This window comes from Camelus dromedarius, chromosome 4 (genome assembly GCF_036321535.1).
Source record: "Camelus dromedarius isolate mCamDro1 chromosome 4, mCamDro1.pat, whole genome shotgun sequence".
Classification (NCBI taxonomy): domain Eukaryota; kingdom Metazoa; phylum Chordata; class Mammalia; order Artiodactyla; family Camelidae; genus Camelus; species Camelus dromedarius.
This window is the reverse complement of record NC_087439.1, coordinates 54,913,787-54,985,875: the sequence shown is the minus strand read 5'-3', so window position 1 is coordinate 54,985,875 and position 72,089 is coordinate 54,913,787. Positions and strand designations below refer to the sequence as shown.

The 72,089-nt window shown below is 34.9% G+C and overlaps 1 protein-coding gene across 1 annotated transcript; it reads right to left on the bottom strand.

The window, feature by feature from the left end:
- Positions 1-22,121: 22,121 nt before the first annotated feature.
- Positions 22,122-67,737, bottom strand: DNAJC10 (DnaJ heat shock protein family (Hsp40) member C10). The gene is made up of 23 exons (XM_010991648.3): positions 67,366-67,737; positions 65,449-65,798; positions 63,894-64,059; positions 62,310-62,360; positions 56,770-56,852; positions 56,390-56,521; positions 55,732-55,825; positions 54,556-54,633; positions 48,253-48,296; positions 47,465-47,602; positions 42,023-42,112; positions 41,174-41,287; positions 39,541-39,655; positions 35,131-35,258; positions 34,711-34,827; positions 32,456-32,557; positions 31,086-31,241; positions 29,870-30,003; positions 28,843-28,896; positions 28,425-28,572; positions 25,289-25,408; positions 23,362-23,466; positions 22,122-22,247 (listed from the first exon to the last, which is right to left on the bottom strand). The coding sequence occupies exons 2-23, from the start codon at positions 65,650-65,652 to the stop codon at positions 22,236-22,238; spliced, it is 2,385 nt and encodes a 794-aa protein (XP_010989950.1). The 5' UTR covers positions 65,653-65,798; positions 67,366-67,737; the 3' UTR covers positions 22,122-22,235.
- Between the last annotated feature and the right edge of the window lie 4,352 nt (positions 67,738-72,089).

The following is a 72,089-nucleotide window of genomic DNA, read 5'->3' as shown; positions in this document are numbered from 1 at the left end:
CCTACATATGAGCAATTAGGTTGTTTATGGTATTTTGCAATTATACAGTGCTGCAGTGACAAACTTTGTGCATACGTGTTTCTATAATGTTAGGATGTGTCTTCAATGTAGATTTCCTAGAAGTAGGGTTGCTGGGCAAAAGGTAAATGCAGAAGCAGTTTTGTTATGTGTTGTGACAACCATTTTTAAGTTAACTTATCTTTTTTAGTTCTTCCTCAAATATTTAAGTAACGTGTTTTAGTGCTTTTAAAAATAAAAATATATTAATTTAGACATTGGCATTTAATTTCTTATGGTGATACATGAGGATTTGCACACTTAAACCTTCTCTCTTCCTCCTTCTTAACAATAATTTCATCGCTATTGTCCAGCGTTGGCACTCAGAAGTGGGAAAGTGGGGGAGAGGAACTCTAGCTCCTATAACTTCTGCTAGCCCCTCCTGACATAAATGCAGATCGAATGCTTGTAATGACAATGCAGCTTTAAGGTAAGTTCCCTAGCCTGACTTCAAAATATGGCCCTTCTGTGTGTGTGTGTGTGTGTGTGTGTATGTGTGTGTGTGTGTGTGTGTGTCTGTGTATGTATGTTGCTTTTTTATTGAAACACAGCTGAATTACAATATTATATTTAGTTTCAGGTATATAAAATAATAATTCAATATTTTTATAGATTATACTCCATTTAAAGTTATAACATAATGGCTGTTTCCCTGTGATGCATAATAAGTCCTTGTAGCGCGTTTACTTTATACATTTTAGTTTGTACTCCTTAATTACCCTACTGCTATTTTGCCCCTCCCCTTCCCTCTCCCCACTTGTCACCACTACTTTGTTCTCTGTATCTGTGAGTCTGTTTCTGTTGTTATACTCATTTACTTATTTTTTAGATTCCACATATAATACCATACAGTATTTGTCTTTGTCAGACTTATTTCGTTAAGTATAATACCCTCTAAATCCACCATGTTGTAGCAATTGGCAGAATTTCATTCTTTTTTTACGGCTGAGAAATATTCCATTGTATATGTGTATTATATATTCTTTATTCATTCTTCTGTTGATGGATACTTTTGTTGTTTCTATATCTTGGCTATTGTAACAAACTATAGAAATGATCTCTGAAATTATAGTCTTTTGGCTATTGTAAGTAACACTGCTATGAACATAGGTGAATATATATCTTGTAGAATTGGAGTTTTCATCTTCTTTGGATATATGCCCAGGTGTGGAATTGCTGGGTCACAAGATAGTGCTATTTTTGTTTTCTCTGAGTAACTTCCATACTTTTTTCCATAGTGTGCTACACCAATTTACATTTCCACCAACAGTGTACTATGGTTCCCTTTTCTCCACATCCTTGCCAACGTTTGTTATTTGTGGTCTTTTTGATGATAGCTATTCAGATAGGTGTGAGGTGATAATGTGTTTTTTTTCCTTTGATTTTTTTAGTTCTTTTTTTGGGGAGGAGGTAATTAGGTTTATTTCTTTCTTTTTAATGGAGGATCTGGGGATTGAACCCAAGACCTTGTACATGCTAAGCAGGTACTCTACCACTGAACTATACCCTCCCCCATCACTGTGGTTTTGATTTGCATATATCTGATGATTAGTTATGTTGAGCATCTTCTCATGAGCCTGATAGCCACCTGTATGTCTTCTTTGGAAAACTGTCTATTTAGGTCTTCTGCCCATTTTTAAATTGGGTTGCTTGTGTTTTTGATATTGAGTTGTATGAGCTGCTTATATATTTTGAATACTAACCTTTTACCAGTCATATCATTTCCAAATATTTTCTCCCATTCAGTAGGTTGTCTTTTTGTTTTGTTCATGATTTCCTTTGCTGTGCAAAACCTTTTAAGTTTGATTAGGTCCCATGTGTTTAGTTTTGCTTTTGTTTCCTTTGCCTTTGAAGACAGATTTTTTTAAAATGTTGCTACAATTTATATCAAAGAGTGTTCTGCCTGTGTTTTCTTCTAGGAGTTTTATGGCTTTCAGTCTTACATTTAGGTCTTTAATCCATTTTGAGTTTATTTTTGTATATGGTATGAGGAAATACTCTAATTTTATTTTTACTCAAAGCTGTCGAGTTTCCCCAGCACCACTTATTGAAAAGTCTGCTTTTCTTCATTGTATATTCTTGCCTCTGTTGTCATAGATTAATCGACCATAGATGTGTGTGTTTATTTCTGGGCTTGCTATTTTGTTGCATTGATCTATGTGTCTGGTTTTGTACCAGAACCGTACTATTTTGATGACTCTAGCTTTGTAGCATAGTCTGAAGTCAGGAAGCGTGATACTTCCATGCTCTTTTTCTCAAGACTGCTTTGTCTACTCGGGTTCTTTTGTGGTTCCATATAAATTTTAGGATTATTTGTTCTAGTTAGTGAAAAATGCCCTGCATATTTTGATAGGGATTGCATTAAATCTGTAGATTGCTTTCAGTAGTATCGCCATTTTAACAATATTAATTCTTGCAATCCAAGAGCATGGGTTATCTTTCCATTTCTTTGAATTCTCATCAATGTTCTTTATCAATGTTTTATAGTTTTCAGCATATATGTCTTTCACCTCCTGGGTAAATTTCATTCCTAGGTATTTTATTCTTTTTGATATAATTGTAAATGGATGATTTTCTTGAATTCTATTCCTAATAGTTTATTATTAGTGTATAGAAAAGCAACAGATTTCTGTGTGTTAATCTTGTATCCTGCAGCTTTACTGAATTCATTTATTAGGTCTAATAGTTTTTTGGTGGAGACTAGGATTTTCTATGTCGTATTTAATCATCTGCAAATAGTGACAGTTTTACGTCTTCCCTTCCAATGTGGATGCTTTTTTTTTTTTTTTTTTTTTTGTCTGATTACTGTGGCTAAGACTTCCAATACATGTTAAATAGAAATGGCAAGAGTGCCCTCCCATGTTTTACAGCTGCTGCTACCAGCTCAGCTTTTCCACTGGTCAACTCTACCTTCAAACACCTTACTTAATTTTCTTATCCATCTGCTATAGCAATGTCACAAACTGGAGACTTCAGGCTGGATCTGGCATTGTTTGGCCCTAATAATACTTCAAAATGTTTTAAAGTAGTTGTCACCATTTAAAGATTTTCCATAGAAACCCAGATTATGGCTTTTCTGGATAAACTGGAATCTCTAGGTCTCTGTTTCTTCATGTCAACAATCCTTTGGAGCTGAGGCACTGCTCTCCCATTTAGATAGGACATGTGCTAACTGCCCTCATTTACTTTGCCTGCTGGGCTATATGAGTTTGCAACCCCTGAACTAGAGTCTTTCCTCTCTGGAAGATAAGGACATTACTGCTCCTACCCTTCCCTTTATCTGGGTCAGTGTATATTTATTTTGTGTTGTTAAGCTGAAAATCAATGAAATATTTGCATTTTCATGACTAATTTATTTTTGTGTTTTATAAAAAACGTAGCTCACTGAGAAGCCAAGTGGTAGGCTAGAACTGTATTTCTTACTCTAGGTTTAATGCTACGATCACTCAAAGGAGTCTGAATGCATTCTTCATTTCTGTATCTTACCAATTGCCTCCTATATACTCAAGCTTTCCCTAAGCCCACAGACATGAATGTGCCCTAATACTTCCCCCTTCCTCATCAGAGACTTCTTTCCCAGGGCCTTTCTTTTTGGCTCCAGTCTGACCTGGATCATCTTTAGTCTTCTTGCTCAGCTGTTGTCCAGTGATTTTGCTTCACTGCTTTCTTGGGTTGGAGCCAGTTTCTTGGATCGCATGTATTTTTTTTTAATGCCTTCATTTAGTGGAGGCATACCATCAACTAACTGCCAAAGAGAAAATATCTTTATTATCTGCCTGCTATTTGTGTCTGGATAGATATGCATAGAAGCCTAGGTTAAAAATATTTCCCCCTTAGAACTTGAAACGCTTTCCTTCAGTTTTCTAACATATCCAGAGTTCCAATTACAATCTGACTCCTGTTTTTCTGTAGGTAACTTATGGGGTATGTGTGTGTGTGTTTATTGTCTGGAAGCTTTTAGGATCTTCTGTTTAGTTTTGGAATTTGAAAGCTTCACACTGAGTAAAAGTTAAAGTCCTTATAAGGACCTGAAAGGCCCTCTATGGTCTGGCTTCCAATTTTCAGTTTCTCCTTAGACCCTACTACTGTCTGCTGGCTCACTCTGCTCCAGCCACAGTAGCCTTCCTACTGTTTCTTGCTCCCTACTGATACGCTCTATCCATGGATAACCTTGCGGCTGTTTTTCACCTCCTTCAACGACATCTCCTCCAGGAGACATACCCTACCTACCCCATTTAATACTGCAAACTTCCTGTTGCTGTCTCTGATATATATATATACACACACACACACATACACCGCAACTTCTTTTTCCAGTCATCTGTTAATGGACATTTAGGTTGCGTCCATATCTTGCCTATTGTAAATAGTGCTGATGTGAACATTGGGGTGCATGTGTCTTTTTGAATTGGAGTTTTCTCTGGATGTATGCCCAGGACTGGGATTGCTGGATTATATGGCAAGTCTTTTAGTTTTTTAAGGACTCTCCATATTGTTTTCCATAGTGGCTGCACCAAATTACTATTATTCCATTGTGTGTGTGTGTGTGTGTTATGTATGTGAATATATATATCACATCTTCTTTATCTATTCATCTGTCAATGGACATTTAGGTGGCTTCCATGTTTTCACTGTTAAATTTCCGTTGTTGACTGTGAGATGCACTTTTGTCTTTTTAACATCTATTTTATACCCATGTTCCAATTAATTAAAGTATGATTCTATAAATTCTAACTAGAAGCCATTTGCATATTATGATTATATTCCTGTTTACGAAGTGTCTTATCCACATTACAGTGTCTCAAAATATTATGTACAGTTTGTATGCCTGGATGCTGGATTTATTAGGCAGAAAAGAAGTGAGAGGCAGAATAGTCATTATTGGAGCCAGGTTTCACTTGTCAAGGAATATTTCATGATGAGGTGAGTTTGAAGAGTATCTTGCAGATGAGACATAGAATTGAAGCAGTTTTGGCCAATATTCTGTTACCAGCTATATAATCATCACAGACAAATCTATTTTCTGCAGCATACTGTCAGGACACATTGACTTCTAGCTGGTCTGAGCTTTTAAAATTCAATACGTTTATGTGTTTTTAAAATTTCACTTGACAGCAACTCACTTGATACCAGTTTGGCCAAAATGGTATTAAAAAGTACTGTGTGTAAATGGCCACCTGAATATATTTCTCCCTTAACGTCTAACTCTTGAGACTAGTGAGAAGTTGTTATGTTAAGGCTTATTCACACCAAGGAATGCCAGCTTTTGTGGCCAACTAGTTACGATTCAGGAGGACTGAAAACTAGGCTCTAGAGCTTTTTTAATTGGAGAATTACTGCTTGGATTCAGTTTTTATAGCTTGATCGCATAATGGATGAATTGGCCTACTTCTGAGGGAACACATTTCATGTAGGGTAGATCTGTGTGTGGGTATTTATCCACTGAATTTATATAGTGTATACTTTAGCCCAAATGAAGAATGTTAAAAAATATTTACTTGAAAATAAGTCATAAAATTTAAATCGTGAACAAGGGAGAAAGAGTAAGGATAGTTGAACAGGAGGGGAGAAGGGATAGAGTTACCTGGAAGAAGTAAGAGGATAAAGCAAAGGCAATGTCAAAAAAAAAAGTTTAGCAGGCAATGTAACTGATTTATTAAGCCACTAAAATTATTATGTAACAGATATATTAAGCAACTAAGGTTATTTGATTTTTGGTGCTGGAAGGCATGATTATTACTGTCACAGTTTATTTTAAGGAAAGGGAAAACATGCTTCATTAGATAATGGCCTTTACATTTGACATCTTATATAGCAGATTTAAACACATCTAAGTATTGTTCAGTTCTATATGGCCAAAATACTTACTTTGCAAACTTCTCAAATTGCACATGCAGAGTCATGCAAACTAAATGAATAAGCTACCAACTATTTAGTCCACTAAAGTACATCAGTGACTCTTGAAGGTCATAAGTGAAAAACAAAACAAATTTCTTTTGCTCTTGAAGCTCTAACAATCTACTTTGGAAGACAACATATGGAATAATTAGAGAATAATACAGGGCTGAATAAAAGTGTTTGCTTTCTTATAAATACTAAAGTATGTGGTAGAGAGTGAGAAACTTTTAGAAATTTAGGAATTGATGTGGAGTAAAGAAGTCAGAAAAGATTTCATATAGGAAGACGGGGTTTGAATTTGAAGGATGAAAAAGGCATGCAGATGGGAAAATATTGTGGAACTAGGTATGAAAATATAAATTAGCCAACTCCCCACAAAATATTTTGGTATGGAAAAAATAATAATTAAAAGACTCAAAGTACAAATCAAAACCATAAGGTACCACCTCACATTCATTAGGATGGCTACTATCAAAAAATAGCAAGGGTTGGTGAGGAGTAAGAGAAATTGGAATTCTTGTGCACTGTTGGTGGCAATGTAAAATGGTGGAGCCGCTATGGAAAACATTTTGGGATCTCTCAAAAGAAAAATAGAATTACCATGTGACCCAGAAATTCCACTTTTAGATATATATCCAAAAGAACTGAAAGCAAGGTGTCAGAGACGTTTGTACACCCATATTCATAGCAGCATTACTGACAATCTCTAAAAGGTCAAGCAACCCCAGTGTCCTCTGACAGATGAATGGATAAACAAAATGTGGTATATACATACAACTGAATATTACTCAGTCTTGAAAAGAAATTCTGACACACGCTACAACATGAACCTTGAGGACATTACACTAAGAGAAACAAGCCAGTCACAAAAAGACAAATACATAGTGTATGATTCCACTTATACGAGGTATCTAGAGTAGTCAAATTCATAGAAACAAAGGGGAATGGTGTTTGCCAGGGAATGGCAGAAGGGAAAATGGGGAGTTGGTGTTTAATGGGGATAGAGTTTGTTTCACAATGTGAATAAATTCTAGAGATGGGTTGCACAACCATGTGAATATACTTAATACCATTGGACGGTACACTTAAAAATGATTAAGTGGAACTTTTATGTGTATTTAACCATGATTTAAAAAAAAACCTAAAAGAAATCAAGAGTTCTAAGGAAGATACAAAATGACCTTTATTAATTTGAAGCCTCCTTCCCTCCAAAGATAAAACCTAGACATACTTGATATTTTTGCCATAGAGTCAGTAGATACTTCTCTAAGTCCAAAATAGTTGACAGTACTTATCTCTGTTCTACTGAAAAATAGTCACTATCTGTAAGTGATCATGAAGTCCCAGAATTCAAGGCCATTTTTGAGGACTTCTAAATATTCTACCCTTCCATTTTCCCAGGAAGTTACCTGGTTTTCCCCTGAGATAAGTAAAAGTACCTTGTGCCACAGGAACTTGCTTCCTTTCCTTTTCCTCTAAGACTAAAGAACACAGATGTGACCATTCCTTGCAGGAGGACTTAGTACTATTACCCACTGATAACATTTTTCCTTCTGAAGATATTTCAATTTGCCATCTTTATTTTCTAGATTATTTTTCAACTTTTAGTACTTATTTATCCTTTCTTATTTTTATTCTAGTTTTCTCTCATTTCCCCTAAATAGTGGACTTTTAAAATTATACTTATTTCTGAGATTATAGTTAAAGAGTATGTCTTAGTTTTCTAATCATTACTTTAATTTAGAGGCATCTCTTAAGACATTCTTTGCCTGTTGAATTTCATATGTCTACCTTCATCCCTATACCCATTTGGACTAAATTAGATCTCTGACTTTTTCAGTTGGCATGACCAAGCATGTAAGCTTTTAGTAGTGGTCTTGCATAGAAATACCTAAATCTGGAGTCTGTGGCTTCGGCAGGCACATTTTTGGTCTAACACATGGACTGTTTGGTAGTAGTTCATAGGTTTGTCTGAACTTTCTGAACAGCAGAACTTGTTAGATATTCAGAAATCAAAATACCAGGTACCAAGTAAGCTCAGGCTATTTCATTTCCCAATTTCTAGAGCCTCAGGAAGCAGAGACTCCCCAAACTAGTGGGTGACGTGCCCCTCCTTGGATCATCCTCTCTGGTGTTCATGTGAAAAGTGGGGCCACAGCTGACTGGGATGTAGTACTGCAGCTGCAGGGAACACTGAGGGGCTAGGCTAAGCCTGTGCCTAGGTGAATCTGTCCTTAGCTGACCTCAGCAAATTATTTTTTAATGAATGAGAGATTTTTTTTGAGGTAATTTTGTTTCAAATTTAACTTTACCAAGTACCACTCCAGTTTAATTTTTGTATTGCAAGAGGAGACAGGTGATCATTATCAAATTACCATTATAACTAATTCCTTCAAACAGACTTCTGAACCACTGGTCTCTGTTGCAGACCCCTTTATCCCCACTACTTCCATTGGAGCTTTCATCTCCAGATTTGAGCACTTTCTCTTCACAGTCTTTAAAAATAATTATTCATAGACTGGTGAAATCTGAAAACAGTATTACAGCAAAAATGTTGGTGCTTAATCCTTCCCAATTTTCTTCTCTCAAACCAAGGGAATTTCCTTCTTGAAAGTTACTAGACTTATGAGGGCTGAATTTGTACCTCCAACTTGGGGTGCTACGGCTTACTTAAGGTTTCTGGACCCAATGAGTGTACGTGCATGTATACCTCATGGCCGGGGCATGCAAAGAATCTTCAGAGTTGCTCCTAGGTTTCTGTGAGAACTAAATTCAGGTAACATCAGAAAGAATGATGGGCTGTACTCAGTAACACAGAGCAAGGGCTAGGAAAACTGTGCACTCTGAAGAGGAAAGCAGCACATCGGAAGCCAAGGGGAAGTCTGTGCTCTGCCTTAGAGCATGAGGGTGCGGGGTGCATATATTCCAGTGCACAGAATCCAGTGAGCCCATTTTACACATTAATTACACAACTATTTACTGTTTCTCTATAGTGCTTTTGGTGTACCATAAATGTTTCTTAGACAAGTAACATTCACAGGTGTTCAGAATCATCTGGGATAGATGCTGCACAATGCACAAAACTTAGTTTATAGGAAAAAAGTCTAGTTTCTTAAAAACACAAGTTTTTGTATAGAAGCAGTACTGAGAGAATGACACTGAACTGTAGAGCTGCAGAGAGAGAAAAAGGTCAGTTGACCCAGAGCAGGAAAGAGATTCAGTTCAGGAAAGAGCACCCCTGAGGGTAGCAACCACGGATGGTCTTTTAGCTCTTCAAAGCTGTGGTTTCCACCAAGGGCAAGGACTGGGTGCTGCCAGCACAGGGAATGGCCCTTGGGAACAGCAAAGAGGGTCACTTTAGGGAGGTGATAAATCCTGCCCCGTCAGGGAGATTCAGTTATGTCTCCTGGCAGAAGATGGTGAGACTTTTGTGTGTCATTCAGTCTTTAATTTTGTAAGGCTGGTCTGACTAGACAATCTCTAGTCAATTCTTCCTGTTTGAGAATTCAGTCTTATGACCTAAGTGAGGAAACAGGATCCTAATTTTCAAGTATTTGGTTGCTTGGGCCTATTACATAGGCTCTAAATAGTGAAATGGCCCTCAGGTTCCAAGCTGGGAGGGAGTAATGAAAGGAAAATGAATTGCACATGCTTTCTTCCAAAATAGTCCTACTTAGTGCCAACCAATTCCATCTTCATCCTGTAGTAATTTTCCAACCTCTCCTAATTCAGCAAACTGATTTATCTGGCAAAAAGATGATTATAAATCTGTCATTTGGGGCTCTGCATAAAATTTCAGTAATATCTTAGTTATAAAGACGATATTTTGCTTTTAAAAAAACATTTAAAAATTATGGAAATTTTCAAATAGAAAAAATTGAATACTACAATCAACCTCTATTTATCTATTATTCAGCTCCAATATTTAATAAGTTATCCCAATCATGTTTCATTTAACCACTTCCAGCCCCTGGATTTTTACCCCCCATGCTTTTTTTTTTTTTTTTTTTTTTGGCTTTGTTTTCCCCCACATCCTAGTCACTGAATTATTTTTAAGCAAATTGCAGACATTACCATTTTGTAGATACCGTTACCACCACCGAAAACAATTCCCCCTCACCAAAGCATACCTGGCTAATATCAAATACCCAGTGTTCTGAATATCCCCAACTGTTCCATAAAATGTTTCTGCAGCCTGTTTGTTCAAATAAAAATCTACACAAACTCCACACATTGCCTTTGGCTGATATGACTAAAAAGCCTCTGTAATATCTCTTTTAATCTATAGATTACCCTTCTTTCTGTATTTTTTTTTTTTGCCATCTTACACCTGTCATTTGTCCTGCAAAACTTCTCACATTCTTGATTTCTGTTGCCTGCATTTTTTTTTTAAACATGTTATGTCATTTTGTCTACATGACTACCTGATGAAGTAGGTAGAAGAGATAGTTCTACCATGTAGGAAAAGAGTTGATTAGGGTATAGAAAGATGAAGTAAGCAGTTTGTCCAAACTAGAGTAAGTAAGTAGTTCAGCCAAGACTAGAATCCAGGAAACACATTTCTTAGACCAGAGAGCAGCTCTTTTTACCTGAACAGTGAGGCTCTTATTTCATGAATTAGAGCAGTATGAAGACACCAAAAATCCTAAGGAGACTGAAGTAAAAAATTAAGGTATTAGTACAATTTAATGTGTTATGATTTCTTAAAAGTAATCCATGTACACTGTTTTCTTGAGTGAGCATCACTGAGCCTCAGTATAAGTACATATGTTTTCATGTCTACCACAGTATATGTGCCTATCTGACTTTCTTAAATTTATTCTTTCATATCATTCACACATGAGTATTTCTTTGTCTTAGTTGCTATACTAGATTATAAACTTTTGGATGCAAAGTACAGTGTTTGTTAGTTTCTTTGCAATTTCTCGTAGTCAACTGTACGTGACTGATAATCAGGATTTTTAGTGTAAAACAGGCAAACTAGGCTGTGTGAATTCTCATTCAGTACTGAGGTAGAAACAGCATTTTCTGAGTGGTCTCTGCTTATTTTTCACTGCCATCTACTGGTGCCTGATGGTATTTCTGATTAAAATCCTTCAGGGAAGTCTGTTGCAGGGACTTAATGGAGAGAAAAAAGCAATTATGAGGTCGAAAAAATTCTTTGAGAAAGTTCCTTTCAAAGGAATAGGTGCTTTCTTGAAAAGTAAAGTTACCTTACATGTACAATAAAAATTACTAACTCCTGAAAAATTTCCATATCTACTATACTACTTTGTAAGCATTATGAATTACCAATTATAGATCTACTGCTACAACTTTTGAGGCATAAAATGATTATAACCTTTAGCCAACAATTCTTATCACAGTTGACTTACTGGAAAATTAATTTTTAACAAATTTAACAATATAGTACAATACTTCTGGTTGTTAATTAGAATATACATTACATGTTTAATGTGCTAGGTTCTGAAAACAGAAGAACATAAGAAAGCCATGGCTTTGATCCTAAAATCATAAATATAGGGGGGAGGAGGTGGAAAATTTATCATTTAGGTTTTTTCTAAGTTTATGCAAAGTACATCATCAGAATGAATTCTAAAATTTAATCTCTAGTAAAACAGGTATTTCTGCATTTTGAATTTATCATTATAGTTAATACAGATTAAATTAGCTTTCTAAAGTCCTTATGTGGTGATTTAGATTGAGGCCTTTTGATATATCATATATTGTATCTTGTGTTCTTTGATTATTATTTGGGAGAGAATGAATTACTGACGTATTTTGAAAAATCCGAATGCAATCACCTCAGTTTTTATAGTAAATCAAAGGAAATGTTGCTGTTTCAAGCCTGAAAGATTTATTATATAAATACACATATCACTTTTATAAGTCATTAAACAAAATTTTTTCCCTTCTATAACAAAACAGAAAGTAAAAGATACGTAAAATGCAGAACTAAGGAAGGTAAGGTTAATGACTAGTAGGATAAGTCTAAATTTAAATTTACTCAAAAATAGACAAAAGATGGTAGACTTTATCTTACCTTCATAATTGTCATGGTAACTAGAGAAAAGGAAGATAGATGTTTTGTAAACTATTTTTCCTAAATACATTAAAACCACTAAATTGTTTTACTTTCTTGTATTACTTTCAATTGGCAGTGGCTCCTGATATACACACACATGTTTATTACATACATACATGATATACTTAAGTGTTAGAGCCAAATACTTTACTAATGACCTGCAACAGATACTTCAGTGCATAGGTGGGGCTCGTTGCTGGTTAAATGGCTTCAGAACTATGTTTTTAGTTTGGCAGTTTTACCATTTGGTAATATAGTCATTAAGAATTTGAGTTTTCTAAGTTTCTGTTTTCATATTTTCAACTATTCATTCTTTTTAAAAATTAAGATATAATTGATATGTACCATGGTATTAGTTTTAGGTGTACAATATGATTTGATATGTGTATTATGAAAGAATTACCACAGTAAGTTAACATCCATCAATATACATAGTTAGATTTTTTTCCATGCGATAAGAACTTTTAACATCTACTTTCTTAACAATACCATACTGTATATTTGAAAGTTGCTAACTATAGTCACCATGCTGTAGATTACATCACCAGGATTTATTTATTTACAACCGGAAGTTTGTACCTTTGACCACCTTCACCTACTTTGCCACTCCTCCACCCCTGACCTTTGGCAACCATCTGTCTGTTCTCTGCATGAGTTCAGTTTCTTCTTTCCCTCTCCCTCCCTTCCTTCCAGATTTTACATATAAGTGAGATCATATAGTATTTCTTTATGTCTGATTTATTTCACTTAGCATAATGCCTTCACATTTCATCCCGTCAAGTAGGGTGGCAGGATTTCCTCCCTTTTTTGTGGCTAAAAAATATTCCATATCTAATATAAATAATGAATACTGCAATGAACATAGGGGTGCAGATATCTGTTTGAGTTACTGTTTGTTTCCTTTAGATCAATACCCAGAAGTGCAATTACTGGATCATACTGTAGTTCTATTTTTAACTTTTTGAGGAATCTCCATACTGTTTTCCATAGATTCTGCACAACCTGTATTTCTACCAACAGTGGACAAGTTCCCTTTTCTTCACACCCTCACCAGCATTTATTTCTTGTCTTTCTGAAATCACCTCACACCTATTATGATTTTTGATTTGCATTTCCCTCATATTGTTGATGTTGAGCACCTTTTCATGTGCCTGTTAGTGAACTTTGTATCTTCTTTGGGAAAATGTCTATTCAGACCCTCTGCCCACTTTAAAACAGAACTTTTTTTTCCCACAATTGAGTTACATGAGTTCTTTATATATTTTGGATATTAACCCCTTATCTGATAATACGATTTGTAAATATTTTCTAGCATTCTATAGGCTGCCTTTTCATTTTGTTAATGGTTTCCCTTGCTGTGTGAAAGCTTTTTTGTTTGATGTAGTCCCATTTGTTTATTTTCGCTTTTGTTGCCTTTGGCATTAAATCCAAAAAATCATTACCAAGACAGATATCAAAAAGCTTCCCGCCTATGTTTTCTTCCAGTCTTATGGCTTCGGGACTTACATCCAAGTCTTTAACCCATTTTGAGCTGACCTTTGTGTATGGTGTAAGGCAGTGGTCCAGTTTCATGCTTTTGCAGGCGGCTGCCCAGTTTTCTCAACACCACTTATTGAACACACTGTCCTTCCCCCGTTGTGTCTCCTTTGCTTGTCATAAATTAATTGATCATGTATGCACAGGTGTATTTCTGGGCTCTTGAGTCTGTTCCATTCAACTGTGTCTGTTTTTATGCCAATAACATCCTGTTTTGACTACTATAACTTTGTATTAGTCTTTTTCAAGATTGCTTTGGGCTATTTGGGGCCTTTTGTGGTTCTATACAAATTTTAAGATTGTTCTATTTCTGTGAAAAATGCCATTGGAATTTTGATAGGTATTGCACTGCATCAACAGATTGCTTTGTATAGTATGAACGTTTTAACAATATTCTACCAGTCCATGACTATGGAATGTTTTTCCATTTATCTGAGTCTTGTCAATTTCTTTCATCAATGTCTTACAGTTTTCAGTGTACAAGTCTTTTTACCTCCTTGGATAAGTTTATTCCTAGATATTCTTTTTGATGTGATTGTAAGTGGGATTGTTTTCTTAATTTCTCTGACAGTTTATTAGTGTTAGAAAATGCAACTGATTTTTGTATATTGATTTTGTATTCTGCAACTTCATGAATTTATTAGTTCTAACAGTTTTTGGTAGTTTTCAGGGTTTTCTGTATGTAATATGTTATCTCTAAGTAGAGACCATTTTACTTCTTCCCTTCTGATTTGGACGTCATTTGTTGCTTTTTCTTGCCTGATTGCTCTGGCTAGGGCTTCCAGTATTATGCTGAATAAAAGTGGCATGGGTGGGCATCCTCATGTTCTGGTCTTAGAAAATTTTCAGCTTTTCACCATTGAGTATGCTCTTAGCTTGTCTATAGCCTTTATTATGTTTAGGTACATTCTTTGGATACCTAATTTCTTGAGTTTTTATTCTGAATAGATGTTGAATTTTGTCAACTGCCTTTTCTGCCTCTATTGAGATGATCATGTGATTTTTATCTTTCATTTAAAAAATGTGATTTGTAAATGATTTGCAGATGTTGAACCAACCTTACATTTCTGGAATAAATCCCACTTGATCATGGTGTTTGATCATTTTAGTGTATTGTTGAATGAGGCTTGATAATATTTTGTTGAGAATTTTTGCATCTATGTTTATTAGGGATATGGGCCTGTAATTTTCCTTTATTATAGTTTCTTTGTCTGGTTTTTGGTATTGGGGTAATGCCTGCCTCCCAAAATGAGTTTGGAAAAGTTCCCTCTTCTATTTTTTGGAAGAACTTGAGAAAGACTGGTATTAATTCTTCTATAGTAGTGTGGTAGAATTCACCAGTGAAGACACCTGGTCTTGGACTTTTGTTTGGCTGGAAAGTTTTGAATACTCATTCAATCTCCTTACTAGTAATTGGTCTGTTCGTATTTTCTATTTATGATTCAGACTTGGTAGGTTGGTACGTTTCTAGGAATTATCCCTTCCTGTTTATCCAATTTGTTGGTGTCTAATTGTTCATTTTACTCTCTTATGATCTTTTGTATTTCTCTGGTGTCAGCTGTAATGTCTCTTCTTTCACTTCTGATTTTATTTGAATCCTCCGTTTCTTGGTGAATCTAGCTAAAGGTTTGTCAATTTTATCTTTTCAACAAACCATCACTTAGTTTCACTGACCTTTTCTGTTGTCTTTTAGTCTCTGTTTCTGCTCTGGTATTTACTTCCTTCCTTCTACTACCTTTGGGCTCTGTTAGTCTTGCTTCTCTAGTTCCTTGAGATAGGCTTTTTATTGGTTTGCTTCTTAGAACTGCTTTTGATGTATTCCATAAATTTTTGCATCTCGTATTTCCATTTTCGTCTTAAGTTATTTTTTGATTTCTCCTTTGACCCATTTGCTGTTCAGGAGCATTTTATTTAATCTGCATAGTTGAGAATTTCCCAGTTTTCTTCTTCGAGTTCGAGTTTCATACCATTGTGGTAAGAGAAGATACTTGAATTTTTTTTTTTCAAAAAATTCAAAAAATTTTTGGTGGCCTGACATATGATCTATTATGGATAATGTTCAAATGTGCATTTGAGAATAATGTATTTTTCTGCTTTTGGATGAAATGTTCCGTAAATGTCTATTAACTACATCCTTTACTATTATTGTATGGCTGTCAATTTTCCTTTTAAACCTATTAATTCCTCTATATATTTAGGTGCCCCTATGTTGAGTGCATAAATACTTAAAAATGTTATATTTTCTTGATGAATTTACTCATTATATGAGGAACTTTATCACTATTATTCCCTTTGTCTTAAAGTCTATCTTGCCTGATGAGTATGGCTATTCCAGCTTTCTTTGGTTTCCATTTGCATGAAATATTTTCCTATCCCTTCACTTTGAGTTTACCTATGTCCTTAAAGCCTAAGTGAGTCTCTTGTTGGTAGCATATGGTTGTTTTTTTAATCCATTCAGCCATTCTGTTTTGGAGAATCAAATTGATTTATATTTAGATTAATTATAGATAGGTGAGGCTTTACTAATATCATCTCAATCATTCCCTGGCTATTTTGCAGCTCCTTTGTTGTTCTTTCCTGTTGCCTTCCTTTGTCAATTGATGACTATCTGTGGTGATAGTTCTCATCCCTTCATCTCTTGTGAATCTACTATAAGTTTTTGCTTCGTGGTTACTGTGAGATTTACATAGATCATCTTTTAGATATAACAGCCTATTTTATGCTATAACAATTTAACTTCAGTCACCTGTAACAACTCCCTTTTAGTTCCCCCTTTTACCTATTTGACGTCACAATTTACATCTTTCTGTCTTGAATATATATTAAGAAATTCTGTAGTTTTTTTGCTAAATTATTTTTGCTACTTTTGTCTTTTAACCTTCATACTAGATTTGTGATTAACTCATCAGCATTTGAGTACTCTGAATCTAGCTATATATTTACCTTTTGAAAATTCCCAAATATGTGGAGAATAAACTATGCTCTTGAATAGTAAATGGGTCAAAGGAGGGAAAAACAAAACAAACACTTGACACAAATGAAAATGGAAGCCTGAGGCTATAAAGATTTTTATTTTCATGTTTTCCTGTTACTAATTAGTGCCATTTCATTCAGCTTAAAGAATTCCCTTTAACATTAACTGTAAGGGCCCATCTAGTGGTACTGAAGTCCTTCAGCTTTTTCTTTTCTGGAAAAAACTCCAATTCTGAAGAACAACTTTGCCAGGTAGAGCATCTTAGTTGGACGTTTTCTTCCAGCAGTTTGAATATACCATGCTACTTACTTCTGGCCTGCAAAATTTCTGCTGAAAAATCTGTTCACAGTCTTATGGGGGGGTTCCCTTGTATGGAACATTTTTTTTCTTGCTGCTTTTAAGATTCTGCCTTTAACTTCTGCAATTTAATTATACGGTGTCTTAGTCTTTAGATTATCATCTTGAGAACGCTGGGTGTCTTTCTTTCCCCAAGTTAGGGAAGCTTACAGCCATTATTTCTTCAAATAAGCTTTCTGCCCCTTTCTCCCTCTTCCCTTTCTAGGACCCCTGTAATGCAAACACTTGCTTCATGGTGTCCTATAAGCTATTTTCACTTTTTAATTATTTTACTTTTTGCTGATCTGATTGGATGAATTTCACTGTCCTGTCTTCGACTTCACTAATCCTTTTTCTACTTCATTTAGTCTACTGTTGACCTGTCTATTGAATTTTTCAGTTCAGTTATTGTATTCTTCAGCCCTGTAATTTCTATTTGGTACATTCTTTCTTATATTCTCTATCTCTGTGTTGAAATTCTCCCTTTGTTCATGCATCATTCTCCTGACCTCAGTGACCATCTTAATTACTGTATTTTGAAACCTGATTAGGGAAATCACTTACCTCCATTTCATCAAGGTCTTTTTTTGGAGGTTTTACCTTGTTCTTATGTTTGGAATAAAGTCCTATTTCTTCATTTTCCTTGACTCTCTGTGTTGGTTTCTGTGTGTTAGATAAAACCACCTCTCCTAGTCTTGAAAGGATGGTCTTGTGTACATGAAGCTTATCATTTACCTATGCCCTGGCTCTTGGCTATTTCTCATACCTTTGTGATCTTTCAAGCAAGCTTCTTAGTGCCTCTCAGTAGTGGAGGGTGTACCAGGACCTGACAGTGACCTAAAGGGGAGGATCTCAGTCAGCACTTAGATGTATGCTGATTGGAAACTGTATTGTCAGACAGCAGCTTTTAAAGTATGCAAATAGACCTCTCACACCATCTATCTTCTAGTCTTCCCTGTATCTGCTCTCTTTGCACTGAGCCTTGAGGCGATAGTTATAAACTGTTTGCTACTACTGTCCTATGGGATCCACAAGCACTGCTGGCCAACAGAGCCAGGTGATCAAGAGGTATTCCCTGGGCATCAGCCACAATAACTGGGGAACCAGATGTTTGCACAAGCTTATTTCCTGGAGGTGCTGGTGACCTGGAGTGAGGCAGAGGGAGAGCACAAAGATGGTGCCTGCCAGCCTCCATGGTCTCTGGAGAGTACTACAGTGAGTCTCTAGAAGTGTGTTAAACTAGAAGCCTGCCCTTCCAGCTAAAGCATTTAAAATAAGCAAACAGGCTCGTTTCACACAAAGACTGGCATGTTTCAGTATGTCGCCTCTGTGCTAGGCCTCGGGGGATTAGCTAGTGAGTCCACACAAGCCTGTAACAGACTGCTTCTCAGGTGGCACTGGCCCCGTGGGCCTCAGGGATGAAAGCCCTGCCAGCTTTCCAAGCTGTGTGTTTTGGGGGCCCATCTCTCAGGCCAAGGCCTTAAAAGTTGGGGCACCAGCTGTGGGGTCCAGAAGTTTTCACCCTTTTGATCCTCAGGGTGAAACTGTTAGGTGTGAGTTCTCTCCTGGTTATGTCACTGTGCCAGGTGAGGTTTAAGGTAAATCATGTCTCAGCCTCTCCAACTCATTTCAATGTGGGTTTTTTTTCCCTCACTCAACTGATGTGTAAGAGTTGCTTAACTAGATTCTGGATTTCTTTCATAGGGAATTGCTTTGTATGTAGCTGTAGATTCAGTATGTTCATGGGAGGAGGCGAGTTCTGGAGCCATCTTGTACTGGAAACTATTCTTTTTATAAAACTATTTTACCTCAAATAAAATGTTTGGAATAGCAGCTGTTTAAAGAAGAATTTTATATCAGTAGTTAATTAACATGTAACAATTTTTTTGGTAAACATTAACAAAGACCTTTTTGAATATGATTACCAGTTTTCAGGACAGCAGGCTACTAAGTAATCCACTCAAGTGACAAGATAATGCAAGCGTGTGGTCAAGATATTACATTCCTGGATTTAATACTGCTATGGGCCAGTTTGGCATCAGCCTCCATCCATTATTCTGATTTGTTAACTCTCATAAAATATATCCAACTGCTAACAAGGGAACTGGGCAGCAGTACAGTTGACCCTTGAATAACATGGGGGTTAGGTGTGTCAACCCCCAGCACAGCTGAAAATCCGTGTATAACTTTATAGACTGCCCTCTGTATCTGAAATGCTGCATCTGTGGATTCAACCAACCACAGATCATGTAGTACTATAGAACCTATTTATTGAAAAAAATCCACATGTAAGTGAAACTACACAGTTCAAACCTGTGTTGTTGAAGGGTCAACTGTACAAGAACTTAAGGGCAAATCTAGTATTAAATATAAATAGAAATGACTCAAGCCAGTGAACCACTAACATTTTATATATAATCACTTACCCTGGTGGTTGACCTAAATTTTCTTATCACTCGTACTGAAAACAAGATTATTCACCAGAAGAATTTGGGTACATTTAAAGTTTTGGTCTACATGTGAAGTAGTATACTAACCTGAAAGATTATTTCCTATTTATCTTCAGAATCAATTTTATCCTGCAAGTACTATTACAGAAAATTTAAAATGCATTTTGTTAACTTAAACTTTGTACTGTTTCTTATATAGTCATGATGGACTGAATATGTCAAATTTAAAACATTTATCTTTTGATAAATGTTGGATGGCAGTTTGATGGCAGACCTAAGGAAAAAGACTAGACTACTACACAAAAATTGTTAAAATGGTTTAAAAATACTACCTCCTCATTAAAAACTTTCTTATACTAATAAGCATCTTTGTAAAAATGTATCCCATAGGAAACAACATAGAAATTCTTTTCTGTTAATTATATACTTCAAATTCCTGTTTTGAATACTGTCAGAAAACAAAGGATACATTTAAAGAAAACCTTACAATATTAAAATAATTATACAATAATCATTTCATTTTATTTTTTATCTTAATCATATGCTTTAAATGAAAAAGACAGGAAAATGTTAAACTCTGAGAAACTAGAACAGGCATCATTAATGCCCACAACACAAATTCCAAATAGTTTCACATAACCACATACTCAAATCTAGCTGCCTGATAGAATGCACTCTGGTCAGCTAGAAATGATGCTGTTACCTAAGGCTGGTTGCACACAAAAATGGTGTTGCTAAGAGAAACGGCATGTTTTACCTGGTACACCAGAGGTGCTCTACTGTACTAACAGGCTATTAAAACCTTTAATTCTGCCAGCTGTTTTCAAATACCCAATGACACTGATGTAAGTGCAGAAAACTTCCTGATGTATGTTACTTGTATGATACATATTACTTGATGTGACTCCCAGGTAGCCCTGGCTTTTGACTTGATTCCACAGGCACATACTTAGGCCCAGTTACAGGATACAAAATATTTACTACTTCATTTACTGCCTAAGATGTTTCTCAGCCAGTAAGTTTGGAATTCTATTTATAGGTAATAGTATAGTATAAGCTTGTTTATGGGTTCTGTGTCAGAACTGTGAATTACAGACACTAAGGAGATGGGGACTATGCCTTGGGTTTACTTTTGTACACTCCTAAGTGTTCAGCACAGTGGTACTCACATAATTGTGTACAAGTTCAGTAAATATTTACTAAAACTTCTTTTAGGCATTCCATTTTGGAATTTTTATAGAAACAAGCCAATTTTGAAAATTCTGGGCTTTGAAAATTTAATAAATGAAAGGCACTTGCCATTACTGATAACTCAAAAAGATGGTGTAAAATTAAGGTCAGAAGTGGTAACATGTGTAAAGTGGAATTCAAGATAAGAAATTAAAATATAACACTAGATATAATATGGGAGAGAATATGAAGAATAGGGTTAGACTTGCAAATGAAAAAAAAAACTAATTTTTGGATAAACTGCAGTTGTAAATTAACCTTTATGAGGAAATTTTGGGGAATGCGGTAAAGTGTTATTAAAAAAAACCTCTCCCAATATAATAGAACAATTCAAATAGGTTTTTAGGAAAACTTAAGTTAAAAAAAATTACTGACCTCTTTTGATCAACTGGGATTTTTACTATTCCATATACTCTGAATTAAAACTAAGTAACTACATGTTACAATCTTTTGTTTAAATGCAAAGAAAAAAATTTGAGTTCTTTGAGTCTGAACAACTAAGAAACTAAAAGATCCCATCTTTATTTATATACTGGATTTTCTTATAAAAATAACCGCAGTTATTATGCTAATATTTATCTGAAAACGGCAGCCTCCAACAATAAATAGTTGGAACAACCACAGTATTATTATAAGCTACAGTGAAACCTGCGAAGTTATTTTTCTACTTGAATGATGAAGATTGTTAAAGAGTGAAAAACCACAACTATGAAGGAAAAAAGGCAAATGTAAATAAATGATAGTCCAGAAGTCAAAAACATAAATCTTTGAAAACTGCTTCAAAAACAAATTACTATCACAGGGAATACTTTTACAAAAACAACTCACAAAATACATGAACACTGTATCTTTAAAACATAGAACTCTAAATATTTGATATATTTGGGATACTCTACAATGTAGTTAATTGCTATAAATATTTTTTCCCCTCACATATCTAGGGATAGAAATTGATAAGATTTGTTTACTTACTGTTGCAAAATTTTTTTCTCAAATGTGAAAAATTAAAATCAATTCTTCAACCTTTAGAAAGGAAAGAAAAGAAAATGAAGAATCTCTTCACTATAACAAAGCATAAAAATAGGTCATCTTGTTTACTTTCCCACACTGAGCATGTTTTTTAAATGAAATATATCGTCAGAGAATCAATTTCAGCGAATTTTTAGATGAACAGAACTGAAAATCAAGTTCTTTTTAGGCCAGCCACAAAACTTTAAGTAATCAAGTATACTTTGTATAACTTAGGATGTATAGATCATAGAGCGTGCTCATGTTTGAGCCAGCCAGCCTAAACATCTTTCCAAGGGTCAGTAATCTGTGGCCCATAGGCTAAACGTGGCTTGTAGCCTATCTGTGTATGGCCCTGAGCTAAGAATTGTTTATAACCCTGTAAAAAATGTAAAAACCAAATAAAACAAAAACAAAGAATATGTGACAAAGAACCATATATGGTTTACAAAGCCTAAAATATTTACTATCTGGCCCTTTACAGAAAAGTCTGCAGACCCTTCATTTATACCAATGTTGTACAGAATTCAGGCAGTGCAATTACAAGTCCAAGGCAATGTTCATTTATTCCCATCAAGAATGCAGTTAACATTCTGAAAAGGTGTCTTCTGGTATCATCTGTCAATTTCTTTTTTCAGATTTTTCTTCATTTTCAACATCGTTAAAGTTCATCCTACAATAATAATGTAAAAATGATTGATTCTTTTCTCTTTCAACATCTAATGTTAAAAGCAGGGTCAAAAATTATAAACTGACCCAGATTTTACCTTTTTAAAAATACTCAATATTCTTATTTACTAGATCACCACATGAAATATACCTTGTCGTTGTAACAGTGGAAAAAGGGTATCTCACAATTCTTACCTGCCCATGGTAGATAATACAAATTATACAGTTTACCACACTTTCAAAGTCATATTTTGGTATGCTTTTTAACTTAATTTCAGTTATGATATTCTACTTTATGACTAATGTTTCTGATTTTAAATGTTTAACTTGAGATAAGCCACAATTTAAAAAATAAAACATCTTAAGAAAATGAGAAAAAATATTTCTGTTCATTGAAATGAAGAAAATAAAGTTTCATAACTATCTCTTTCCTATCTTTTAGATTTGGGTATAATCTGATTCTTGAGAGAGCTGTAAAGTTTCCTGTACTGGGGTCTGTAGTTCTAATACGGCTCTATGAAGCCAGATGTCGCCAGCCCTCTTCAGAAGCAGTGCTGTTCTTGTTTCCTTTCACCTTAAAGAGAAAGAATCCAAGAAATGTAATATTTGTGTTAAATTCCATTCAGAAAGCACTCCGGCATTCATAAACTCTTTGGTCTGTTTCTAAGTATGTCACAGAATGACACTGATTCAAAAAAAGGAAAAAATGAACAGACAACAGCCCTCTTAAGAACAGCAGGAAAGAGCTTGCACTGCTTCTTGAGAGATTAATAATCCAAGGACGGGCCAAGATGAACCAAAAACAAAAGAAAACTTGCTATCCAAAATGTGTTTGAGGCTCCAGTATATTTATTCCTAAGAATTCATGCTTTTACATTTGAATAAAATTTAAATAATTTATGGCCATAGTTGTTGTTTTTCTGTTACATGGTTTTACTTGTCCAAATTTCTAAACATATCAATGTTTAGTAGCTACATTCTGATTTGCCATATTTTCCAAAGAAGAAATTTTTAACTATCTTTTACTATTTTTTGAAGCATCATTTATGGATACATATAATGTATAATAAGAATAAATTTAGATGTTTGCCAAAGTCAGCTCTAGATTTAGTCCTTACCTTATTTCTCTTTCCATGATTTTGGAGATTTTCCAACTTTTCATATAGTAAGGTAGTAATCTCTTTCGCATCTCTGGAATCTATTTGCTCTCCCCAAATAGTTCTCTAAAATTAAAAACACTCTTCTTATAACATTTAAGTATCTAGTGAAAACAGGACATTTCCATCTTAGAAACTTGATTACATATTCCTTAAAGTTCCTAGTGTTTAAAACTCGAATTTCCTCAAGGAAATGCTGCTGCAAAAGCAGTTAAACGGTAATTTACCCGAAATAAATATTAACAATACTGTTATGGAAACATGTAAATTAATTCCTTGGTTAATATGCATTGCTAACTCCAGATGCCTCAAAATATCCAAACTGTATAAGAAAAGACGTCCCCAGAGGATTCCAATCATTCCAGTCTAAAATCACTGCCCAAATGCAATAATGGAAAGTAATGTGTATTTCCTGGTTCTCATCTGTCCACAGCAGGAAGGTGGCTAAAAAAGTAGGAGAGGGGACAGGTCAATACATTCAGGCCTGCTTTTTTTGGATCTGGAGCTATTTATCTCCTTCTTCCCGGTAGGAACGCCAAACTGTATGTGAGGATTTTGTTTTTGTGTGTAACTGCCCACCTGGTTTGTATTTCTCACTTCAAACATTATTCTACTTTGGCCTTCTTGTCTGTTGGACTTTTGGACGTCACCCCTGTGTTTCCATTTGGATGGGGATATTTTGGGTCCTAATCTTGTCTTCTGGACACATGGTAATCTCATATTCTGAAACAGTTCCCTATATGGCCTGGTTAATTCTATGCTCATTATACTGACACTTAATATCATTCTACCTGAAAAAGATCCCTATTTACGTCAACTATTTTTCAGGTTTCTGGGAATTAGAAAGCTAGGGATTCCAAAGGAATGAAGATTCAGGCTCTGGTATAAAGCTCCTTTACTCTCATTGAGTTTTGTTTACCCCATACTGTTCTTAAGACAGAGGTAGCTTCCTCATAACTCAAAATCCTTCACTGAAAAATCTAGATGTCTGACAAGTCTAGATTTCAGAAATTCATCATCTAATTTCTTTAGCACTATTTCAAAATATATTATAATCAAAAATATGATATTCTTTCTCAAAGGTATATATTGAAGTATTTGAAATTATTTCAATATTTTACCAGAAAACATGGCAAATATTTATTTTATTACAGTCCTATTGTCAAAATGTCTTATTTTTTACTTGGGAAGATGGTAAAGGTCATGGGTCCCTCCAGTTAGCAATTATACCAGCTAAAAGACATATACTTTTGTATCAATGACTGTAGAGGTTATCACCTGAATTTTAAGACCTACTGGTAGATGTCTATTTTTTTTTTGGACTGGGGAAAAAAAAAAAAAAGCATATTGTCAGTGGCCCAAAAAAGAAATTATGACTAAATCAAGGAACTTGACTAACTTAGACTAACTTTTAGTCTAAACCACTAATAAATATTCAAGATAAATACTCAGGTACTTAGGATATTTTTAAAGTATTACAACAGTATTCTCTTATTATTTTTTCTTTCCTGGAAAAACTAAGTTTAAAGTAATATATGTTAATTCTGTAAAAGTAGGAAATACAAAAACTTCACAGAAAATAATTACCTTGAATTCTACCACCCACAGAAACCTACTACTAGTATTTTGGTATGTCTATTTAATAGTGTCCCTATTCATGAGTATAAAAATTTTAAGGCAATGGAGATAATATCAACAGTGAGACAGAAAAATCTTTTAAAACCACTCGGTGTAAACATGAAAAGAAGCTTGTTTCAGTAACATGCAATAAAAGAAGGCATGACAAAGGGAAAGAAAGTAGAAAAAAAGCATTACTCAGACTAAAAACAAATCTTTTGAGTGTGGTCTGCTAAAGGAAAGGCACACAGAGGAAAAAGCCTATACATACCTTTGCCCTTTCGTACGGATAAAATCTAACAGTTGGATAGGCTCTGATACCAGCTTTCTGGCAGGTTTGGGCATAAGCTTGACAGTCTACTTTTCCAGCTTTCACTTTGCCTTTAATCATCTGAAAAGAGAAAAAGATGCTTTGCCATTTCTTTGGCATATACTATTTTGGCAACCACAAAGCAGTATGATACTAAAAATTTCAAATATTGATAAATCTAAGACACGCATAAATATATCTTCAGCATATGTACACATGATCAAAAAAGAATTCCTTGTGTAAATTGTACTGGTTCCTCCAGCTACCACTCTGCTTCTCTTTCTTTGTCCCTTTTTTGAGCAGTTAATTCTTTCATCATTTCCTCATCTGTTGGCATTATCAACACATTTCAGCTAGCTTCTGTTCTTACAGCTCCCTCCACTGAAACTGCTATAAGTTCCCCAATGACTCTTTTTTGGCTGAACTGAATGGACCCATCAGTCTTCTTAAGGGCATCTGACATTGCTGACCACTCCTTTCTTTTTTCCTTCTTGCCACTTACCATTACTGTCTCTTGTCTATCCTACTCCTCTGGCTAGTCTTCCTCATTTCTAGCACGGGACCTCCTCCTACACCTGCCCCTCACATTAAAATGTCCAATCACAGTTCCATCTTTCATCAATAATTTTTTCTGCTGTGAAAAACCTCCCAGGGAGATTTTATATATCTATATGCTGCTGAACCCCACCCTTCCCCCTTGATTAAAGTCAGCTATGTATACACTGGCCTGCTTCTCCTAAATAAGCCCCTTAGAAACAACATTTCTAAAATGAATCCTATCCCCTTAAGCTGCTCTTCCTTTTGTCCTACTATTCACTTAGTCCAAGCCAGAAACTAGGGCCATCCTAGACTTCTTTTCCTCTCACATTTATCACAAACTAAATCTATTTATTCTTATCTACTTGTTCCACTCTTTGTATCACCACTGCCCTAATCCTGGTCCAGGTTATCACCTCACTTCAGGATAATAAAAATATCTTTGTTGCCTCTAGTTTTGTCCCCAATGCTAGGGTACTTACAGGTAGACCAGGACACCAGCAAAGCTGCATGGAGAATCAGGTGTGCGCGCGCGCACACGCACACGCACACGCGCACACACACACACACACACACACACACACAGTGAAGGTCAGTGAAGTCTTGTCAACTTGTATTTCAGTTATAGAGGACACCATATTGCTTCTGGTGCTCTGCTCGCTCTCTCTGGCCTTGTTGGCCCATGTTCAGTCCATTCAATGCCATCCTTCTAAGATATAAAATGGATCCTGTCATATCCAGCAGTTTTCCTCCAATGCGTATACAGAATACATGCTCAATAGCATGAACTTACTGAGGAAGAGTGTACAAACTTCTTGCCTAATTATTGAGCCTCAGTTTTTGCCACTCCTGTTTTTTCTTTATCTCCTGGTAATACTGGACCAACACTGGAAATACCTGGACATGTTTCACGTTCCTAGTTGTGCTGTAATTCTCATCTCAAATGCTAACCTTTCTGTGGAGCCTTTCGTCTCCTCCTGGCATGACCCTGACCTTCTTTTTCTCATATTCTTGCTTCACTCTAATTTCACTACAGCAATGATCCGCCTATTTATTTATATATGTTTATTTAAATTTTATTTTCCCACTAGATTAAAATCTTCTTAAAGACATGGAATTGTCTTTCCATTTTTTTTAGCCATAGTATTTAGCATAATGCTTTTTTACCTGATACTCAGGATTCGCTGAATGACCTAAATACTCTTCTGCAATATTCAACATATAGCTGCATTACAAAATATATAAATAAGTTTTTTTTAGCACTTAATGAATAGGAGAGTAAAACATTTTTGTTAGAATTATTGGAGAAAAAGGAAGCATAAGAGGAAAAGAAGCTATGATAAGTAGAAAAAAATGAACAGCCTCTTATTTTTAAGGACCAGTCAATAACTAAAACAGTCTTTCACAACTCCATAGGAACTCTGAAACCCCTTAGCTAAAAAATTCCCATGGCTTGAGCTATTCAGCTTTTGTTTTAGACTGGTGGAACTGGCGCTGACTTTTCATTCTAATGAATGATGAATGTTCTGTAGCCAAAGGTAAAGTTCCTCGAGTACAGAGGTGAAGAAGCTATCAATGTGGATTAGGTTATTAGCAGGACTACTATAATACAAACACCAAAACAGACTGCATTCAGCTTAATTTTGAAAGTATTTACTGAGTTGAGACACTGGGGTTACAGATAGGTAAGACATGTACTGTACTCTCAAGAAGCTCATAGTTTTATAGAGGAGACGGGTATCTAAATATATAGTTGACATGCACTGTGTAAGTACACTGATGGAGTGCGAGATACCCAGGTGACAATGATTAACTGGGAAAGGCAGAGAACACGGAAATGCCACTGAGGCTGGGTTCTGTAGGATAAGGAGGAATAAAATCCAGATGACCAAGGTAAGTAAGGAAAAGGCATTTTAAGAGAGCGAACAGCACGTACAAAAAGGTACTTGGTTCAGAGAACCTGGAGTACTTTGTTGTGCCTGGAGTATAAGGTGTGAGTTCAGGGAAAGAGATAAAGCTGAAGAGGTCAGAAGGCTCAGATTAGAGACCTGCAGTCAAGGATGTACTTCAAGAAATGTGGTTAACATGAAGGCAGAGAAGGCAATATTTCAGAAAGATCATCAGGGAGGAACTGAAGAAGGTAGACTGGCCAATATGAGACTACTTAAAAGGCACATATGATTAGCCTAGATGAGAGATGATGAAGGCTTGAACAAAGAGGCTAGCAGAGGAGATGCACAGAAGATGACAGATTTGAAAGGCATTTGGGAGACAGAACTGACAGGATCTAGTGACTGCCTGGAGAGCAGCCGAGTAACGGTGTCAGAATGGAAATAGGGAACAAGTGGAAGAAATGGCTGTTATGGTTAGGTAGATGACGTCAAGCAAGACAGGTTTTACTAAAGAAGGAAGAAATCTACTGTAAAGATTAGTCACAGAAATGGAACAGAGTTTTTTAAAATTCAGCGGAAACTATTTTTAAAAAAACTATAAATACAATTTTTATCTAATAAAACATGCATGTTACTCCAACTTTTTTAAGTAGATGGACAAGACTTACCCTAGCCAAGAGCTCAAACTCTGGAGCAAAGTTTTGGCAAGGTCCACACCAAGGAGCATAGAAATCAATCACCCAATGGTTTTTCCCTTGTAAAACTTTTTCATTGAAACTCTGAGGTGTTAGATCTATAGATGCTTGAGGTAAAAATCTGTGGTAAAGGATCAAAATTATTTTCCATTATACACAACCAAAGTAAACATCTAAAATAGAATACTGCAAATCTTTCTAAGTTAAAAAATGACTTCAAAGAATGACAATGTAATAAAGCACAATCTTGTCCTGGTAAATTGTATTTCTTCACTAAGTACTTTAAAATGTGAGAACCTTAAACAAGTCCATAAATTTAGCTACAGATGTGAAAGGAAGGTAAGCAGCATTGACTATAATTTATACAATGATACATATTTTGATTACTCACCCTAGACCCCAGATTCTTAGGGAATAAGCATCCCTATTCCAACCATTGTAACTACTGAAAGAAGAAAAAATATGTAAGCTGTAAATGGTATTTTCTATCATTAGATATGTTCAGAAAAACAATCTCACTGTAGCAATTTAAAAGGTAAGTTTAGCTGATTGACTTCATCTAGCATCTTTCTCAGACACACTTAGCTACAAATATTGCTTTTAAGGCTTCCCAAGTATGTTTTTCTTTAGTCTGATGTCTTTTGTGCTCCAGACTTGAATGTTCAGCTGCCTGCTGGACATCTCCCACAGACCCATGCTAACAGTAAAACTCAAAATATCCAATGCTTTAATTTCTGAACCTTTAGTTATTGCTGTCAAGTTCTTACCCACTTTTTTAAGACTCACGTCGAAAGCCAGCTCATAAATGCAGCCGTTCATGATTGCCTCTCATAGCTGTGATCCCTTTCTCCTTCGAAATCCATGGTTCATTTTTACTTTTTAAATAGTATTTATATTCTGCCTTGCATTTGAGTTTCTTACCTGAAATGTCATGAGGTGTTTTGTAAACAGCATGGGCACTAAGACAGACCTGAGTTCAGACCCCAACTTCAAACTTTAGCAGCTGTGTGACTTGGGAAAGTTATCTAACGTATGTGAATCAGTTTACTTATCTGCAATAGTCGGAAGGGTAACAATTCTTATTTCTCGTGGTATATGTGAGGACTAGCAGAAATAATGTGAGCAAAAGCATCTAGTATAGTACCTGAAACCAAATAGGGACTTAATAAACGTTCGTCCGCTTCTTACTTTCTTCTTTACTAGACTGTCAGCTTCACGATCATGGGACTGTTCTGACACTTTTCACCTTCTAAACTTCTCATTACCACACTATCTTAACATGGTGAGCTCCCCAAAATATTTGGGGGTTTAACTTTTAGTTACTTAGGATAACTTTTAGTTACTTAAGATAACTTTTAAATTTTAACTGTGTAAGTAAATGATTATATAAATGTCTTCAGATTTTAGAGAACACTTACTGATATTGATAAGCGTTATTTGATTTTTGGGGAAAAAATCTTATCTCAGGGTATCTCCGAACATTTTCTTGGGCACAAAAAGAATGATATTGTTGGCAGTCTATACTGCCCACGTTGATCAGTCCAGTTAACGTCTATAAAACAAAAAAGATAAGTAAAATATGAAAATGAATATATGTATGCATATACATGACTGAGACACTGTGCTTACATCAGAAATTGACACACTGTAACTGACTGCACTTCAATTAAAGAAAGAGAGATAAGTATAACAAAGCGATTAGAATAAAATTACCTCCGTAATTATTTTATATGTTTATAATGGAGAAATCATCAATATGAGATGATTATATTAATTATCAGTGATTTTCAACAAATAAAAATTGCAAAAAGCTTAAAACATAATAGAACATTTATAGTAATGAACTAGAAATCTAATTTTTATAGTCAAGAATTTATGTCAATTATTTCAGATTAAATAACTGATTTTGTTCATCTATTACACTGGGAAAATTATGTATTTCTAAAACTCAAAGTGTTAGAAACCAAGAATTAGTGAAGTTCTTTGCAACTTTATTTCCAAAGAATTACTTTTTCAAATGGAGACATGGGTTGCAGGAAGCATACTGAGTCATGCCCAAATTAAAAAATTTTATTGAAAAGAGCAGAAAATTACATTATCATAAATGTTAAGATACTAGAAATAAATTTAACTCCTGGTTTGTTCACTATTTATCCTACAAATAAATATAAAACATAAGTGCATTTTCCATTCTGGTATTTAAATAATTTTTTCCCAATCTTTTACGATTTACAACAATCTATTTGCAGGAAATTAAAAAATCTTTTTCATTGATCAAGGCCATTTTTTTTTTTTTTTTACTTTAGAGTCTCACAATACAGTGAAGAAACTCTAAAAATGAAAGAGTAGAAAAGAATTTTAATATGAAATAAAGGGGATCTTTGGGTTGACATTGGCAGAAATTCAGTCAAATTATGTTCCAAGTGACACAGAAAAAGAAAAAGTGTAATTATTCTATATCAATTCATATACCAGACAGAAATAGAGCTGAAATCTAATTGGTATATAAAAAGTGATCACAACTGTTATTAAGTGATAATCTAGAGGTGGGTTCACGCATCTCAATTTCAAAATAACTATTAAATAAACATTCTCAGTAAATGTTAAGATTTATAGTAAACTATTTTACTATACCCGGGCCATTCTTTTCCATTCTGGCATTAAGACTTGGCATGGATGACACCATGGAGAATAGAAATCAACCATCCAGACTTCATCATGTTTTCTCTGTTTAACTAGTTCAGTGAAAGTGGTAGGTGTCAAGGAGATCACAGAAGGATTCATAAGATCCTAAAGAGAACACAGCTTTTATCATAACAGATATAAAAAAGGGTAGTTCATATATTCTTGGCACATTGTTGGTATATGTCATCTAGAAAAGTTCTTGTTTTTGAAAAATCAAAAGATACATAAGGATATTTAAAGAGAATCTATCGTGAAATATTTTAAAAAGCAAGAAATGATACTTTATTTTTAAGTTTGGATTTTGCCCATCAGTCTTCTTAAATCAAGGTGTATTTTCTTATTTCTATGTGTCACTAAAATCATTCTAGGTAGAGAAAAGAGGAAACTTTAATTAAGGATATGGGTAGATGAGGCAAGAGATCCAATAGTTGGCCAGATGTCTACATAGGCCATATTCTTTCTGGAACCTGTAATTTGGTTGGAAATGACCCTTTACTTATTAATGGAAAGCCTAAAAATTCCATTTTTCTGACATTCTGACTGGAGATACTGCACGATCTAAGATCATTTGCTCCAAATGCTGTTTTAACAGAGCTTCAGTCTATCATGATCGAGTACTACTAATGGAGATGTTAGCTTCCCTGGGGAAACTATAAAAAAATGACACACAAAAATCTGTTACTCTGGAGGAGGAAGAGATGGGAAGGACAGAGAGCAGAATGATTACTGCATGGATAATAAGCTAGAATTGTTCATTTCTTCCTTAGGAGGCCCTGTAACTATTTTAGTCAATTAAGACTATTAGGAAAAAAAAAAAAAAAAAGAGGAGATGGATGCTATAGATGTAGAGCACTCCTGTGCTAATGACACAGCAGGCGTGGCAAAAGCTGCCTAGGCCTGAAAAAGCCCTCCGCTGCCGGCTGGACTAACACTGCCCTTAAACACACATTTCTTGGAATTATCCAAGAATGGGGCTCACTGTTACCTCATCTATATGGGACCTGAAAGAAATAATCTGCATTAGTTCTATCAGAGAAAAAAGGGAAAGGGGAGTGACAAGGCTTTATGTAAAAGTTATAATTTCATGTATTCAATAAATAACTGTGTCCACTAAGTACAAGGCATGGTACTAGGTAACAAACAAAACATGTATTTGCTATAAACTCTGAGAATAAATCTATAATAAGAGTAAAATACTAGAAAATTTAAAAAATTTTGTCAGAAAAAGAATAAATCCTACTATTAAACATTATTAAATGTTCATACAAAGTGTATGCATATATGGAAGAGTGTATACCATAGTCTGTAACTTAACATACTTCTACAAACTCCAAGATCTGTTCAGCAGAGTGATGTCCTTCGTACTCATGAACGCTGGACTGGTTGAACACCACTGTTGTTGGATAAGCCTGAATGTTATACTGTTAGGAATGAGAATACAAGTTAAACAAAGATTTTATACATTTTACCTATTTGTTTCAAATTTATAACCAGTTTACCTTTAAGTAACAACAACAAAACTGTAAAAACTCACTGCTAAAGTGGCTACATTTAGCAAAGGAAATAGATTTACAATTGTACTCCTGAGTACTTGACCCTTATTACGCTACTCCATTACTCGTAAAATCCATAGGCACCGAAACTCTGAGAAGTGAGTATGGGTAACTATGAGCTTAGTCCTTTTCTACTCTCCTGAACCAAGGTGGATGAGGCTGTAAAGAGCGGACCAATTTCTAGCTTAAGTGTTTTTCTGAAACCATAACAAAAATTCCAATTTGTCTAGAAGTAGAAGAAAATCAAGGAAATAAAATAGCAAGAATAAGGAAATAAATTAATAGTTCATGTGTACACAACCATATTTTTGGTTAAAGAATTATGAATCATGCTCTAGGAGTGTAGTCACTTTTTATTCTTTGCTCAAGACAGTTTTTATGGTAAAAAATACTGTAATTTCCTCCTCAGAATTAATATGCACACACTAACCCAGAAAGCATCTCTATTTTAAATTTTTATTTACTTTTTAAAACGTTATAGAGATCCCTGTTTGTGGATTTGCTGGAGCTGAACTATGCATCCTCAAAGTTGACAATCACTGCTTAGCAAATTGGAATCTTTGACTAGGATTCAAAAATAATTTTAGAAAAAATTATAGAAACACTTAATCTTTTGTAAATGACTGCACATAACCAATTATATAAACAAAACAATTTTATCTAACATTTGACAAGTCCTTACTATGCACTGAGCACCCTTTTAGCACTGAAACATAGTTTCTCATCTGTTCCTCACAATTCTATTCAAAAGCAAAAATTACTAAGTCAACTTTATAGATGAGAAAACTGAGGTACTGAGAGATTAAGATGACTTGGTCAAAGTCAACCAATTAGTGAGTAGTGAATCCTGGCCTCTACTCTGAGTGAATTTGATTCAAGAAGTTTCAAATCTTTACATTTTACTTAATTATCTATACGATATTAATAGTGGTGGTTCTATTTTTAGCTTTTTGAGGAATCTCCAGTTTTTCATAGTGGCTGTACCAGTGGCTGTAGACTCCCACCAACAGTGAAAGAGGGTTCCATTTTCTCCACACCCTCTCCAGCATTTATTATTTGTAGACTTTTTGCTGACAGTAATTCTGAGCAGAGTGAGGTGATATCTCATTGTGATTTTGATCTGCATTTCCCTAATAATTAGCAATGCTGAACATCTTTTTAATAGCCTGTTGGCCATCTGCTGTATGTCTTCATAATAATAATTACTGAAAGTCATCAGATATCCAGTGTTCAAGTTTCCCCAACTGGCTTTTTTTGCAGTTGGTTTGTTTAAATTGCATCCAAACAAGGCCTAAACACTGCATCTGAATGATATGTCTTTTTAAGTCTCTTTAATATCTTCTCTTCTTTCAATGTTTTTGTTTAATAAATTGGTATTTATCCCATAAAGTTCTCTACATGCTAAGATTTGAGGTCTGCACACGGTGTCACTTAACATGTCCTTCTGTCAATGGATTTCTTATACACTGGTATCTGAAGGCTTGATTTGATTTAGGCTTTTGCCCCTCAAAAATATTTTATACATGGTATTACATACTTTCATCGAGGTATATAATTTCCAGTTCTTCCTAGAACTGAAGAGTGAATATTTATTAACCTAAGAAAATTTTTTTTATGTAAACAAAGGTTTCAAAAACCTTGTTTGTTTTAATTTCCTTCTATTAATTACACTTGGAAGACAAAGTAAAAACTATGGAGTGACAAAAGGTAGTATTACATTTAAAAAAACCTCAAAGATCTTAAATAACTGGAAAATCATGTATTTTATCAAGTCAACTCAGTATTTTTCTGAGTTTCATAAATAAGACCATATCTACATTGAACCACATATAGTCTCTACATTTTAATCCCATCATAATTTTATATCATTTTGTTGAAGTTATTTATTGAAATAATTTATTACTACTCTAAATGTAGATGTACATTTCAAAGTTACTTTACTGCTTTAACATTAGACTGCCAAAAGGTCTCTATTTTACAAAAACATTATTTAGAATAAATTTTTTTATACTTTGTCTTACCATGTTACAGAGTCCCTCGTGAACTGTACAATCTAATGTACCAAACTTAAGCTGACCATAAAGATGCTTTGATGCTTTTCGTAACTCTGGCAATAAAGCTCGACATGGTGGACACCACTACAAAACAAAAAATATTCACAAGCACTGAACTAAATGAAATAAAAAAAGACATCATTTTTGCAACAAGCAATATTCTAAGTAAGATAAACCACAACTTAGCTGTAAGTCTTATGCATTTATATACTTAATACTTGGAGGCGCAGGTATATCAGTGCTCTCTTAGAGGCAGTATGTGATAGTGGCCAAAACTGAGTAACACGTTTTTAATATTTATGGTTCAAGGTTATCTAGAAAATGTCTTTTTGCTGTGACAAGACAAAATATGACAACACTGAGATTTGACAGATAAAAATAACTTACAGGGGCAAAAAAATCAACAAGCCATGGTTCTTTGTCATTGGCAGGAAAATTTTGAGGTCCAAGTGTGGTAACGTGAGAATTAACACTTTCTTTGGCAAAGGCAAGTATATCATATAGAATCTTCTTTCCTTTGAAATCGAGAAAGAGAAAAATTAAAATTTACATTCTGCCTTTTTATCCATAGAAATACTTCAAAGTTTTTATACTTGAAATATTGAAGAGAAGAAGATACAGTTATGAGCAAACTGATTTTGAGGTTTTAACGTTCTGAATACTACATACACAGTTTGCTCTGTCAGGAGTACCCTTGCCTTTACTGTTTCTTGGAGGATCAGATAAAATGTTCAGATCTCTTTGTAAAGTTCCTTCATCCTTGCAGGCAGAATAACTTCCTTCTAGTGTTCTTTGAGTTCTTTTTCTTTACCTGACTACTGTTATGGCCTAACTCTTAAATCTGTTTCTTCGACCTAGCCTTTTTATTTTACAAATTCGAAACCTGCTTTACCAACTACCCAGTGGAAATATTCACCTGGATGCCGTATACACATTTCAAAGATAATATACCCAAATAAAAGTTGAGTCATTTTCCCCAAACCTGCTCCTTTTTTTCTCACCATCCCTACCTCAGCAATGGCATTACCATCTACTAAATGCCTAAATAAGATTCCCCAGGGTGATTTCTGCCTGCCTCCTTTGCCCTTTTACCAGAGCTCCATCCATTCTATCTCTTACCATCTCCAACCTCAATTTTGGCTCTTGCCTAAATTCCATCTGACCTACTGAAATAACCAAGCTGGTCTTTCTGTCCTGTCTTCCTTAACTACACTTTCTACATTGCTGCCACAAACAAGTTACAAAAACATTAAGTTGATCATGTTGTTCTCCTTGCTTCAAGGCCTGTGATGATTTGCTGCTGTCTAAGAATATACTCCTTGGTGTGGCAAATAACAGCTTTCTTAGGACCAGTACATAGTCCATTTCCCCAGGTTCCCTCTGATCTGTTTACTCGATAGTCAGTATTAAGTCAAGCACCTACGATGTGTCAGGCCCCATTTAAAATGCCGTAGGGCATGTTAAATATAAGATATAGACCTTCTTCTTAAAGAGATCACAACCCAGTAGAAGAGAAAGAAACGTTTTCATAAATATTTAAATAGAGTGATACATGACACTACATTCTCCTGCTTTCTCCTTATTCTTTAGCTGCTACTGCTTGAATTTCTTTATGAATTCCTCTTTGACAATCCCTTAAAAGTGATCCCTGGACCCTGATCTTTTCTCTTCACTTTTAGTCAAGCTCATTCTCCCAAGCTTTAGTTACCATTGATATGATGATTCTCTGTTGATTATCTGTATCTACAGTTTCAGCCCAAATTCCTCTCCTGAGGCCCAGGCCTATACTCAAGTGTGAACTGGGGGTGTCTACTCCATGTCAACTCCTCCTCACTGAATGGTGCCATCAGTCACTCAACTGCCAATTCACCAAGTCAGAAACTTGGGCTTCCTCTTATTCCCCTACATCTAAACACAATCATCAAGTTATACTGATTTTGTATTCTTGGTATTTAAAAAAATCTGTCCACTTCTCATCCACATTACCGCTGTTTAGATAAGGCAGCCATCTTTTCTTCTCTTACATAAATGACTGCATCAGACTTCTATCTGTTCTCCCTTCCTCCAATTTTACTTTTATCCATTCTAGGCAGCCAGTCACCTTCCTAAAATGTAGAACTGCTTAAATCATCTCTCTGCTTAAATCTATGAATGCCTCTGCTCTGCCTCTAGGATAGAGTCCAAATTACTTTACCTGACAGATAAAACATATAATTTGGACCCCTGGTGCCCTCTCTAGCCTCAAGTCTCATTCCTTTCCAAAATTCAACATTAGAGCTATCCTGAAATTCTTGCTTTCTAAAAATAAATGAGGCTTTCTATCTCAGAGTCCAGGAAAACATTTGTTGGTTCCTGTGCTTGGCATGTGCTTGACACATCTTTATTTGGGAAACCATTACTTCTACTTTAGATCTCAATGAAGAGATTACCTTCTCTTACCTCAGAAAATTATTTTCTTTCTGTTCTTCCTCTGTGTAACCCATACTCATATCTTACGGTAGCCAGTCTCTAAGACTGCCCCCAATGATCCCTCATGTACTCATACCACTGTTGTACCAGGGTTGGTGTGTGTGACCAACAGAATATGGTGGATTTGACAGTTTATCTTGTCTAAGGTCAGATTATAAAAGATTGTTGCTTTTGTGTATATGTATGTGTCTCTATCTGATTGTTCTGGGAGAACTGAGCAGCCTTACAGAGAGGCCTGTGTGGTGAGGCACTGAGGCCTCCCAATTATCTGAGTCGGCTTGGAACCAAACCTGCCAGCAGTCTAACCTTCAGATGACCAGAGCCCTTGCTGACCCTGATCGCAACCTCATGAGAAAACCTGAGCTGGAACCACTGGGCCAAGCTGATCTCAGATTCCTAGACACCAGAAATTGTATGAGTTAATAAATGTTTACTGTTTTAAGCTGCTAAGTTTCGGGGCAGTTTACTACTCAGAAACAGATAACACTCCTTCAAACATTTTAAAACTTGCCCCTTTACGTGTCCGTTTCTCTACATAATGTCCTTTTAAGATAGAGATTAAGTATAGTTCATTATATCCTACTCCCTAGTATTGTAATTGGCACATGTTTTATGCTCAATACCTATTTAAATAAAAAATAATACAAGTTATGTTATAAAGATAGTGGTAACACAAAAGGAAGTACTTGGGTATTCATGGTATATTCCCAGGGAAGAAAAAGCTTTAAGCTAAGTTTTGAAGGGTGATTTAGAGTTTACTGAATATTTTTAGGGGCAGGGAGAAGTAATTACAATGTAGGAGACAGAAAAATCTTGTGTGAAGGCACAGAGGAGTGAAAGAACATATTTTTAAAGATCCATAAGCAGCTGATGCTGATTATTTGGAGGGTAAAGGTGGGAGATGAGGCTGGGAATATGGGCACAGGCAGATAGTGAATGCTCCCTATTAATTTAACAACTGTTTACTTAGTTCCTACTATGCACCAGCATTTTAGGTGCTGGAAATACAGTGGTAAGCAAAACAGACAAAGTCACTGCACCTATGCTAAGGAATCTAAAGGGTATTCTAAAAGAGATCAGGAGATTCAAGGCAGAAAAATGAGTGAATGTTCTAGGTATTCTAGGGTAATAACTCTGCAAATAAAACAAGTAATTAGTTGTAAAGAGAAAATGCTACGAAACAGAAAATTGTACTGAAAGATATTATAGCAGATGACCAAGACAATAAACCTGAAATGAGGTAGCAACAGAGGAGAAATCTATGAAATATTTCAGAGGTGAAAAAGAATAGAATTCCATTATTAAAACTTGGGTCATTTCGAGCACTTTCAGGAGGCGGCATAGTTTAGCATGGTTACAAAACTAGGCTTTGGGTATATCTGGATACAAACTCTGCCTTTACCAGTTACTAGCTGTTTGTCATGGGCCAGTTACTTCATCTTCCTGAGTCTCAGTTTTCTCCCTTGCTGGACTGTTGTGAAGATAAAAATGCAAATGCAAAATATGCAAAAGCCTTTAGAAAAACATCTGATTTATAAGAAATACTGAACAAGCAGTAGTTACTGTTAAGTTTATCTTGGCAAGTCTTTGCTCATAGATCCTTCAGTCTACAGGGCCTCACCTGATTTTTTTATTTGCTTTGGGAAACTTGAGCATTCAAATGTCACCTCAATTCAAACATCACCACCTCCTGACCTCTACTAGGCAGAAGTTTCTTTATTTGATCCTATGATTTATACATAATGGTCATTATAATGTTTTCCATATGTTCGTACAAATCTCCCTCCTCTCACCCTCACTAGATGCTATATTTAGTAGTTTGTGTGTCTCTTTTGCTACATATGACCTTTTTCAGGACAGCCACGATGATGTATCCCAAACCCTAGGAATTGAAACTGTATTTACATACTGCAGGGCTAAAGCCCCAAACAAGCTGAAATGTAGAGATGCAGTTATAAATTCAAGAAAGATAAAAACACAGTTAATGGAGGTGTTTGGTTGTCTAGTGTTGTTGGCACACTTGAAACTGTATGTGTTGCTTGTTTTTGTCAACAATCAAGACCCTTACATTCCTCACTAGCCTGATATATCCTGAGTTTTTGCTGAAATACTGATCAAAATATTGGGTAGAAAAAAGGGATTTATTTTAAAAAGAGGAGGGAAGATAAAACTGTATGTAATTCAAAACATTTTCCCACAAAAACAAATTTACTAATAAATGAGTGAAGTTATTTATAATAATCATGTCTATATAAAACAAGGTAAAAAGTACAAATAAAAATTACTATTTGAAAATGAAAAAGTTTTTATCATTTTTTTCCTTCTTACCATGATGAATTTCAAATTCTTTGGTTCCTTGTCCTTTGAATACTGCTAGACATGGCTGAAAAACATAGAGATTACTACAGACGTCTGGTGCAGAGGCACAGTCAAACTTGCCAACCTAAAGTGGAAAGAGAAGGTTCAATCTGCTGAAAACAAAATCTTATGCATTCAATTAAATATTCATAAAGATAATCCAAAAATGACACTGCTCTAATAACACACCTTCTAAACGTTAAGTTAATGGACCATGAAAATAAGAGACAGAAATCATTAGTTTACATTTAACACTGAAACTAAATTAAGTTTAAAAAAAAAAAAGCCTCCTAGAGATTTCAAAATCCTGAGGAAATTTCCAAGAAAATATTAAGTGCTTTAAGAAACCAACCCTTCTAAAAATGTAGAGGGTATTACATAATCTTGGGATGGGCGAGAAAAAGAACTTCTTAAGACCCTAGAAGCAGAAATAATAAATAAAAAGGTTGACATTTTTATTCAATATGGAAAAAAACCTAGCAGGCAAATGATAAACCAAGAAAAAATATTTGCAGCATTTAAGACAGAGGATCCATTAAGAAATAAAAAGATAAACATCCCATCAGGAGAAAGGAAATGGGCCAGAGGCATACACAGAAAATAAAGCAGAAAGCAAATAAATGAAAATGAGTATTACTAACATATCACTTCTGGCCTATCAGAACAGTGCTGATTATAATGAGTGATAATACCAGGGTTGGCATGGGTGTAGTGAAACGGTCACTCACATGCTGTCAGTAAGAACATAAACTGATACAAACTTTCTGGAAGACTCTGGTAATGATGATAAAAAACTTTTAAGAAAATATGTAATCTTGGTTCAAAAATTCCTCATACTGTATTTTTGCAGTATATATTTTTGATATAAAAATGGAAACAACTTAAAAGTCATCGGTAAGAGAGGATTTGTTAACCAATGACAGGATAACCATACAGAGAAATGCTGCTTAGTCTTTAGGATGATGACTGATACATACATATACATTTCCATACACACATATACTATACTGGTATACGGAAAAATTTTTACCACTGAATGGAAAATTTTACAAGAGAATACAGTAAATCCACTTTGATTAAAAAGTATATATATAAATTTACATGTGTGTATCTATCATAATGGCCATTACAATATGCATATATGTGCACACACATACACCCACATACCATACCGCAGTTAAAAAGTTTAAAAGGTTATACAGTAAATTCTTAGTAGGTTTATAAACAGTGATGAAAATATGGGTAATTCATTTTTGTGCTTGTTTATATATCCTAATTCAAAATGAGCATGAATTACTTACATAACGAAGTAAGACTTTAAGAAAGGGAAAGCTACCCTATTCTATATTATACATTGCAGTAAAACTGTGTAATACAGATTTACCACACACCAACTACTCAAGAGAAATGAAGGTTAAATATTAACTTTTAATAGAGAAAAAAAAAAAACAAACCAAAAAACCCACAACAGAAGAACAAAAGCATTTAGGGGTTTCTTAACCTAGAATTTCAAATAAGCATTTTTGTTACTTAAAACATAATTTTATGTATTAAATTAAGAAAGCACACAAGCATAAAGCTAGGCAGAATATATTTTTCTTACTTGTATATGTTCATTTTTAAGTAGAGTTTTTAGTTTCTTCAACTCGGGATCATTTGAATTTTCATTTTTTCCAAAATGAAAAAATAAGAGCCACCGATGATGAGCCAGACGATCCTTAAAAGTGATTTTAAAAAGAAGTGATAAAAAAAGAGAAATGTCAGAGATGGGAAATCCTGAGTTCTAATCTTTGTTTCTTTGAGTTAATTTTAACTATCCTACCCATTACTTCAAAATACTGTCTAAAATTCAGACCCAGCCATATTCTTCTTTTGTAGTTTATCTGAATAATGCTATACACATCAATTATATAATATTACAGAAAGAAAAGAGTCACTAAATTATAAAATTTAAAGTGGACGACTGTGCCAAGAAAATACATGGTTTTTAACTACAGCTAAACAGCTGAAAGGTGAAGAAGTCAAGATTTTTCAGATTTAATGAAAATTCTGGGATCAATAAGAGGAATAAAATAACTGATTCTACTATAAACTATTCTGAAAGTTGCTTAATTCTCAGTAAACAATACAAATAGTCCCGTAAGCGAGAACAAAGCTCCAGATCAGATCCAAAGTTGCACTTAGTGATCAAAATCTTGCCTTTTCTGGTGCTCTTCCTGAAGCCTTGCTTCAGAATTAGTTAGGTTTTCTAAAACCACAGATCCATCCTGAAGTCGAAACCCCAGCAACCCTAGCATAGCAGTTCAACCTAGATCAACTGACATATATATAATCCTCTGAAACTGCTACTCTCTTTGAAATGAATAAAAATGCTGATTTTAAAATGTTAAATAAAATGTTAGGATATGAAAAATATCCTAACATTTATTACTATTATTAATAAAAATATTACCTCTAGTGTGTTTGCTGAAAGTAGTTCAAAGTCTGGAAGATTCTGCATTATTTCCAAATATATTTCTCTAGCATCCAATGAATTAAGAAACTAGAATAAGAGAATCATATTGTAATCTTTTAAATCAACATCCATTTATTTTAGTGTTTTTTTCAGTTTCCAGAGAACTTTTAAGAAAACAAATCACGAAGTTAGTTTTCAAGCTAATTATTCAAATAATTACCTTCAAAAAATAGTATATCATATTTACTTTGGCAATTATCAAAAAGTTGTATAACTGGGTGGTTTCTTAAAAATAGTGATGTGAAATGAATTCCATTACTAGGTGTTTCATTACTAGAATTTTTTATTAACTGTGCTGTGTATTCTATGATAATCTCACAATAATCTGGAGTGACCTATGGCTCATGAGGAAAAGCTGTATTATGTTCAGTTTAATTTTAATGCCAACCATATTTTACAGAATGCCAAAGCTTTACAAATTCTTTAAAAATTGTTAAAACACTAGAATATTTAATGATCCAAGATACTTTATACTCCAATCAATAACCAATAGGAACTGAGATAAGAACAAATTATTGTTGGAAAACTGGAACAGACCTTATTTATTACAGAGGTTTTCAGAAACAATGTCCAAACACTAAACTACCTAAGAATTTCAGAGAGTAAAATGTACTGATAAAGATATATTTAAAATATATTTTAGATTTAGGTCTCTTATTTAAAACACAAACCACTGAAATAGGCACATTTCAATTCTAACAAATCTCCTTTATTTCTATCTATATTTTATCCTCAGCATATTTGTCTCATAAAAGTTTCTCTACTGGTCTAATTCTCAATGAAGCAGCTTCTATTATAAAAAGCTCAGAAACAGTTACATCAAAAAAATGTATACAAGGGTTGATGAAAAGTTTATTGTGTATCTTTAATTATAAACTACCTAATAATTCAAATATTATTTAAAAGACCTAAAACTCCATTAAAAATGTGTAGGAACTACTACTCTATTCACAGCTTTTAATAGTGTTTGACAGGAGAATAATCATATGGATAGAAACAGTATGTATTTCATAAGAGAAAACTCAGTTTTTCTGCTTAAAAAAATCTATACACACCACATCAACAAAAGAAAGGACAAAAAAAATCACATGATCATCTCAATGGATACAGAAAAAGCATGTGATAAAATTCAATATCCATTCATGATAAAAACTCTTACCAAAATGGAACATATCTCAATATGATAAAAGCTATTTATGACAAATCCATAGCCAACATAATACTCAATGGTGAAAAGATGAAAGCCTTCCGCTAAAATCTGGAACAAGACAAGAATGCGCACTCTCACCACTTCTATTCAACATAATATTGCCACAGCAATCAGGCAAAAAAAAAAAAAGAAATAAAAGGGATCCAAACTGGAAGAGAAGAGGTAAAAATGTCACTATATGCAGATGACGATACTATATATATAAAACCTAAAGACTCCACACAAAAACTACTAGAGCTGACAAACCAGCTCAGCAAGGTAGCAGGACACAAGATCACCATAAAGTAATCTGTTGCACTTCTTTACACTAACAATGAAATATCAGAAAAGGAAAGTTAAAAAAAAATCCTTTTGAAAATTGCATCAAAAGAAATAAAATATTTAGGAATAAACCTGACCAAGGAGGTGAAAGACTTCTATGCAGAGACCTACAAAATATTGACTAAGGAAATTAAAGATGACTTAAAGAAATGGAAAGATATCCAAGATCTTGGATTTGAAGAATTAATACTGCTAAAATGACCATACTACCCAAAGCAATCTACAGATATAATTCGATCCCTATCAAATTACCCAGGACATTTTTCACAAAACTGGAACAAATAATCCTAAAATTTATATGGAATTTATAGGGAATCACAAGACTCCGAACTTCCAAAGCAATACTGAAGAAAAAGAACAAAGCTGGAGGAATAACCCTTCTAGACTTCAGACTAAATAGAGCTACAGTAATCAAAACAGTGTGGTACTGTCACAAAAACAGACATATGGGTCAATGAAACAGAATAGAGAGCCCAAAAATAAACCCACAAACCAATGATCAATTAATCTTCCACAAGGGAAGCAAGAATATACAATGGAGAAAAGACAGTCTCTTCAACAAATGATGTTGGGAAAGCTGGACAGCTACATGTAAATCAGTGAAGTCAGAACACTCTCTCACACCATACACAAAAATAAATTCAAAATGGCTTAAAGACTTAAACATAAGACACCATAAACCTCCTAGAAGAGAAGACAGGCAAAAACATTCTCTGACATAAATCTTAGCAATGTTCTCCTAGAGTAGTCTACCAATGCAACAGAATAAAAGCATAATAAACAAATGCGACCCAATGAAACTTACACGCTTTTTGCACAGCAAAGGAAATTATAAACAAAATGAAAAGACAACCTAAGAAATGGGAGAAAAATATCTGCAAATGATGTGACTAACAAGGGCTTAAGTTCTAAATATACAAACAGCTCATACAACTCAATAACAAAAAAACATAAGCAACTCAATTCAAAAATGGGCAGAGGACCTAAACAAACACTTCTCCAGTTAAGACATACAAATGGCCAACAGACACATGAAAAAATGCTCAATATCACTAATTATCAGAGAGATGAAAATCAAAACTAAAATGAGGTATCACCTCACACCAGTCAGAATGGCCATCATTAAAAAGTGCTCAAATGATAAATGCTGGAGAGTGCGGAGAAAAAGGAACCGTCCTACACTGTTGGTGGGAATGCAAATTGGTGCAGCCACTATACAGAACAGTATGGAGGTTCCTTAAAAAACTAAAAATAGACTTACCATATGATCCAGCAATCCCACTCCTGGGCATATATCCAGAGAGAACTCTAATTCGAAAAGACATATGCACCCCAGTGTTTATAGCATCACTATTTACAATAGTCAAGACATAGAAGCAATCTAAATGTCCATCGACAGATGCCTGGATTAAGAAGTTGTGGTATATTTATACAACAGAACACTACTTAGCCATAAAAAATTTAAAAAATGCCATTTGTAGCAACATTGATGGACCTGGAGATTGTTATACTAAGTGAAGTTAAGCCAGAAAGAGAAATACCACGTGATATCACTTACATGTGGAATCTTAAAAAATGACACAAATGAACTTATTTACAAAACAGAAACACTTTGAAACATAAAAAGCAAGCTTTTGGTTACCGGGGGGAAAGGGGATGGGGAGGGAGTTTGGGATTTGCAGATACTAACTACTATATATAAAATAGATAAACAAGGTGTTACTGTATAGCAGAGAAGTATGTTCAATACCTTATAATAGCTTATAATTAAAAAAGAATGTGAAAAAGAATATATATACGTGTATAACTGAATCACTATGCTGTACATCAGAAATTAACACATTGTAAATCGACTATACTTCAATTAAAGAAAATCTATACCATAAATAATCTCAAAAATCTATGAAATAATTAGTTACCAAAGGGCTTAAAAGGCCAAAACAGAAATCTTTCATGCCTCAGTACTACAGCTCATTCACTTTAGTCATGTTCATCAAGGATAACAATACTCCTATAAGTAGCTTATATAAATTTGTAAGTTATGAATTCACTAGAACTTTATTATAAGCCTGCTTGTCTTAGAGTAAAATTTGGTAGTTACATCTGTAAGTATCTTGTCTAGCCTCTGAATTTCACCTGCCAGACACATCTACTTAGCATAGTGTTTTACATTTTTAAAAACATGAATGCATTTAGGAGGGACAAGGACTATTTAATTCATCACTCTGTGTTACTACGTTTCTAATATCACTCATTTATGTTTCCTAAGATCATATCTGAGCTTGCTGTTTTATATCAAAAAGCCCAAAGATCTCACTAAAACACAAGATTGTAATACAGAAGGCAAGAGCCTACATTAAGTGTTGGCCAGGGTACAGGCAATCCTCACGAGCTAATGGCACAGTGTAAATAAACCCAGCTTTTCTGCAGGGCAACCTGGCAATATGAATTGCATTTGAAATTGCTGCAGCCAATGCATTCTAAACAGATAATGGAAGAAGTGCACAAAGGTGAACCAGATAGTTCTTTACAACACTGCTTACAATCATGAAAAAGTAGAAACAACATATATATCAAGAGATGACTGATTAATCTTAGTCCCATTTAGTCAACTGAATACCATTCACACACACAATATAATGCACTAAGTAGGCACAATATATAGTACTCATTTGCCAGCTACTCCTCTAGGGATTTGGGATATATCAGTGGAAAGTCCAAACTTAAAATTTATTGCAGGAGAAAAATGATGAAAGCATAAATAAGTAAATTATAATGTATGTTAGAAGGTGATGAGTGCTCTGGTTGCAGTGAAGGTGGATTATGGAAAGATCTTAAAGACAGACACAGATTTTCCTGATGAATAGGGTATAGATTATAAGGTATGAGAAAAAGAGAAGTCAAGAATGACTCCAAGGTATTTTGCTTAATGCTAAAAAAAATTTTCATCAACTGAGATAGGGAAAATCTCTGGGTAGAGCAGATTTATGGGGAAACGTTGTGAGTACTGCTACACACATCTACATTTGAGACATCAATTAACATCCCAGGGGAGACACCAAACAGGCTGTAAAACATGCAAGTCTGGAGTGGAGGGTCTGGGCTGAAGATGAAATTGGTAAGTCGTACGCATGAAGCCATAATTATATGCACATGTAAGTAGAGATCTGAAAGACTATGTACCAAGATCTGATGATGCTTGCCCATGAATTTTGTATCTTTCTTTATACATTTATATACCACATATGACTTTCTGTAATGAATATGTGTAATCTTTATCAACATCAAAAAAAGAATTAAAGTACAGAAAAAAAACTACAGGAAGTACTAGCATCTTTTATTCTTTTGGGGTCCCTAGGAGACCTACCTGGCATCCTAGTATTTGTCTCAGCTCCTTGACAACTGGCTTGACCTCAGATTCCTCATTCATAAAATTAGGGAGGTGAACTACACCAGTACATCTACTAATTGAGTTTATACTAGAATCTAACAGGGTGCTTTAAAAAATCAGACACCAGATTCCAGCTAAACCTACTGAAGATCTGTATTTTAATATTAAAATGTATACAAATAAATGGAAACCAATGAATACTCATTTAACCAGGATGTGGTCTATAACTTTGGGGTTTAAAAATGGTTTATGCTAGTTTAAAAATAATCCTTGTAGCTTACTTTATAAACTGAAAGATGTATCAAACACAATCCCAGAAATTAAATATTTGTTCTAAACAATTAAATGTTCCATAAACAGATGATATAAACTAGTTCATTTTTTTGCTCATGGTTTACAAAATGATGTATCTGAATGTGTGTGTATTTATACATAAAGAAATTAAAATGATTCATACCAAAATACCACTTTTCTCTTTGTTATTTAAAGTGGCTCCAGGAGGAAAATAGGCAGTGGTACTTGTTGTAATATCCAAACTTTTACAAAGGTTGTCCTGGGTGGCACAGTCCATCCATCCTACATTAACAAGACCATCCTAAAATGGAAAAAAGCAAAAAATAGGTACTGTTGTAAGTGGAAGAAAAAGTTAAAGGGATTTATATTTAGCAAAAACAGAACTTCTCTATTGTAAATTTTTTAAAAGAATACTCCCAAAATGATGCAAATTTGAAAAACATGATTAATAAATCTGATCTAATAGATGTAAAAATTACACTTAACATACATAGGAAACATTTTCAAGCATACACAGAATACTAATAATCTTCATAAGTGGCAAACTCCCAACCCACAAAGGGAGCGTCACTGGTGTTAAAATGTCAGCAACACAGAGACTACTCCTTGACCATAATAACGATGAGAGCTACATAAATAAAATAACAAAACAACAAAAAATAACGTTTGGAGATTACAAAAATACTAATATATACCCCTCTGGCTAAAGAGGAGCTTATAATTAAATTACAGAATACTTAGAAGTGAATGATAACAAAAGCACCATGTTAAAATGCATTGAATACAGCTTAGAAAGAAGCTTATAGCTATAAACACATTTATTAGAAAACAAGGACGATTACAAATAAGTGAGTTAAGTGTTCAAGAAACCACCAAAGAAAATATGTGGAATCAGCTTTTAAATGTGTTTCTTAACATGGTACTATGTCTTACAAAATAATGGATGCTTACCAACATACCACTTAACCTGAGACGTGTCTGTGAAGTCAAACAATCTAGGGAGGAAAAAAAATTATGAGGTAATTTCAGCTTTATTAAGTCTATACTTTCAGTAGCCATTCCTCCAAACTACTAAATTTATTCTAAGGAAATTAATTGGGCTGTGCTGGTAAATACTGAGACCTTTATTTACTAGGTAGACACAGAGGACAAAGTTTCATTCTTCTCCTTCCTCCTCCCCCTCCCCCCAGCTCCCGCTCCTCACTCTTTTATTTCTTGCCCTTAGCTTCTCAGGATTTCTAGCTAAAGAAAAAAGAAGGAATTTTCTCTCAAGCACCTCTTTAGGATCTTATTTCTCAAATTTCTCCTATCAACAATGGACCTATCTGATAAATATATGTCTAGAATCCTTAAAATACAATACAATCTTAAAATAGCTTCTCCACTATTTTTATGAAAGTTCCATAAATATAAATGCTAGACAGATTTAGAAGAAAGTGAGACATAGCATTACAGAGCTTACAGAGATAGGTAAAATCAACCTACCTGTGGTAAAAGTAAAGTAATGTCAGAAAGTTTTAGAAGTTTTCTTTAAGTGTGGAATGGACAGAAATATGTGTATTAGGCCAAAATGAGACAAAAACCCTTCAGTGACAGTCTAAGTTTTAGGGTTATTAGGTGATTTTTGCTGCAAGGCAATACCTTACTTAAGATGGGTGAGTGGTTGATTTTTAGTTAGTTTAGCAAAGGAATACCTTTTCAACATAGCAGCATAAACAAATTGGGATTAAACATATAAAAATGAATTAATTAGGATATTTTCTAACACTGGGACCAATTTTTAACCAATCTTATTGCTTGAATACAGTTTACAGTTTGTGTAGGGTATTAGACTTTCAACTTACTGAAAATGGAAAGTTCTAAAAATGTAAAGTCATCTTTAAATATATAGTTTTATGAGGCAGATGAATCATTTTTGATATGAATAAGTATGAGGCAAAGTCAATAATTGCAAAAAAATGATTATTTTGGGAGGGTTATATCTGTCAATGACTAGTTATTTTTTGCAAAGTGCCAAATACATTTGTGGATAGCTGACAGTATAATTTACCATTGGAATGATTAATCTGAAAAATCAGCCCATCGAACACAAACCACAAATGATACTTAAAAAAATAACATCAAAGGAGCGACCAATATGGTAGAGTAGAAGGATGCAGCGCTCATGTCCCCCAACAAACATATAAAAAATACCTCTACATGTAGAAAAATTTTCATGGAAAATTAACTGGAAAATGGCAGAGTTCCTATACAACCAATGCTGCAAGAAAGATTCCCACACAATCGGGTAGTACGGAAAAAGGCATAGGGTCAGGACCCCGACCTGAGGGATCTGAAAGGAAGAGAAGGTCTGCATGGGTAGACAGACCCTCACTGTGGGGAGCGAGTGGGTTGAGCATGCCAGTCCTGGGGTGGATTGGGCATGTCAGTCCTGGGGTCCTGCAAGGAGACAAGACCTCTTGACTGCTGGGCGAACTGCTGGGATAGACAGAAGGGCTAGAGAAGCCTAGACTGTACTCAGGAGGAGTGCACACGTGCTGGTTACCAGTAATCAGGGCGGAGAGACCTTTGTACTGGTAGCTGCTGCCTCACTGTATTCCCCAAGTAGGGTGAACACCCTGCCCTACTCACTCCACACCACTGCTCAGCACAAGACCTGGGCCAACCATGCCCTGGGAAAAGACTTGGTCTAGCTATACAGACACAGTCTGGGGGGTCCTGGGATGTAATATGAATGAGGTGGTCACTGCCAGTACTCACTCGGGTGGCGCCACAGGAGCACCCCGCAATTTTCCTCCCAGCAGAGTGAGTACTCTGGCTCTGCCCACTCCATACAAAGCTTAGCTCTGGATCTGGGGCAGGCAGGTCCTGAGAGAAGACGGCCACTGAGGCAGCCCAGATCTCTGGTGACAGCACAGCCACCTCAAATCTAGCAGCCATAATGCCCCAACCCCTAACCCCACCCACTCCACACCACAGCCTCGCACTAGATCTGGGATGACACAACAGGGTAAGGGACGCAACCCTGGGCTGTTTCTGAGTGGAGCCACAGATGCCTAAACAGGCAGTGCATTGGTCCTCTGGAAGCACACGGACCTCACTTGCTTCAGCAATTACTTCCTTTGAGGGCAAGGCAGCACTGAAGGGGAATGGAGCCTGATCAAGCCTGACCCTCAGGTGTCTATTCCAATAACGGGAGAGCAGACCCTGCCCCTGACAAGGTAGCAACAGCCATGGACCAAAGAGGAAGTCCTGCCTCACACACAGCATAAGTTTAGGTTCCTCCCCAAAACCAACCACACCCCCTATCAAGGTGATAATGACCAACACACCTTGAGGAAAGATGTAGCTGGTGTCCATATCAAAATCAGCCTTCACACCAAACATGCTGTATACATGCAGTCTACACAGGGATGCTGCCACATAAAAACACCCCTTTAGGACTATAATAGACAACTGTTTCTACTAAATTCATAGAGACAGAGGAAGTTAAGTAAAATAAAAAGGCAGAGGAACTACTCCCAATTAAAAGATAAATAAAACTGACAAGCCAGGTTCATCATGAAGAGAGAGGAACCAAATAAACAAAGTGAGAAATGAAAGAGGAGAAATAAATAATACCAGAGAAATATGAAAAATCGTAAGAGTACAATGAATAGTTATACGCCAACAAATTGGACAACCTAGAAGAAATGGACACGTTTTTAGAAACAGCCTGCCATGGCTAAGTCAAGAAGAAACAATTTGAACAGACTAATCACTAGAAGTGAAATAAAACCTGTAATAAAAGAACTCCCTGCAAACAAAAGTCCAGGACCGACAGCTTCACTGGAGAATTCTACCAAAAATAAAGTAGAACTTATACCTATCCTTCTCAAACTTATCCAAAAAACTTAAGGGGGAACATTCCCAAATTAATTCTACGAGGTCACCATTTCCCTGATAACAAAACTAGACAAGGACACCACAATAAAAAAAGAGGAAGTTGCAGGCCAATATCTTTCAGGAATATAGATGCAAATTTCAGCAAAATATTAACAAATTGAATCCAACAATAGATAAAAAGGATCATAAACTATGATAAAGGTGAACTCACTTCAGGATCACAGGGATAGTTCCACATATGCAAATCAATCCATGGGATACACCACATTAACAAAAGACAAAAGCCACATGATCACAGAATCATCTCAACAGATGCAGAAAAAGCATTAGACAAAATTCAACATCCATTCACGATAAAAACTCTCACCGAAGTGGGTGCAGAGGGAACATATCTCAACATAATGAATGTCATTTACAGCAAATCCACAACCAGCATAATACTCAATGGTGAAAAGCTGAAAGCCTTCCCTCTAAATTCAAGAACAAGGATGCCCATTCAGGCCACTTCTACTCAAAAAAGTACTAGAAGTACTGGACTCAGCAATCAGACAAGAAAAAGAAGTAAAAGTTCTCCAAACTGGAAGGGAAGAAGTAAAACTGTCACTCTTTGCATATAATCTATACAGAGCCCTAAAGTCTTCACCCCAAAAGTACTAGAACTAATGAAAGAATTCTGCAAGGTAGCAGGCAACAAGATTAATATACAGAAATCTGTTGTGTTTCTATACACTAAAAATGAAACATCAAAAAAAAAAAATCCTATTTAAAATCATGTCAATAAAATAAAATACTTAGGAATAAATATAACCAAGGAGGTAAAATACCTACATGCTGAAAACTATAAAATACTGGTAAAGGAAACTGAAGATGATTCAAAGAAATGCAAAGATATCTATCTCTTGCTCTTAGATGGGAAAAATTACCATTGTTAAAATGGGCATATTACCCAAAGTAATCTACAGATTAAACACAATCCCTATCAAAATACCCATGACATTTTCCACAGAATTATAACAAATAATCCAAATTTATATAAAAACTCCAAAAAACAAAAAACTGTCAAAGCACTCCTGAGGAAAAACAACAAAGCTGGTCGTATAACTCTCCCAGACTTCAAACTATACTACAAAGCTTCAGTAATCAAAACAGCATGGTACTGGTACAAAAACAGACATAGATCAACGGAACAGAGCAGAGAACACAGAAATAAACCCATACACCTATGGTCAATTAACCTACGACAAAGAAGGCAACAACTGTTAAAAAAAAAAAAAAAAAAAAAAAAAAAAGGTCTCTTCAGTAAGTGGTGTTGGGAAAGCTGGACAGCAATATGTAAACCAATGAAATTAGAACACTCCCTTCACACCATATACAAAAATAGATTTTAAAATGGTTTAAAAACTTAAATATAAGACATGATACCATAAAACTCCTAGAGAGAACATAGGCAAAACATCCTCAGGCAAAAATCACGCAATATTTTCTCAGAACTGTCTCCCAAGGCAAAAGAAATAAAAGCAAAAATAAATATGGCCTTATCAAACTTAGTGTCTTTTGCACAGCAAAGGAAACTATCAACAAAACGAAAAGACAACCTGCAGAACAGGAGAAAATATTTGCAAACGATGAGACTGACAAGGGGTTAATATCTAAAATACATAAATAGCTCATATGACCCAGTAACATAAAAAACCAAACAACTCAATCAAAAATGGATAGAAGACCTAAACAAACATCTTCCCTAAAAAGTCATACAGATGGCCAACAGAAACAGATGTTCAACAGTGCTAATTATTAGAGAAATGCAAATCAAGACAAAAATGAGGTATCACCTCACACTGGTCACATGGCTATCAAAAAGTCTGTAAGTAGTAAATGCTGGAGAGGGTGTGCTGAAAAGGGAACACTATTGGTGGGCGTGTAAACTGGTGCAGCCACTATGCCACTATGGAAAACAGTATGGAGGTTCCTCAAAACCTAAAACTAGAGCTATCATATGATCCAGCAATTCCACTCCTGGGGTATATCTGGAAAAGATGAAAACTTTCATTTGCAAAGATATATGTATCCCAATGTTCACAGCAGCACTATTTACAAAAGCCAAGATATAGAAACACCCCCAAATGCCCACCAACAGACAATGGGCTTAAGAAGATGTAGTACATATATATACATATACACAATGGAATATTACTCAGCCATAAAATATAATGCAATATTGACATTAGCAACAATGTGGGTGAACCCAGAGAATACTAAGTGAAGTAACTCAGAGAAAGACAAACATTAAATGATAACACTTATAGGTGGAATCTAATAAAATAATACGAATGTCTATACAAAACAGAAACGAACTCAACGGCACATAAAACAAACTTATGATTACCAAAGGGAAAAGGGAGGAAGGAAGGATGAATTAAGAGTATGGAATTAACGGGGGGTGGAGGGTGGGAAGGGATAGACTGGGATTTCAAAATTGTAGAATAGACTACACTGTATAGCACAGGGAAATATACACAAAATGTTATGATAACTCACAGAGAAAAAAATGTGACAATGAGTGTGTATATGTCCATGAATAACTGAAAAATTGTGCTGAACACTGGAATTTGACACAACATTGTAAAATGATTATAAATCAATAAAAGTTAAAAAAAAAAGAGTATGGAATTAACAAATATAAACTACTATACAAAAAATAGGTAAGCAACAAGAATTTACTGTATATCATAGAGAATTATACCCAATATCTTTTAATAACCTATAATGGAATATAATCCACAAAAAACAAGAAAACAAACTGAATCACTATGCTGTATGCCTGAAACTAACAATATTGTAAATCAGCTATACTTCAAAAAAATTTAACAATTTTATAACCTGTTACATGTAAAATAATTTAAAAGGTAAATATTCATTAAATAAAAATTGTAACTCTGGGTATAAACTGTATTTGAAGTACTGAATAATCAATTATAGTAGCATACTTAAGACTGTCACCTAATCTAAGGGTACATAATTCCATTTATAAGATTAGTAACTTCTGGGGATCTAATGTACAGTATACAGTGATTACAATGAACAATATTGTATTAAATACTTGAAAGTTGCTCAAAGAGTAGATCTTAAATGTCCTCACCATAAAAAAGAAATGGTAATTATGGGACAGGATGCAGGTGTTAGCTAATACTATGGTGGTAATCATTTTGGAACATATGAGTGTATCAAAATCAACACGTTTTATACTGTGAAGTTATACAACGTTCTATGTCAACCATATCTCAATAAAGCTAGGAAAAAAGATTAAAATTAAAATTAAAAATTAAATGTCATAGTCCCTTCATATAATAAAATAAAGAAAAATGTTACCTCCTCCTGTGGAACAAAAAGTGATCAGCCAGCCAACACCAGCAGCAAATGCAGTTTGTATGGAGTTAACAAAATTTCCTTAAGAGAATATAAAGCAAATTTCTGATCACTGAGTACTCATAATGAAAACTGTTTTCTAAATGGTTGTTCCCTTCTAATCTCATTTCCCCATCCACTCTGAGTGGTTTTCAGCATTTTCTAAAAATCCTCTTGAGATGTCAAATTCCTTCACTATTTTTTCCATCACGTAAAATCTAAATTCATTGTTTCATTAAGAAAGAAAGAAACTCAAATTGGCAATTAAGGTCCCTTGTGACCTGAGCTTTGTTTACCCATTCAGCCAGCTATATTCGTCCCCATGCCACTCCAGCCCTTACCCATCTTTTTGTTAGATTCATGAAATGTTGCCAGTTTCCCAAATACAGTGGCCTTTTAAGGATTCCTTTTTCACCTTCAAGACAGATTGGATCTGACCTCATTCAAGGACTTCTTAACTCTTCCTCTTCCCCACCTGAGTTCTTTCATAGCGTTCATGCTTCCCTAAACCTACCTCTATCATAATAGTTACTACCTTGCATTTTAATGGTTTACTAATGTCTTCCTTACTAAAACAATGGGGGTCCCTGAAGGCAGGGATTATATACTTTATTAGTGCAGCTCTGGTATTTGACATAGTTTCAGAGACATAACTGATACTCAATGAATGATATGAGCATTTCTTTAGAGGTAACTACTATCATTTCATGGGTAGTACAGGGTAATAAAATAACCCATCTATAAAGTAACTTGATGAATTAAAAGCCTAAGACTGGAAGTGTTTTTAAACTTCAAAATTAAACTGAATAGGCATGAATTTACTGCCTGATACAGTATACTTATGAACGCAATAAAACAGTTTATTAAATATTTAGTTGAACTTTGAAAGTTGCCTTTTCACCTAGCCCCATCTCATAAAATCTTAATTGTTTTAGTTTCTGTATAAATGTAGTTTATTTATTAAATGCCTACTATTACGTCGAGTTCAGAACAAATGATACAATTCCCTTTAAGAAAGCATGGAAAAGACATTTTAAAATTTCAATATTATGACCAAAACATTAATACTGCCACTGAGAAACTTAAAATACCAATTCAAAGTATCCTTGAAAATTGAGCAAAGTATGAAAATAAAATTACCTGTCCATAATTCTGTCACTGTGCTTCTAACATGCTGCATGGCGAAATTCACTAAACTTTCCTTTGATCTGTCACCATGGTATTTCACTGCAGCCTAGTTTTTTATTTACAAAAAGAGAAACATCCTTTACATTTTCTTTTCAAAACTCATACCAAATACCTTTAATTCTACCTCATTTTGAATAAGTAAGATCTGTCTATAAACAGTGTATTTCTAAATGATATGCTGAGAATCTTGATTTTATAGATTACATGGCAGACATTTGAATAATACTGTTTATAATAGTTTGTTTTACCACTTAACACTAGGGAAAAAAGGGAAATCAGAACTTTATAGTCAATGAGAGAAAATACCTGTAAATACTTTGTGAATTATAAAGTACCATATGCATATTGGTTACATTATATTAAGATGGAAATTGAAACTGGCACACATTTAATTTTGAAATAGAACAAAGTCAAAGCAATGGCATCAAAGTATTCACAACACAATCAAAAATTTATTTTAGGTGCCATCTGACTACAGCATAGTAGTCTTAAAAATCAAATAAGACTTAAAAATCAAAATACTGTAAAATCCACATATATTCAGATTTTCTCTAGTATTTCGATGTTATAATTTCCACAAATTTAAAAAAATGCAAATTTAAACTCTTACCATTCCAGCCCTAAAAATGAAGAGGCTGGGATAACTGTTGACTCCTTTCATCCGGCAAAGCATTCTATCATCGCCACAGTTAACCGCTCCAATTCGAAGTAATCCATCCACTTCTTTAGCAAAGTCTCTCCACTATGAGAAAAAAAAAATTATTTCTCAGATAAGATCATTTATCTTTCCTTGAACATTCTTCAAGCTCTACATTCTTAAAGGAGAGTATTTCTAGCACATAAAACCATATACATGTGAAAAAATGATTATTTCTGACAGTTATAATTACATTAGTAGAAAAAGTCCTAACAGTAAAAAAAAAAACACTCAAATAACAGAGCAACTGTAAATAATAAAACTTTAATAATCAGGACATAAAAAATACGTACTGTGGGAGCTAAGTCATGGCAGTGTGAACATCCTGGGGAGTAAAAGTTCACAAACCACAGCTCTCCAGAATTAACAGCAGCATCTACAAGCACATGAAACCAAAACAACTTAGAACTATTTACTAAAGGTTTGTGCATATTTTAGTTAAAAATTTTCATTGAGATCAGAATGAAACAAAAGTCATGTATCTCTCACACTGCCTTTGTTATTTTCTGTACAATTTTTTCTGTAAGAGGAAAACACTATTTCAACTGTCAAACTAACAATACCTTTTTTATTAACTCTTCCAAGCCCTACCTGCATAAGAAGCAGACTTGAACTACATGATCGAAGTCATCATGAAGCTGTAAAAAGAAAGAAGCTACACAAGGAAGCAACAGCTGAATCTATGAGAATTTCAATGAGAGAAATGAAGAGGAACAGTGAGAGACACGGAGATCTAATCTTTTTTTCCATCTGCAGCACAGGTTAAACATGTGGTCAATCAATTCTGACAGCTAATCCAGATTCTGACAGAATGAAGTAAGAGACCTACACAACACCTACCGGAATAGGAAATGTGTAACGTTTGCCCTTCATGGACATTTACCTTGGTAAATTGTGTTATTTGAAGTATTAGATCAGGTTTTTAACAATTCAAAACATGAATACATATTCGCTAAAATAATAGATCTGAACACCACATAATGTGTACCCAACCATACATTATACATTATAAGCTATAAGATGATCTGATACAAGTAAACAAAATTTATTCATTAAAAAATTTTATCATTGTAAGGATGTGCTCTCAAATTCAAGATAAAAAGGTAAAGACAATTTGCTTTTGGTTAAAGAGTTTCCATGTAATTCCATATCAAAATCAGTTCTCAGTTAATTTTTAAAGAAAATTTTCATAAGTTACAGCAAATTATAGGAAGACATCAAAATATGCACACCATTCTAGATATATGTAATTATTCTGGTTAATTAGTAACATATGCAGGCCTCAATGTTCACCTAGATTTCAATTACAAGGCACACAGATCTATGGGAAAAAGTTAATCCATACATTACAGGCAACATGTATACATTAGGATTTTATCAACTGTTCTTTGGCAACCTTAGAAAGTCTTGACAAATAGACTACTCTATCCAGGTTGTCAAAATAATTGTCATGTTGACTTAGACCATCAACTGAATTTAGGTAAAATCTTGTATGTTCTCTGCCCCTTTCTCTCTTCTCCTTCTGAGTCCCAATAATGCCAATGTTAGTACACCTGATGTTGTCTCACAGGTCTTTTAAGTTGTCCTCATTTCTTTTTATTCTCTTTTCTTTTCCTGTTCGGCTTCAGTGATTATCACTACTCTCTCTTCCAGCTCCCTGGTTCATTCCTCTGTACCATCTAATCCATTCTTGATTACTTCTAGTGTATTTTTCATTTCACTTACTGTATTCTTCATCTTTTTGGTTCTTCTTTCTAACTTTTTGTTTTAAAAACTTCTTAGTTTACTCTGTTCGTTATTTCTAGAGTTCTCTAAACATATTTACGATATAGTTAAAGTGATGAAAGGAAAAAACCTACAACCAATAATATTCTACCTGGCAATTTAGAGTTTAAGGATCTGAAGATCAAAAGTTTTACAGAGAAGCGAGAGCTAAAAGAGTTCATCACCATGAAACCAGCTTTACAAAAAATGTTACAGAAATTTACATATGAAAAAGAAAAGACCACAGCTAGAAACATGAAAATTATGGAAGGAGACAAACATACAGTAAAGGTAGTAAATCAGCCATATATAAAGCTAGTAGGAAGGTTAAAAGACAAAAGTAGTAAGATCAACTATAACCACAATAACCAATTATGGGATATACAAAACAAGATATAAACTACGTCAAAAACAGTAAATGTGGTGGGGGATAAAAATGCAGGGTTGTTAAAATGTGTCTGAACTTAAGACATCAGCAACTTAAAATAATCACACACACATATAGATTGCTATGTACAGTGTGGAGAGCAGAGTCAGTAACTGTAATATCTTTGTATGGTGACCTATCATAACTAGAATTATTGTGGTGATCATTTAAGATGTATAGAAACACCAAATTATTATGTTGTGTAACTGGAACTGACATAGTGCTGTAGGTTAATTACACTTCGAAAACAAACTCAGAAAAATACATCAGATTTGTGGCTACCAGAGGCAGGAGCTGGAGGGAAGGGTAATCGAATGAAGGCAGTCAAAAGGTATAAGCTTCCAGTTAAAAGACAAGTAAGTACTAAGGATGTAATGCACAACATAATAAATATAATCAAGACTGCTGTATTTTACATACGAAAGTTGTTAAGGGCAAATCCTGAGAGTTCTCATCACAAAAGAAAAACTTTTTCTATTTAATTTTATATCTTTATGAGATGACGGATGTTCACTAAACTTATTGTGATAATCACTTCATGATGTAAGTCAAATCATTATGCTGTGCACCTTAAATTTATACAGTGCTGTATGTGAATTATATCTCAATAAAACTGGAGGGGAAAAATGATGTACAATAAATATGAATGGCATTTAGTGTGACGCAAAACCTTGTGTAAATGAAAAAGTCTCCCACCTTGGTACTTCGTGTTCACAGAGTACTTCTAAACTATTTGCCCAGTTCCCACTATTGTTGAATAATAAGAATAAGGTTAAAATATTTTTAATACTGTATTATCAAAGCTCAATGTGGGTGTTTTTGCACAACCCAGTGACCCAGAACAGAACAAGTACAACTTAAAATGCAATTTTCAGTGTCTAAACTACACAACTACAGCTAACGCCTGTCTGTTAGTATCTATGCAACTACAGCTAATAGACTGTTGGCCTAGAAAAATGTAAAAGGAAGAGGTACTTTGAGTTCCTCTTTAACTTCTTGAGCTTATCTTCAAAAGGATGCCTGTATTGTGTGGGTACTATTCAGAATGACTAGTGTAGGAGAGATGTTCTCTGCTTTTGCAGATATGATCTAGAACCTGTTTATAATAACCAATGTAATACTTTCCTGTCACATATAAAAAGATAACATGCATCATGTTTAATGGGAAGGATGAGAACATTTTTAAAACTTTCAGAGTCAAGTTTACTAATCACATTTTCTCTTCTGTTCTAGTTGAACAGTCTAGAGTTCCACTCCTGATAAAAATGAAATATGTAATTTGGATTAACTCTTTCATTACAACTGTAGCAGACCTGGACAAAATACAAAAGACTTCTGTTGAAAGCATCAGAGTTACCAATACAGTGAAGAATTAAGGGGTCCAGGAATGGGAGGAAGTAGAAATCAGAGGGCCAGTTTACCACCTCTAGAACACGGAGCTGATGAGTGAGCAACTGAGCAGAGCTCTTAACAGATTCATGAGACTAGAGGGATGAAAACAGAGCGCTTAGGGTATAAGTAAGAAAGGATCCTGTAAATAAAGATGAACTGGAAAGAGATCAGTCCTATCTAAGTCCAAAGCTCAGCTTTTAACCTCTTTGGATAAAGCTGATCTGAGATCATTAGTGACTCTAGTCCGAAGAAAACATAATTCCTCTCTGGAGGAAGAGAACACACATAACTTAAAAATAACTCCATAATTACTTATATAATTCGTTACACAAAAGACAAGATCAACTAACAAACTACTAGTAATAAAGAGACCCACAATCAAGTTAGGCTAATGTGATATTTACATAAGCACAAATTGATACTGCTATCCAACCTTGTCATCTTCCTGTGGCTTCTTCAACTAAAACTGCAGGATTAGCTTGTCTAAGACTAGGACTACATATGGTAGTATTAGAGCTCAGAAGGAATAGTGGCAACTCTGCACCAAACCTATCAATGTTAGTTATTTCTGAAAAATTGTCTCTAACGTTTTGTGGCTACAATTTATTCTTAACTACTATCTGGGGTTCTATATGAACTATCAGCAGTTCTTAACCTTTTCTCTATAGTGACAAATCTGAAAAAGTTTGAACCCATGTGCAATGCAACCATCAAGAAAGTCTTTAATTTTGGGTGGATTCATGCACTAGTCAGCTTGCAAGTTTTGTTCAGTTCCTCCAATTCTATCTCTAATTTCAAAGTTTTCTACCCCACCGGACCACAAAATACTTACTGATAGTCTAACACATGAGAGACAATAACCACAGGAAAAGTAGTAAGTTCACATAAACACATGCCAAAAAATTATGATTTTGCCAGCTTGAAACATGGGTTATCAGTTCTGTCTACCAACAATATAAATGAATCGAATTTTCTGCCATTTCCTTTGGAGGAAAAATATTCATTTTTTGGGGAATTTGTTCAAGTGTTCACTGCAAGACTTCTAACAAAGTAATGAACTATACAGCTACTTTGTAGGCCTAAATTCACCAACATGATGTAGAAAATAAGAATGACACAATTCTTGCTAAGAAGGAACTGTACATAATCAGTGACTGTAATACATTGTTTATGATAATACAAGAAATTATATGCATGCATTTTACAGCTAGTATGCTATTACAGTTTTCTAAATTAACTGTAACGCAGCAAAATAAAACTGAAATTTGATTTGAGGTAAAAATATTGGTTTGAGGCAGAAAAAAATATTTTATTATACACACACAAGTTTGAAAATATAAGAATCTAATTCAACATTTAAGGTTTTCTAAAATGCAATACAAAGTGCGGTAGAGCTAAATTTTTATATCCATTTTCACACAAATCATAGGTCAAATTAAATCTGCTGCCAAAATAACTATATACTTATTCAAAACACTGAAATACAAAAGTTCGAAACCAGAAGTATTTTTGCAAGTTTGCAGCAAGCTCACCTGGTATACAAACCTGTCCTGAACTGGTATGGGCTATGTATTATTTTTACTTTTTTATGCATTTCACTGTGTAATATTATGTTAAAATTTTTTTTAATTTAAAGATATTTTAATATATGTTTTTAAAAACAGTATACTGCCCTACATTCTGATAAGAACTTTATTTTTATCAGTGCTGATTTTTTATTTTCTCATACAGCTTCTATCCTCTATGCATCTTTGTGTACACATTTTGTAAAATTTATATTATACTGCATATACAATTTTGTATTAGGTTTTTTTTTTCACTTAACATACTCTTAAATGTAAACACTTTTTAATAATCTGGAAAAATGCAGAAAAAGAACAGGTATTGTTTCATTATTAATTCAAATCTGTCAGAAACACACATGTATGGAATGTTGAGGATGTTGCTTAGTACTTCTAAGGTTTCTTTTCTTCATCTGTGAAATGAGAAAAATAATTGTAGCTAATGCACAGGAAGGTCATAAAAGTTCATTAAGATAACAGAAGGAAAGTTGATGATGATACTAAAAGAAACTATGTGAAAATCTTAACTAACACTGTAGAATGTTATTTAATGTTCAAGATATACCATATTCCCTTGCTAACATTCAAAAAAATTTCTAAATTCTAAATATATTTGTCCTCAAGAATTTTAGTTAAGAAATTGGTCTTGAACTATGATTTTAGAAAAATCATATGTCCACAAACTTACCAAATTCTCTTCTATCCAATGTTATGATTTCAGGATCATCATCATAAATACCTAATTTTAAAAGTACATGAAAGTATAAAATTAAAACTTCATTATAAAAATAAATCATCACATAAAAATGTTACTTTTGTTTCATTCATCAAAAAATAGATTACTATACTAAATCTCAATGTTTAAGAATATGCAACAAACTAAGAGAAAAGCAAAGAGTAAACAATACCATTGGTGATACATTTAAAGAGTGATCAAAAGATACTAGTTTCTTGATATGGATTGTCACAGGGGTGTGTGTTGCAGGGTTCCTATTATAGTCATGTAATTTCTTCTCCATAGGAAATTTCTATTATATGTTTTTTAAAAAAATTTTCATTTTGAAATAGTTATAGACTTAAAGGAAGTTGTAAAAGTAGTTCAAACTCCCATTTACCTTTCTCCCAGCTTCCCTTAATGGTGACATGCTATGTAATTTTAATACAATAGCCAAACCAGGAACTTGGTACTGGTACATTACTGTTAACTAGATTACAGACCTCATTCACTTTTAGATTGCATGTTTTTTTAAATATGAGGTATTATTTAAAAATATTTATTGCTAAAGGTCTTATATAATTAGAATATTTGCAAAAGTAAGGGCAAACTGAAGTAAATACAAATTTTATTTATAATAATTAACACTAATGTGAAAAAGTTTCTCATTATATAAAATATTTAAATATTAGTGATGGATATATACCAGGCGTCAGTAACTATTTTAGGTTTTATGGGACACATGGTTTCTGTCACAACTACTCAACTCTGCCCATTAAATGTAAAGGACAATACTAGTTAAATGAGCACAACTGCATTCCAATAAAACTTTATTTACAAAAGCAGGTGGCAGGCCAGACTGTCTGTGAAAGTAGATTGCTGACACCTGTTACAAACTATCACGCTATAGTGAATATACTTGAAAATACTATTTTGAAAAGAAAGTCAGCCTTGAGAAACAAATACTCCAAATATAATAAAAAAAATTTTATTTAGTCTAATATGTATAAAAGCATACTTCAGGCTTACCCTGCATTTGAGGCTAATTAATGACCAAGAAAACTACCGCATATCTGAATGCTCCCTCTTGCCTTAATATCTGTTTACTTTTCCCCTTCCTTGATTTATTTAACTTGCTCACTCTCTCTGCTCTTGCCTCTCTCATTCCTGTCAACACCTTAAACCATTATTAACATTACTAATTAAGAAGGATGGCATTTCTACTGAAGTGACCACTATTAAAGGAAACTTTAGTCTTTCTTAGAAAATATGGTGCTCTAGAAATATGAAAAGGCTTCAACATTTAACTTCTAATGCAAATATTTTTAAAATTAATTGCAACCCTTATTTTAAAAGTATTTAACAAGATTATGACTGAAACATCTTCAAACCTATACAGATAGTATCTACATACTACTTGACTTTCCTTTTGAATTCCACTCCCATGTTATTGAAGAGTCAAGGTAATGCATCCTAACTTCCTAAGTGGTGAAACAAAACTTTCTAAATTTACTCAAATAAACAAGAATTTCATAAGGAATTTCATTATCATCTTACCAAAATCATAACGATAGTAATTCCAGCTTTCATACTGGCCTCCTTCTTGATTATCTGCAAGTCCTTTTTCTCCGTATTTGTCGTACTTTTTCCGCAGATCTTCATCTTTGAGTACTTCATATGCTCTATTTATTTTTAAAAAATCACTATGTGCATTTGGGTTATTCTATTAAAAAATATTAATATAATATTTGTTTCAGATACACAATCAAATCTCTACAGAACCTATGTTGATGTAATTTAGTCCTGAGAGTTCTGTGAGATTAGATACTAGGATAAGTGGGAGCAGTACAATTATGATACGGGTGATCACGGACCGAAATAAAAAAGTTATTTTTAAAGAACTACAATTTTAAAAAATAAGAAAAGTAACAGAGAAAGGAGAATTGATGCCTCAAAAGGTTGACAGATGTGGTCATAAAATATGTCATTCCTTCTAAGAAATGCAACTGAGAAAAAAACTAATGAACCCCTGGAAAGCCTTAATATTGTAAATAGTATGTTACCCCTAAGACAATCACAATGAAATTTGTGAGTTATTTTATTTGAGGTTAATATTCAACATATTAACTAAGAAAAAGAATGTAATCCAATCTATCAGATAATTAAATAAGAACTAGTATCAGAATAACCACTCAACATAGGATTGATGTCTGTTACTGTTTCACAAAATTGTTTTTTGAATAATGCTTTCACCTAAATAATACTTAGTTGTAGGTGGTCTACTATCTTCCATATAGAAACTTAAAGAAATGATATTTTTAAATTTTAAATAAAAATCGTAAATACAATAGAATGTACATCTCAAGAAAAAATTACCAATTAACAAGTTTTAGAGAAATGTTGATTCTACTGCTCAGCTTTATGCAGCTGAAATCAAATAATCCTATTTAAAACTCTATCTAGAAAATTATAACAATCATACCTTTTTCTTTGATGAATATCTAATTTCACTGAGAAAAAATGAAGTAAAGTATAAAAATACCTTAAGATAAAAGCTAATTTAGTTTTGAAAGATTACATAATTGGGTACACAATCAAATATTTATGATTGCAATTAACTGGACTTGGCTGCTCAAGTTTTAATTCACAGTACTTTTGACTCTGGTCTTAGACTTGCACATGGGGGAAAATAGTGAAAGTCGAAGCATGCTATTATTAGCTATTACTATTTTTAGGACAACATACCCTCTAAGTCCTAAGGAAACAATATTTCTGTTACTGCTCTAAAATACTTGATTTTAACCTACTTTACTAAGAAAACTACTTCAGTTACTTCTGTTTTGAGATTAACATCTGTAAGAGAGCTGCTGGAAATTAGTTTTCAAACTAAGAGGGAAACTGCATTTTTGGTATAGACATTCCTTACACTATTCTAAACTTAGAACATTTTGCTTCTTTTATTTTTTTGGCTGTTTTCAGTATAGAAGATGAATTACGATTTTTGACATGTGATTGTTCTTAAGCATTTTGAGCACTTATTTATAATAATTTAAATACATATTAAAACCTTCTAAAACACATTAGATATTTTTAAAAAGAAAATTTTACCTACCGGGTTTTTATCAGGATGTAGCTTCAAAGCCAATTTCTTGAAAGCTTGTCTTATTTCTCTACTGGTTGCAGTTTTGGATACTCCAAGTAAACTGTAAAAATCTTGATCTGTACCCACTAAAACAGCCATATATAGTATTAGAAAACAGAGAACGACCCTTTTCAAGTCTCTGACATAGTCATCTTTATTTAACCAGACCCTCATTGTCTTTTTTGTCCAAGTTTTGATTTAAGTGAACATTAAGGTAATGCCGCTGGTTCCAGTTGATGTAATATGCAAGTTTGAGAACTTCTGTCCACATTACTCTAAAGGTTAATCAGGCATCACAAATTGTCTCCCAAAACGTTAATCTAAAGAGAAAAAAATCGGGTAGTTACTCCCAAAACGTTAATCTAAAGAGAAAAAAATTGGGTAGTTAAAATATCTTAATTAAAAAACAAACCCATGAGTAACACTATTTACTAAGTAACACTGCCAGCAATACAATCTCCAGTAAATGGCAAATCAGGGTGAATGCCCCAGGCTGTTCTTTGGGGGATCCCCTTCATTACTTCCATATCCAGGTAGCCAGATTCGTGAGATCACTGAAGACAGTAAATAAAGGTAAAAAGTAGCTAGTGCGGTTACAGCTAGCTAGAACACTTTACAAACAAATGCTGCAATTTGCTCCGATCAGCACCCAGAACACAAGGGGTTGAAGAGGAGTGACTTCCTTCCTTTTTCTATCCAGCTTAAGCATGGCCCTTTTGATCAGCTTCCTTTTCGGCTATTTCTTCACCCCTTTAAGGCTAGCAGTTTTCATTTCAATCAAATTTCACTTGTAGGAAATGTCCTTTGGCGGGGACTAGAAAGCACGAGATCCTTTCAAAGGGTCTGTATTTTTCATACAATCGGTCGAAGAACGGTAATGAATTTATATCATTGTAATAGACAACTTATATAGTAGGCCGTTTTCCCCCTGGGTTTTCTCAGAATGTGCTTATATTACATCCAAGTAGATATTTTATATACCTAGCAGAGTAACAATGTTAACACTGTAATTCTATTGCAAAGTTTAGTCTGGTATAAAAAGAAAAAGAAACAGAAAAGGAGAAGAGGAATTAGTTATTTAGGCATGTTCACCTGTGTAGGGTAAAAATAAAATCATCAGATTACATGTAAAAAACTTAAATACTTTGGTTCCAAAGAGTAACACTCTGAAAAATGTAACCTTCCTAGCATCCTCAGTTCCTCCCTTCTTCATTTACTCCTAAACGTCTGCTTTTAAAAATTTTCTCCCTACCTGCAAAAGGTTTTTGGTTCATTTCTAATTCCTTTTCTCGCCAGCAAACCAAACCAAACCAAAACCCCCCATTTTTTGGTAAAACATAGTGGAGATTAATAAATGTCCAGAAAATGACTAGAAAAAAATAGAGAACATATTCTCAAACAAAAGTGCTGCTTGTTCTTGCCTAGCGGAGGTTCTCGGTCAGCGTGGGCGTGCCTGACTTGCTCTGCCCCCCCTTCGAGCACAGGTGGAAGCTGCAGGTAAATGCAACGCTAACTCACTGCCGCCACCACTCCAGAAAGGGTTGCGGGGAGAACGGGAAAGATGGAGACATTGAGAGAAACAAGACTGTCAAGTGTTGCTGGTGTGTGAAATCTCAGGCCGGACTAAGGGAGAAAGAAACCTGGATGGATAACCGAGGCTAAAGTGAGAAAATGGAGCAAAAAGCGGGGAACCGCTGGGCGGAGGAAGGGTGGTATTGGTACTGGAGAAGAAAAAGACTGGGAGCGAGAACACAATAAGCGACCTGCAAGAGAGAGAACAAATTCCGGCGCACCGGCATTTCGCCCCCACGCCCCCACCCCGCATCTTCCCAGAGGGCCCAAGCGCCGCCGGCACTCTCAGAGCCTCGGCCCCCGGCCTATGCCCACCTCGGCGTCGCGGGGTCGCCTCCTGCAGCTACTTCCCCATCCTCAATCCCTGGCGGCGGACCCCACTCGGCCTAGCGCAAGCTGTGCCTGCGAGAGGGAAGCGCGCACTCTTTAAACGCTGCCCCGCCGCATCCGGGACTGGTGAGGTCCAGCCGCACCGCCGGGTTGCGAGAGCGGCCGGCTCCGGTCTGCTCCTCGCGCGCCGGTCTCCTAGGCGAGGCGGGGCGGGGCCTGGCGCGGGGCATTGTGGGAAAGGCGTGGACGACGCGGCTTGGAAGGACTCGCCGCAAGCCTTGCGGGCGCGGCGGGGTGGGGAGGGCGGTATAAATTTAGGTTGACGTGGCCTTCTGCGCGGAATCCGGCTCCGGCTCCGGCTCCGGCTCCGGCTCCAACCCGGAGCTGAAGGACACGCTGTGCCCGAGAAGCCTGCGCCCCCGCACCAGTGCAGCTGGTGCACGCGGCAGGCCGGATGCAGGACCACGAAGCCCGCCCCTTCCTGCTCCCGTTGCTGTGGTGACGGGACCCCCCCCTCCCTTCCCGGAGGGCGGGTTTAGGCAGGCAATTACCGTGTGACCGTGTTTTTAAAGGGTAAAGGCAGGGCTATAGAGGATTTTTATGGTCGGTGAGTCGGTGGAGCAGAAAGGGGAAATTTTGCGGAAAAAGGGAAGCTTTACTGAAGTGACACTGATTTCAGTATCAAACTATAGCGTTCAAGAGGCAGTAGGAAATTTGGGAGAAATAAAAATATTTGTGAGTGTGTGTGGGTGAACGAACATTTGAGCATAACACAGTATTGCCTGACTTCCTGGTCATTGAAGCTGGAAACTGGAGAGTTATCCATAATCCTCCTTCCCACCTTTACATTTAATGATATGGTATAGAAACTGCATTTTTGATCTGCAGCATCATAACTAGAACAATGGAAGTAGCTGCATTTGCATCTATCAGAAGAGAAAACATCGTGATAAAGAGGATGCCTGCTTATGACATCAACGCAAATATGAAATAAATTGTAATTGGTAACAATTTCACGTGTAGTAAGTCAAATGTCAGCTTATAAAAAAATGACCATATAGGATCCATAGCTAAACTAATATGTCTCTGTAGGATCCAGCGAGGAACCACTTGTTTCACTTAGTTGTCCTAACTCCTTAAGACTCCTTCAAGTTAGAAACCATTCTTCAGTTTTTCCTTGACTTTCAACACCTTGTTACTTGTGAAGAATACAAGCCAGTTATTTTGTAGATGTCTCCCTTTTATGGTTTGTCTGATGGTTCCTCATGATTAGATTTAGGTTATGAAACTTTGTCAGGAATTTAATAGAAGTGACACTATGTTCCTGTCATTGCATGTTATCAGGTGGCTCCAGTTTTGATTGGTCCCATTATTGGTAGTATTAAGTTGGATTGTTTGATTAAAGAGTGTATGTGAGGTCTTTCCACTGTAAAGTTATATTTTTCCTTTTTGTAATTAAAGGAGTGCTTTGTGGGAGGTAGTTTGAAACTATGAATATCCTATTCCTCATCAAACTTTCAATTTATTCATTAATTTATGTTACTATGGATTCTTATTTTATTTAAAGTGTTAAAATCCATTATCATCATTTACTTAGGTGGCTAAGTTGTTTGCCATTTGGAATTGGCAAATGGATTTGACCATCTGGAATTCTTTCAAGCTGACTTTCATGTTCCTTTGACAATCCACATCATTTTTTGAGTATGCTTTTAGTGCACAGTAAGATGTTCCAGATTCATTCAGTACTTTTCCTGCCTCAGCCCTGATGCCAGCCATTTATATAAGAAGCCTGGTTCTTTGGGGGAATGGTATTTGGATAGCAAGGTCTTGGTGCTAATCATGCTCCATGCTTTTGGGATGCTATTATTCTCGGATCTTATCAGTGGACAGAGGTCAGGAATATGTATATGTATGGATACACACACATGCACATGTACAGACACACATACACATGTTCATATTTACATAAATATAAGACTATGAGTTCACACCAATACCTCCAATTCCAGTATAATGCCACAGGAGACATTTAACTCATTCTAGTTTTTTCCTTTCCATATGTTCAGCACCTTTCCCTGACAATGAGAAACCTGGTTCCCATTATCCTTGATGCATATGTACTTAATGTTCAATTCTTCCATGTAACCAATCTCTGGTGGTTGCTGATGCTAGCCCCTCTCCTTGCCCTCTTCATCCATTTGGCTTCCCATACTTTATCTGGGTAGCTCTCTTGAGCAGATACTCTATTCACTTCACTCAGGTTCGGACCTATGCCAGGCTGCCCTTTCATACGGACATCCTGAAATAGCTCCAATACACAGTCACTCACTCCCTCATTTCTCTACCTTCGCCCAAAATGAACACTCGTCTCACCTTGGTTGGGCTCTAACACTGTGCCAAACTTACATAATGGCTTTTGGTCTGAATTATTCAGGATGGGGAAGGGCCAGGATTGTTTTTTAATAATCATTTTAACTATAGTTTGAAGAATGTATAGTAAGAGGGCAATAGTAAATATAGGAAAATTGGCTAGGAGGCTATTGCCATGACCCAAGTGATAGATGATGGTGGCTTGGAGTTAATGCAGATGTACAGAAATGAACAGATTCAAGAAAAAATAGGAGGTAATATATATGTAGGATTTGGTGATGAATTGAGGAAGAGAAAGAAATTTGAAGACAGATCTCTCCTTCAGATAATTGATGTATACTTGCTTCAGGGAAACCAAATCCTTGCCAGCCTCAGCGTAATAAGTCAAAACTTGATACAATATACTCCATCACATATGCATGAGATATATTAAAATGAGGGAACTGGTGGTTTCATTTTTAATTCAACCTGGGGTATTGCTATTCATTTCTTAAGATGCAGTTCATGTCTCTTCTAAAAAATAATTTTCTGTGAGCCATTCAAGCATATTTAATCACTCCAGCTCTTATTATTGCATTTATCACACCATATTGTAATTACATTTCATTGGTTGGTCTACTGTAATTAATTCTTTGAGATCAGGAATCAGATTTTATTTACTTTTCTCCCTTAGTGCCTAGCTAGAACATGTTTGGCACTCATTCAATACAGGCATTAGGATGGAATGAAGAATCAATATTTATTACGCACAAAGAGAAAAGAATGGCCCTTTGTCCCTAAAGTCATTATTGTCTTGTCTGGGAGGAGAGGCATGAAGAACACACATTCATATGTAGAAATATAATAAATATTCAATGAGTGGTAGAAACAATATATTCCATATGGACGCAATTTGGGGCTCAAGTGCACAGAGTAGAATGAAAGGACAGTATGGTTGTTTCTAAATAAAAAAATAATTCTGTACTAGGTTTGGAATTGTAGAGCTAGGTAGAATATTTGAGGTCATGAAGTTTATTCCTTAAATTCATAGGAAATGGCAGCCTAGGAAGGTTGGTCAGTGACTTCCCTAAAGACATTCAAATGTAAGTGAATGAAATGGGACTATAACCTGTGTTTCCTGTTTTCTTAGCCGGTGTGAAATGATCCTAATAACTGAAACTTACATATGCATTATATGTCCTAGGCACTATATCAAGCACTTTATTTGTATTAACACATTTAATTTTCATAACAACTCTATGAGGTAAGTGCAATCATTATGTCAGTTTCATATATGAGGAAACTGAGACTAAGAGAGGTTGCCCAATGTTGTACAGTTAGTAAGTGGTAAGATCTGAATTCCAACCTAGGCAGTCTATGTCTGGAGTCCATAATCAGTTAATTCACTGAAATATTTTTGACAGCATTTATTTAGGCTAAATAAGATGGTATTTTTAATATAATTTTCATAGAACTTTTTCATAGTAACCTATCACAAGTGCTTGATTTGAGGGGTAAATTGTAATACTCTATTAGATCAATCTCTATTAGATTGTAAGGACAAATTGGCTGATGTCTTAAAATTACCTACAGCATCTACTGATAGAATTGAAATTCAATATATGTATTGAATTTAGTTGAATTTGCAGGTGCTTATATTTCTACAATAATTGTAATTTCACATTTTTATCTCCAATAAACACATCTACCTTTTGCTATAATTGACTTTTATGCTTATTTTCCTACATCCTAATTATTTTGACACTACAGTTTTTAGTCTTTAAAAAGTTATGTGGTAATTAAGTACTTAAAGAAAAAAAGCCATAATAAAGCATACTTAAGAATGTACACACATATAAATATACATATGTATATATATACATTATCTGTATATATATTTTGTATACATTGGCTTTTCTTGGTGCTAACTCCTAAATAAATAATTGCTAAGTTGAACTGAAAGCAAACAAAAAGCAAATATGGGTTGACAGTCTTAATGAAATATTTTTTCTTTCCATTTTACTTGATAAAAAATAGAGAACCAGAAGATTAGATTCTAAATTGATAAAATGCGCCTTACAACCTACCACATCCTAAATCTTTAGAGATGATAGAGAAGTTTATTAAAAAAAAAAATCCAAATCATTGTTGCAGAACAATGAGTGCCCTTAATGGATCAGAAATTTTGAGGAATTCCTGAAATGTAGAAGACAGAAGGTATGGAATTGACAGAAGAAATCACTGAGCAAAGCACAAAGAAGAGTGCAGCAAAATGTGAGAATGCCTCTGGGTGTTATTAGGTAAAGCAGAGGATGACATGGAAATGAAAGTACTTAAAAATGTTGGTTGAGGCACTGAAT

Coding starts and splice junctions, on each gene's coding strand:
- DNAJC10 (XM_010991648.3), bottom strand. CDS start 65,652: ATGAGGGTCTGGTTAAATAAAGATGACTATGTCAGAGACTTGAAAAGG. Junction 62,361..63,893: donor TTACTATCGTTATGATTTTG/GTAAGATGATAA, acceptor TTTTAAAATTAG/GTATTTATGATGATGATCCT. Junction 35,259..39,540: donor AGAATTTGAAATTCATCATG/GTAAGAAGGAAA, acceptor TCGATTTCAAAG/GAAAGAAGATTCTATATGAT.